We start from the raw sequence: 66,906 nt of genomic DNA, 5'->3' as shown, positions 1-66,906 counted from the left end.
TATGTAGCAAAATGAAATCAAACCCCTATCTCTCACCCTGCACAAGATTCAACTCAAAATGGATCAAGGACTCAGGCATTAGACTAGAGACCCTGTGCCTAATAGAAGAAAAAGTAGGCCCAAATCTCCAACATGTCAGCTTAGGAACTGACTTCCTTAACAAGACTCCTGAAGTGCAAGAAGTAAAATCAAGAATCAATAAGTGGGATGGTATCAATTAAAAAACTTCTTCAAGGCAAAAGAAACAATTGAAAACAGAAAGAGAGAGCCTAAAGAATGGGAGAAAGTCTTTACCACACACACCTCAGATAGAGCATTAATGTCCAGGATATACAAAGAACTCAAAAAACTTAACACCAAAAACCCAAATTACCCAGTCAATAAATGGGTTAAGGAACTGAAAAGATACTTCACAGAAGAAAAAATACAATCGATCAACAGATATATGAAAAAATGTTCAACATCTCAAGCAATTAGAGAAATGCAAGTCAAAACTACACTGAGATTCCATCTCCAGTCAGAATGGCAATTATCAAGAATACAAGTATCAATAAATATTGGTGACGATGTGGGGAAAAGGTTCACTCATACATTGCTAGTGGGACTGCAAATTGGTGCAACCACTCTAGAAACAGTATGGAGTTTCCTCAGAAAACTTGCAATGGAACCACCATTTGGGGGATAAAGGAGGACTACAGATTGAACACAGGGGCACTCGGCCACTGAACCACATCCCCAGCCCTATTTTGTATTTTATTTAGAGACAGGGTCTCAATGAGTTGCTTAGCACCTAGCCTTTGCTGAGGCTGGCTTTGAACTTGTGATTCTCCTGCCTCAGCCTCCCAAACCACTCAGATTATAGGCATGCACCACTGCGTCTAGCTGAAACCACCATTTGACCCAGTTATCCCATTCCTCTATTTATACCCAAAGGACTTAAAATCAGCATACTATAATGACCCAGCCACATCAATGTTTATAGCAGCTGAACTCACAATATCTAAACTATGGAACCAACTTAGGTGTCTTTTGGCAGATGCATGGATAAAGAAATTGTGGTATATACACATGGAATATTACTCAGCCTTAAAGAAGAATGAAACTATGGCATTTGGTGATAGGTGGATGGAACTAGAGAATATCATGATAAGAGAAATAAGCCAATCCCAAAGAACCAAAGATATGCAGATGCTAATTCACAATACGGGAAGCCTACGGAAGAATAAAAAAAAAAAGTTACTTTAGATTAGGCAGAGGGAAGTGAAGGGAGTGAAGAGGGAGAGGGGAAGGAATGATAACAGAATGAATCAGACATTAGTACCCTATGTGCATATATGATTACATGATCTGTATAACTCTACATCATGTAAACCAGAAGAATGAGAAGGTATACTGCATTTATTCATGATGTGTCAAGATGCATATTCTTGTGTCAGGTATAACTAATTAGAACAAATTTTTAAAAACTTATAACTCATAAAAAGAATCTATGGGCAGGAAAAAAAGACAATATTTATTTATTGTTTAACTGAATATTGTGTTAACTCTACTACCTTCTATCATAATACAGTTTGAGAGATCAGGACTTCTTAAACATCCAAAATACACTGATCCTTTACACTGAGATAACATCAAGCTGATTGGACAGAACAAGCCAGAGGGCTAGTCTGCCAGATAGGATGCACTTCAGAGGCTGGGAGATGAACCCTGTGGAAAGCCTGGAACAGGCTATTTCAGTGACATTTATAGAGGTCCAATGGTTGAGGTATTCTGGGATATCTCCTTAAAGTAAAAGAGAAATTGTCACATCTTTTAACCATGTCACAGGAAGGTGATCCTTTGTAGGCCTCTTTGTATTCTGGAGGTGACACCTTCCACCCCTGAGATATTTTTTTGGCCCATTTACTGGGTGATACAGGAGTTAAGAGTGGGGCAAGAATAGGAAAGGGTATTGTATCAGGTCCAAGTCAAGGTGCAGTCAGCCCACCTAGTGTTGGAGATGTCAGTAGTAGAAAAAGATGTGGATCTGCAGGCCCAGTGGCCTATTGTGAACTGAGACTTTATCTAGGAACCAATTTTTTACTTGGTCTACATGTGCCTCCCCTCTAAGAGAAGGACCAGGATGCTACTTTGAATCTCTCAGTATTAAAGCTAACTCAGATCCTTTGTCCAGTGGGCCTAGAAATTGATTATTCCCCCTTTCCCTGGGTACAGACACCCAAAGAAATGGCCACATGTCTTTTTGAGGAAAGACTACATGAATCATCACAGTGTGTGCTTGCCATATATTTGAGAGTTCTTCTTACAGCCACCTCTTCAGTCAGCGAGTTCTAGATCTGAAAATTGATTCAAAACTGGGAATTGAGTCAAATCCAGTCAACCACCCATTATATTTGTAATAACCACCATTGTTATAAATAAATTTTACTATAAAAAAGAGCAGAGACTGTCACATTTTCTCTATTAAAAAAAAATAAAGTTTTACTGAAACATCTCTACTCATTTGTTTTCATATTATCTATGGCTACTTTTATGCTAAAACAGTTGAGAAGCATTTAAACGTGATTATATGACTTGCAAAGCCTAAACTATGTAGGCTAGAGCCGTTACCTAAAAATTTGCTAACCCCTTTTATTGCTAAACAGCACTCTTGCTAACTGCCTAGTACACCACAAGATACAAAATAGACACGAGGCTCCACTAACCACTTCCCTAGACCCCTTCAAGTAAAGCCCACTGACTGCCCTTCAAACCCTACCTTTTGGTGGGGAAGGTAACTAAAGGCTGCTGGTCTCTATCAGGCCCATGGATGCTGACAAGCTCTATCCCTATCATCATCCCTAGCCCACAGAACTTATTAGTGATATTGGTACCCCCCTTACATGCACATTTCAATGGCTTGGTGAATGATGACATGTGTGCCCTCTCATGGGACATATCTTTTGGTGAGTCTTTTGTCTGTATATAATTTAGCCCTTCCAACATGCTCACTTCCTTCAATATCTTTATTCTTTCCTCTACTGTCTTCTTGAGTGAAAAAGAGGAGACGGAAGGTTGAAGACAGTCATCCTGAAATGCCAACCTGAGTTTCAGCAAAGTCAGTCGGGAATCCAAAGTCCACCATCACAGACTCTCCATGTCTCCCAGCAGCAGATCTGCCTTAGCACCCATGCCACACTCAACCTTTTGCTGGGAGCAGCTGCAGAAAATGTTGCTTGCGAATAGTTCTCAGCACACAGCACTGCCTTGGGAAGTTATGTTCCCTCTGGCTGCAGGGAACTAAGATTAGGATGGGTGTAACAAGCCTGCCTTAAATGTCTATGTCTATTAATAATAGCTACAAGCTGTTGCTCAGGATGACACCTCTTTTTGCAGAAGGAAGGGCACATCAGTAGGACAAGAGCTCCTAGGGAGGACTACCGAGGCAAAGTGACTCACGCGTGCCTCACCTCTCACATCCTTGCTATTATACTTTGAATCCAAACAGGAAAGAAATGCTTGCCTTCACTCCAAAGCAATCTCTTTGCTGCTTCTCCTTTTTTAGAAGATGAAATTGTAGATCTTGGGATTCATCACTGCAGGCCCCAAGCTACACGGTGGTTTAAGAGCCAGAACTCCATCCGATATGAGTACGTTTGCATGGATACTGCCACAGCACCCAGAGGATGGGTCAATGCTCCTATTGAGTGAAGATAGCTTACCAGCTAGATCTCCTTGAGAGCACGGCATCTAAGGGATCTGAGAACATGAATTCCTGGAAGAATCTTAGAGATCAATTCCTCTCTGCACATTTATCTTTGAGAGAAACTAACTTGTTCCAATTATAAAACCTGGCATCTAGTCCAAGCTATGCTCTGCCCCAATGCATACAATAGTGCAAAAAGAGATGGAGTTGGGTGATGGGAAGCAGATCTAGAAATGCAAGCCCAGGAAGGCAACATCAAAGATGTCTCTCTTCAGGTTATGAAATGTCTCCCAATGTCCTCGCCTTGATGAAAATGTCCTGACCATTCTGGAATTGCTTATTTCCCTAGCAATATCATCTTCTTTCTATCTGTTCCACCACCAGTGTTGAAACCAAGAGAAAATCTAAATAAACCACCTGCTCTTAGCTCCTGAGTAACCTCTCCAGACTTCACCATTCTTAGTATCTTGCTTTAGTTTTACTATAGATTAACACCTCTGATTGTGTGGATTAATCATATTGTCTTCTCTTAGTTCCTAAATAAATCTTCTAGAACTTAACCCACTTCATCTGCTCTTAGTTTACCTCTAATCACCTTTCCCCTCATCTCGGCCCATAAATATCCTTGAACTGTATCCTCAGGGAGAAGTATTTAAGACTGCTCTTCCATCTTCACACAGGGCCCCCTTGTGAATCAACTCTCTCTCTCTCTCTCCCTCCTTCCCCATTATCCACCCCCATCTCTTTCAAAACTTATTGTAATTGACTTAACACACCATGGGCACAATGGAGGGCAAAACAGGCCTGGTCCAGTCACTTTATCATCTCAGGGAAGGCTCTTGAGCCACATCTCACCCACAGGGCCAGTCTCACTGTTGTTTGCTTCTACCCTAGGAAGCATGAAGCTTTGGATTCTGTGGAGAATTAAAGCCACCTTGCAGGAAAATCAGAGGGAAGGCTGTGCCTCTTTCTAATAGGCTCTTCCTCAAAGGGAAGCTCATGTGTCTTCCTCTTCTTATCTTAAATATTATCACATTAGATTCAGAGAATTATCAGATGAAATGGTATATCCCTCTAATTCCCCATCATGGGTATAGTACCATCAAGAGATTTAAAGTAAAACTCCTGAGGTTGACTTAGGTCTCTGCTCCTAGTGTCAGCTCCCAGGGTCTCCAGCTTAAGAATATTCCCCTGCTGTGTGGTAGCTTGAGGGTTTTTTGAGAATCAAATCCCAGCCCTACCACTTACATCTGTGTGATCCGGAACAGTTACTCAAACTCGTGTATCTCAGCTTCCTCATCTGTAAAATGTTAACTGTTACCTAATGTCACTGTTACAAGCACCTGGCATATAACAGATGCTCAACAGAGCCAGGCCTCAGTTTGGAAATGAACTGGAAGTAGTGCTTGGATTAGAAATCCAACCAGAGATGAAAATAAGAATTGGACAAAAATAAGAGAAACACCCATCAAAAACAATGAAGCCCATTGTGTGCCTAACAGCAGGATGGAACCTGGATACAGGTTGTTGATCTCTTCTTCTCTGAGAAGTAGGAAATACATAAACCCCTCAGTATTACCCTTATTATTAGTTAAATAATGCATAGTAAGACACTTTGAAAAATATAATATGCTGGCTCAAGCTAAAATTACAATGAAAATGTTAGATTATCATAGTATAACAAATAGGGATCTGTTAAGATCATCTCTTAAATAGGAGAAGCAGGGGACAATGATGATATTGTAAAACTATTTGTGGAAATGTTTCAAAGAGGAAACAGCCCAGTAATCAAATCCCACAGAATTCTAAGAATGGTCTAGCACCCAGGTTTCACAAAGCCTCACCCAGAAAAATTTATCAGGATCCAAGTCACTTTGAGCGGTCTAATTACTTTGTCCGCTTTCAGAAGTACAAGTTCATAGATCCTGATTCCTTGCCATGTAACACTCAGCTGTTCTCTGTTTCTTTGTGTCCACTCATTTTTCCTTCCATTACTAAAGACTGATTCTTTGGGTGAGTTTTAATTCATATTCCCAAGATGGTGATTGACTAAATGAGTGATATTTGTTAGAATCCCCAGTTAGGCAGTTTCTCCTTAAGCCAATTCATTACTGACTAGCCAGGTGCCCACACCAGTATCAATCAGTTGAAAAAACAGGGAAATCCCAGAACCTTTATGTGGGAGGCCAACATAGCATGTGACCAGCATTTGCCTCCCCTTGTGATTGGAGTGGCTTTGTTGGTCACCCTGTGATCTGGTTGCCTAGGTAACCAAAGACAGTAGCCCTGATCTGTAGGGTTGAGAAAAGCAAATGTGTCCTCCTGCATGGGTGTGCCTTCCCACATCCCCAGGGATCAAGTTGCCTCACCTGTCCTTGTAACCCTGCCCCCTTGACCTTCATTGAATGGAAATTTCTAAAGAATCTAGAGTCCCCCCAATAAAAGCCCACTCTGAAACGTGCTTGCTTATTCTCGCCAGCCTCTTGTGAGGTTCCTTGCTCTCCCATTGGGGAGCTTGAGGCCAAGGGTAGAGGAGCCGTCCAGGCTTCATTTAAAGGTAAATTGTGTGTCTGTGTTTTATTCTGATGCCTTAGGAATTTCACTCGAGCAACACTTAGTTTAGCTGTCTGTACGGGTTGTAGAGGTACCTTTACCCACAGCAAGAGTTTTGGACATTTTGCTTAGGAGAGGATTCTGAGCATGGTTGATAATAAATTACTTGACCATGATTGGAAGAAAAGAGGGGGACAAAACCCCTCAAGACCAATATCAAACTGGAAGACTCAAAAAGTTAGAAAAATGTAGTTTTAAATCTTTTAAGTGTTTCACATAGATGGCTTTCAAATATCTCACTGCTTAAATAAAGGTCATTTGGGGGCTGGGGTTGTGGCTCAGCGGTAGAACACTCATCTAGCCCATGCAAGGCCCTGGGTTCGATCCTCAGCACCACATAAAAATAAATAAAATAAAGGTATTGTGCCCAACCAACAACTAAAAAATATATATATATATATATATTTTTTTTTTTTTAAATGTCATTAAAGTTTAAAGGGCTTGGGCCAAAATTCATCAAACCAATTCAGACAATACAGCACTAGAATTTATACAAGTTGGGAAGCAAAGAGTACCACAAGATGGCAGCATTATCCCATCTGAGCTTTAACTGGTTGAAAGTCTGGCTCATCTGCAGAGCTTGCACAGACTGCCCACTCATCCCTGTGGTTATTTTTAAGAGAACTGAGCAGCCCCTACTCCATGGGGGAAGTTATAAATTTAAACAGTTAATGTCACATCTATTTTTCTTCCCTCCAGTCTACTTATTATCTCTGAGTTCAAATCATTCCCAAGATTTGGGAAACTTATTATTTTTAATATAATATGTAATTAGGCATGGAAGCAGTGGCTTGAATTACCCAAGCATTATAAGCTCCCTGGCCATATCTGAATTGCAGGGATTGACTATTTTGTTATATTGTTCTTCATTTGCATTTACATAATCCAGTTTTTATTATAGCCATTTTTAATGTGTATATATCTCTCTCTCCTACTAGATTCAATTCAGCCCCAAAATATACACTGAACCAACTGTGGTAGCTAATTTTACATGGCAACGACTAGCTGTGGTACCTAGATATTTGGTCAAACAGCAGTATAGATGGGGCTATGAAGATATTTTTTAAATGAGATTAAATTTAAAGCAGTACACTTTTTTAAAGTATGAATGTTAATTTTTAAAAAGCCTACAGATATATTTCTTCCTGGATACATCCATAGTGCAGACTCAGTGGCTAGTGGTTCTGGTGTGCTGGCCTCAGACACAAAGGCCCCAGAAGTGGCACAGCCTTCTTGGACACTTAATCTTCTTCAGCTGCTCCAAGTCTTCATGGAGCTTGTTATCCAGACCACTGGCCAGAACCTGGATGTATGTTCCATCTTTTAAATCCCTCTGTCTGTTCAAGAACCAACCTGATGGGTTGGGGCTGTAACAGTGGTAGAGCTCATGCTTAATATAAGTGAGACCCTGGGTTTGATCACCAGAACGAAAGGGGAAAAAAAAAAAAACCTCTGAAATCTTGTACTGGTAGGGATTCTGCATAATGGTGATCACACATTCCACTTCATCACTAAGTTTTCCAGCCCTCATGCTGAGGTCACTGTCTGCTTTCCTCAACATCACATGAACATATCTTCTACCCACATCCTTAATGGTGGTAAATGGGAGAGGCTATTTTTTTGCCACCCCTCAATGCTGAGTATGCACAAAATGTGCTGGAATTTCTCAGGGATCACTAGAGACTTTCCTGCCCGAGTTTAGATGCCACCAGATCCCCTGAATCAGCAAATCAGTTCATCAGGCATGGGTGGTAGAGGGCTTATCCACTCAGCTGTAAGTCTTATTCTCTTGAAAAAGGCTGAGAACCTCAAGGAAGAGGGAATTCTGGTGACCTTTGGACTCAGATTGCAACACCAACTCCTCCATGGTCTCTAGCCTGCCAGCCAGCCCTGTCAACACCCCACAATCAAATAATCTAATTCCTGGAATTTTCTCTCTCTCCCTCATATGTGTATGTATTATGCATGTGTATCTCTACATGTATAAATATGTAAACATATCTTGATTGTGTTTTTCTGGACAAAACAAACATATCAACTATAGGATAGAATAAAGATGATTAATAAATATCTTTGATCTTGAACAGATAACTAATACTGTAAGTGCTGAGACAAATGTATTATGAAAGTATTAATTCTTTGGGAGGTGGGGAGAAAAACCAGTAAGAGGTAACATTTGAATTACAAAGAATGAATAGGGATCCAACAGGCAGATATTACAGTGAAGGACTCTAGGCAGTGGGGACTCATGTGTAAACTGAGCACACTCATGTGAAAGCTGAGGCAGGAGGATTACAAGTTTGAAGTCAGCCTCCCCAACTTAGCAAGGTCCTAAGCAATTTAGCGAGAACCTGTCATAAAATAAAAAAGGTCTAGGGATGTAGCTCAGTGGTAACAATACCCCTGAGTTCAATGCTCTATACCCCCCAAAAAACTAGATGCAAAAGGAGCAAAATAAGTTTCCTCCAAGTGTACATATGACATCCAACATTTGGATTCTTATTATTTTGTTAAGGGATTTTATATAACTATCATAAAACTCTGGACTCTTATGAAGCTTGAAACTCTGATTATCCCACCTTGACAGTTACGAGACCCTGAGGTACAGTTAAAGCAATCTGTCCAACACCCAAAGTCAAGTAGGAATATGAGCCAAGACTGACTCTAGAGTCCACAGCTTTAACCACTAAACTACTAAGTTCCTATATGCTTTAATATTCTAAATATTATACTCAAAGCAGAGGTCAGGAATCTTGAGATTTGTACACATTTTGCTTAGTATTCCCTGCACTTAACTGTCTTTTCTAATGCAATAATAAAAGCCAAGACTAAAAATAAGACTGTCCAGCATCCATACATCCTCAGAGTGATTTTTTTAGTCCCATCCTTATTCAGATTTAAGTATCACAGATTTCCTGGAATATATTAGAAATATGTTTATGGTCAAAACCAGAACGAACAGTTACAACCTCTTCCTCATTTTGCAATGAAGTGACAGTAGGGGGCAAGCTTTTACTGCTTTTCTCCGAAAATAGGTGAATTTTATTAATTCTTCTCTACATGCCTGTAAGCCTCCCTTATTCAGGAAACATAGATTAGAGATAGAATACTTTAACCTTTCACTTTGGCCTTAATCTTTCCCTTTCTCCAGATTACCATCCCCACTATGCTCCAAATTACACCCATCTTTCTTTATTACTCTTCCTTTACACTGTGTTTAAGGAATTTTTGCTTATTGAGTGCTTTTTAAATTACAGGCATTGGAAATGTCTATCCTGACTACTCGCTTCACTCTCTTAATAAATTTGAAAATAAACCTAGTTTCATCCTAATCCTACCTGAAAACTTGATGGCATCTGGTCCCACATATGAATACTCATCTAAAACAACATGAATAAATGAGCAACAGAAATCTTAAATATATAGTTATATAGGAACTATCTTTATCCAAAAGAAACATCTAGAAACTAACTTTTTAAGTATGAGCACAGTGAAATTAGGTGATTTAATGATTAAGAATAATTGATGACAATAACAGCATAAACAGAACTATCTTTAAGTAAATACAGAAAACATAAGTATTACAGATGAACACTGGATAATTTAGAGATTTTTTTTATTAAATGCATAAAAAGTAGTCCTCAGTTTACAAGTTCAAAATCAGACAAATGTATGTGGGCATATACTTATAAACTGTATCCACCTAAACACTCACTGTAGACACATCTATATTACATGTAGCATTCTGCATATTTACATGATACTTACTGCAGAGTAAACACAAAGTGAACTTGCATCTTTCAGCTCAATACATATTTGATAGTTTCAAAACAAAGGCAACCTTTTTCAACCAATCCCATATTTGTGAAAAATACAGCAAGAATAATTACAAGAGTTCCATGTTTTGTTAGCAAGATATTTGTTATTGAAATACAGATATTTTAGATTTTAATTACCAAGATAACAGTACTTTTGATTTACCATTCACCTTTAAATAGTGGATGCTAATTTATATTTGTTTTGCTCTGTTTAAAAATGTTCAAAACTTAAATAATACAATTCTGAAAGAAGGTTATGGGCCTTGACATTCATTCAATAAACATGATTTAAAACAGAAATTTAATTAATTAACTAGAATTCTATATTTATTTCCTGTCTGCTAGGGTTCAGTTTTAAATCTGATTGTATATTAAAACCAACAATTCAGAATTTATTTCATAAGATTAACCCAAAAGTTACTAGAGAGTTTTTAAACTATTTCACTGCTTATAAATAAATTACTAGATAATCTATACCAGTGGTTCCTTGCATCAGAACTATCTGGGGAGTGCCCTAAAAATACACTGGCTCCTATTGAAACTAATCAGTAAGAACTCAGAATGTATTTTTTTTTCAAGTTCCCAGGCAAAAATGATATGCACCTTAGTACAGGAAACAATGACCTTGGCCACTACACCCATGGTTCTCATCTTTCAAGGTCCATTAGAATCACTGGGGGAAACTAAAAACTAAAAACAAAGCAAAACAAACCAAACAAATAGATTTGCATCAGTAGATTGAGAGTAGTGACCAGGAACTAGCATTTTAAACAACCATTATTACAACAGGTCAAAACCACTCTGACAAACAATGCATAGCCTTTGTCAGAAATCAATAAAGAGTACATTCAGCAATTTAGGTGACATTGTCCTGCAAGCCCTAGTGATGCCCTAGGCAGTTATAGCAAGTGATAGATGGCAACAATTAGCCTTTTCAAATATATTTATTTTTTTTCTTATAAAACTGTATTTCTTTTCATTTATTTCTTGTACGACATTTTTTCTTTTCCATGTATTTGATAGCGATGGCAATAAGGCTTGAGCCCAATTTTGTTTAGTTTTTCAAATATAGAAAAGTTTTGAAAAAATCTTTTCAGTCATCTCTGGCTATTTGTGACCATACAGATTTTGAAGGTAGGTGGCTATTTTTTCTGACCAGCTAGACTTAGGAGCCACAAAATTTCAGAAATTAGGATATTTATATTCTTAGGTTAAAGTCAAGTGAATTGTGAGACTATAATTCATTCATCAAAGAAGGCTCTTTCAAACAAATTACTTAAACCTCCAAACAGACCAGTTCTTAACACCCAACTTAAATCTACTGCTTTCTATATCATTAGCCTGATATGTGATCAGAGGTAGTGGTTCCAGCTTACCAAAAATGTAATGTGGATTATAAAAGATACGCATTCTCTGACTGGAGACCAGTTACATGTTAAATAATACTAAAACAAAAGTATAATACACTATCAATTTCAAGCAATGAAACTTCATAATATTTCCCTCACATAATAAGTTCCCACATATAACATCAGAAAACAATTCTAGAAAACACTAAATGTTTCATGTTGCCTCTTTTGTGAAGGTATTTACTAATTTTCCACCAATCCTAACATTATCTATAAAGTAGGTAGTTGTACTTTTCATTCTATTTGAGATTTAAAAGCACAGAAACTATATCTCACTATCTAATGACTAAGTATAAATCCATAGGGGCATTTGAGTGTATGATATCTCTATCATCCCTGCCAAACTTTAGGAATGATGTAATCTATTGTGAACCCCAAAGATACATAAAGCAACAACAAAAATAAGCGAGACTATATGGTTATAGAAGAATCTATCTGGCATCTTGCTCACCTAGCCTATGCCTAAGGTGCTATTATTCCCTGTGCATATACTTTTCCACTATGTTCTTCACAAAGGCTTATATTATCTTTTCCAGGGGCATGTGTGATTAAAGAACTGGTCATTTTTCTTAACTAAACAATGAAAAGGCAATAATCAAAATCAGTGTTTCATTGCCAGAAAGGCATATCATCTCATAAAATAAGAAACTAAACTTGTAAATCTACAATCAAGAAGCTTAAAAATTCATATAATTTTGAACTACTTAAGAGTCTAGACTCCCATAATAATCAAAGCATTTTTCAGTTTACAAATGACAGAAGGCCAAACTGATGAATTATAAAATTAGCAAAACAAAAGTTGAAAGTTACATATAAATATCAAAACCAAGTGACATTATGTCTACTACTAAGAAAGAAAGGCTTCTTAAATGGCTTAAACAAGATATGGAGACACAGCGAACCTGGGATGAAGATTTCAAAACATAACACAAAGGTATAAGGCACTATATGAACCTCACTCCATACTTAGGTCATCTTAAATCCAAAGAGTATAGAATACATGAAGAAAACACACAAAAACACAATTTTTCATGCCCTTTTAGCTGGTTTGGCTGTTAACTGCTTTTCTCTTTCAAATTCTTTTTCTCGTTGCTGCTCCCTTTCCAACTCTTCTTTCTGCCTCTTCTGCTGCAGTTTAAGTGCCCTTTTCTGTGTCAAAGAAAAGGGTTATAGATTATGATCTAATTCAAAAGTAATGATACTTTGAGGTAATCAATACATACTAATACATTTCAAATTTAATTTTAAGATTTATTCTAGGTAACTCAAGGTCTCCTTAATTAAAAAAAAAATTTTTACTACAAATTCTTATTAAATGATAATTGCAGCTGCATATCCAGAGAATATGAGCCTGTCTGCCAAGTTATTAGAAAAGAAGCTCAGAGAGAGATTTTTAAAATGACAAGTTTTAAAAGAAAACAATGTACTATGACTTATCTATATTACTATACATGCAAGAATAAAAAGTCAACACACGAATACTGAAGAAAAATAAACTTTAAACTTGTATTTTTCAACTTACCTTTAATTTTGATGTCTTTTCATGGAGCATCAGCATCTCCTTCCTTATGTTCACCAACTTGGCATGATAGTGTTTAGCTTCAGTGAACTTAACATGGAAAAGTAAATGAAAAGTTAAAATATGAGTGAAATATCAAAATGGATCAATAGATCAATGCCTAAATTATAGTTCATTCTTCTTAAAGAGGTCGATTTTTTTAGAGCCTTAATTATGTCCATATTTCAAGTTCCAAAAAATAAATTTTATTTAAAACATTAGCAGGATTTGAAAAATACTTGATTAAGTTCAGATTGACAAAAACAAATCATAAAACAGACCTTTATATTTAAGTGGGTAGAGCTAGCATTTTGCTTTAAAAACATGAAATGATTCTTTTAGAAATGTAAAACACTATAAAAGAGAGAGCAAGCTATGGTACATAGGACAGCTTAATTGATGCACTGCTCATCAGGAAAACCCAAGCTATTACCAGAGATCACTGGGAGAACTATGGACAAGTTTGATCATGTTCCTTGGGCTTTTGAGGTCAGACCAAGCAAAAGAGCCTCTGCAAGGATACCGTGCTTCCCCAGGAATTATAAGCACATGCTTTCCATCTCAGCCAGTCTGCAAAGCCTAAACCAAGTCTTATGACAGGAGAATGTGGGAGGATGATGCAGGACTACATAGGTGGGAGAGAAGAACACTTTATTCTCAGATAATGCAACAGAATCAGAAAAAAGGAGAGAAGTATCCATAGATACATCTGCAACTTTACTGTAGCTGCAAATAAAAATCACAATCTGACAAGATCTAGAGCTTCCAGACCACCCCCCCTCTCAATTCCTTCCACTTTTCAATTCCTAGATGACAATTAAAACTAATCTTGGATGAGAGAGGAAAAAAGAAGAAAACTCAGTTTCTATCCCTTCAGACTGAGGCAATGGTACTGCATCCTCTTAGTTCACTGGTGCAATAAATACCCATTCAAATGCAACTTGAACTCAGCCAGGAACACAAAAGTTGGTCAGTGTAACCTGGCTTACCCCCTTCACAAGATGTCACAAACTACTGAACAGAAGACTATTTAATACAACAAGCCTCTCTCGGTCCCATCGTAGAGAATATGGACTTTGGTTTGGATTGTTCTGCAAGGAAAACATCAGTGAACTCCATCTTCCCAATAAAAAGTCTGCTTTTTGAGGTACGTATGGATCTCTACCAGATATATAAAACATGCAAACCAAGCTATTTCTGATGTTCAAGGGGAAAAAAAGGGAACAACAAGTTTCTTGTTTTTGCTACTTACCTTTACTTAAAATAAAGAATATCAGTTCTCTTCAAAAAACAACAGAGTTAATGGGCTTGGTGGCACACACCTGTTATCCCAGTGGCTGGGGAGGCTGAAGCAGGAGTATCACAAGTTCAAAGCCAGCCTCAGCAAAAGCAAGAAACTAAGCAACTCAGTGAGACCCTGTCTCTAAATAAAATACAAAATAGGGCTGGGGATGTAGCTCAGTGGTTGAGTGCCCCTGAGTTCAATTCCTGGTACCCTCCTCCCAACAGAAAAAAACTACAGAGTTGCTGATGAAATTCAATTATTCAATTATTTGAAAGATCTAATAAATCATTCTTGAAGTATTCATTTTAGCCATGGTATTAATTTACTATAGTATTACACATATGCCATATAATTAAACAAAATGCTAATTTAAGAAACCAGGTAATTGATAGAGACTGTATTTTCCTTAATGGGAAAAACCCTAAAAGTTCTTTACTTTGGACTGGGGCTATAGCTCAATGGCAGATCACTTGTCTCACATGTGGGAGGTACTGGGTTTGATCCTCAGCACCATATAAAAATAAAAATAAAATAAAATAAAGGCATACTGTCCATCTACAACAACAACAAAAAAATTTTAAGTAATTGCATTTCATTTTTTAAAAAGCTCCTTACTCTTTAGTTTCTAAGTCTTCAATTATGGTCTGTCACTAAGTCATAGGTTTTGAACTATCCTATGACAGAGGCGATCCCTCCCTGGAGAACTCTCGGCTCCAGGGTATTGATTTGAGATTGCCCAGTTGCTATAGTGATGCCCTATTCAAAGGAAGATTTTGTACCAGTCACAGAATTTATTGTTCTTAACCCTGGGTTCAAATGCCAGCTTCCCAGGGGGTAGAGAATTATGGGTGCAGGCTGGCAAGTTTTAATTGGGCTGTTTATACCTTCAACTTCAGTTCTGTTTATCTTGAAGAAACTTTCTCACAATAAATCCTTTTAATGTTTAAACCTACATAATAAACATGCCAAGCAAGGTCAGTCTTCCTCCATCCGAGGTTGGCTGAACCACCAGGCCCTGGTTTTTTTTCTGTTTGTGTATTTGACTGTCTTTTCTTCATCCCCTCATCAACTGCTCAGTAAGCCTTGAATAAACTGTCATGCAGATTGAGACAATGAGAAAATATAATTAAGACTTAGAAATAAGTTCAATTTCACAAGTTCAATATTACAAAAGATATTAAGAATGGAAATTCCAGCAAAGCAAAGTTTCCTGTTAAAAAGACAAATTCTTGGGTTGGGGTTGTAACTCAGTGGGAAAGACCTTGCCTCGCACATATGAGGCACTGAGTTCAATCCTCAGCACCATATAAAAAATACATAAAGATACTGTGTACATTACGACCTAAAAATATTTTTAAAAAGGACAAATTCTAAAAATACATCAAGAAAAAGAAACTTCACATCAATATTCCTGATGAACACATATGCAAAAATTCTTAATAAAATCCTGGCAAATTGCATACAAAAACATATTAAAAAGATGGTGCACCATGATCAAATGGGGTTCATCCCAGGGAATGCAAGATTGGTTCAACATATGGAAATCAATAAGCGTAATTCATCACATCAATAAATACAAGAATCACATGATTATCTTAACAGATGCAGAAAAAGCATTTGACAAAATACAGCATTCATTCACATTCAAAACACTAGAAAAACTAGAGAGAGTAGGAACATACCTCAACATTGTAAAAGCTATATACATGCTAAACACAAGGCCAACATCATTATAAATGGAGAAAAAATCGAAAGCATTCCCTTTAAAAACTGGAACAAGAGGAATGCCCTCTTTTACCATTCCTATTCAACACAGTCCTGGAAACACTAGCCAGAGCAATCAGACAGAAGAAAGAAATTAAAGGGATACAAACAGGAAAGGAAAATCTCAAACTATTCCTATTTGCCAATGTGATTCTATATCTAAAAGACCCAAAAGAACTCCACTAGAAAACTTCTAGAACCCATAAATGAATTCAGCAAACTATCAGGATATAAAATTAACACCCATAAACAAATTCATTCTTACACATCACTGATGAATCAACTGAAAATGAAATTAGGAAAAATAACCCAATCACAATAGCCTCAAAAACATTATTTGGAAATCAATCTAACAAAAGAGGTGAAAGGCTTCTATAATGAAAACTACAGAATCTAAAGAAAGAAATTGAAGAAGACATTAAAAGATGAAAAGATCTCTCATGTTCTTGGATAGGCATAATTAATATTGTCAAAATGGCCATACTACCAAATGGCTATACAGATTTAATGCAATTCCTATTAAGGTTCTGATGACATTCTTCATAGAAATAGAAAATGCGATCATGAAATTAATTTGGAAAAATAAGACCCAGAATAGCCAAAACAATCCTCGGAAAGAAAAGTGAAGCAGAAAGCATCACAATTACCAGAACTTAAGTTATACTACAGAACCATAGTAACAAAAATGGCATGGTATTGGCACCAAAACAGATACATAGACCAATGGTACAGAATAGAAGACACAAAAACAAACCCACATAAATATGGTTATCTCATACTAGACAAAGGCACCAAAAACATACATTGGAGAAGATAACCTCTTCAACAAATGGTGCTGGGAAAACTGAAATCCATATGTAACAAAATGAATTTAGAACCCTATCCCTCAACCTACACAAAATTCAACTCAAAGTGGATCCAAGACCCAGGCATTAGGCTAGAGACCCCGTGCCTGATAGAAGAAAAAGTAGGTCCAACTCTCCAACATGCTGGCTTAGGAACCAAATTCCTCATTAAAACTCCTAAAGTCCAAGAAGTAAAATTAAGAATCAATAAATGGGATGGTATCAAATTAAAAAGTTTCTTCATAGCAAAGGAAACAATCAAGAACATGAACAGAGAGCCTACAGAATGGGAGAAAATCTTTGCCACGTGCACCTCAGAGCATTAACCTCCAGGATATATAATGAACTAAAAAACTTAACACTAAGGGCTGGGGTTGTATCTCAGTGATACAGCACTTGCCTCACATGCGTTAGGCACTGGGTTTGATCCTCAGCACCACATAAAATAAATAAATAAAGATATTGTGTCCATCTACAACTAAAAAATATATATATTAAAAAAAGAAAAAAAAAAAAAAAAACTTAACCCCAGAAAACTAAATAACCCAATCAAAAAATGGGCTAAGGAACTGAACAGATACTTCACAGAAGAAGAAATACAATCAGTCAACAAATATATGAAAAAATGTTCAACATCACTAGCAATTACAGAAATGCAAATTAAAACTACACTGATATTTCATCTCACTCCAGTTAGAATGGCAATTATCAAGAATTCAAGCAACAATAAATGTTGGCAAGGATGTGGGGGGGAAGTACACTAATTTGGTGGAAGTCCAAATTGATACACTCACTCTGGAAAGCAGTATGGAAATTCCTCAAAAAACTTGGAATGAAACCACCATTTGACCCAGTTATCCCACTCCTTGGTATATACCCAAAGGACTTAAAATCAGCATACTACAGTGACCCAGCCACATCAATGTTTATAGCAACTCAATTCACAATAGCTAAGCTATGGAACCAAACTAGGTGCCCTTCAACAGATGAATGATAAAGAAAATGTGGTATATATACACAATGGAATATTACTCAGCCATAAAGAAAAATGAAATTATGGCATTTGTAGGCAAATGGATGGAACTGGAGACTATAATGCTGAGTAAAAGAAGCCAATCCCAAAAAAACAAAGGCTGAAGGTTCTCTCTGGTGTGTGGATGCTGACTCATAATAAGCTGGGGGGAGGATGGTGTTCACCAGATTGGACAGGGCAGAACAGGGGCAAGGAAAGGGGATGGGAATGGGAAAGACAGTAGAGTCAATCAGACATAACTTTCCTATGTTCATATATGAATATATGACCAATATAACTCCACATCATGTACAATCATAAAAATGGGAAGTTATATTCCATGTATAATATGGTATATCAAAATACATTCTACTATCATGTAAACTAAAAAGAATAAATAAATTTTTTTTTTAAAAAAAGACAAATGCTAAACTCTAGACAGGTGCTTTAACCAAAAGCCACGAAGCCCAAATTATAAACTTTAAAAATGCATAAGTTAAAATCCTAAACATATATAAGTACATTCTAAGTACATACCTGAGTGAATAAACTTAAGCTTGTTTTTGGAGACAGGGTCTCACTAAGTGGTTTAAAGCCTCACTAAGTTGATGAGGCTGCCTTTGAACTTGTAATCCTCTGCCTCAGCCTCCCAAGCCACTGGAATTTCAGTTGTGCACAGATGTGCACCACCACACAGACCTAGCTATTTCTAAAACAATGTATAGTTGAGTTATATCAACAAAAATCACACTCACCAAAGCATTAATATCCAGCATAGAATGACATTCTTTAAATTTTGAAATCTCTTGTTCCAATGTATCTAATAACACAACTTGGTTCTGTCTGAAACAAAAGCACATAGCCAAAATAAACTTTACATATTTTAAGTGGTAGTTCTTCAGAGGAAATAATATTCATTTTGGTTAATGCTAAAGTTTAGAATTAAGTAGAAATGCATTCCCCCCAAGGCTTATTTGGTTTAGCATCATCTGTTTCAACATAATATTATAAAGGCACACTGATAACTAATGTGTCTATATTCTTGCTTCAACTGCAGACTCTAATAACTAAAATAATCAAATCATTTAAAAGTATTTTCAATTCTTTTTATTGTCCTGAAAAAAAAAAATAAGCTTTTTATAATATTTTCCCCAAGAAACTCAATATCTTACATACTTTAAAACAGCAACATTCCCATGAAGGAAATGAGGAGCACTAACTTTTCTGATTAGAGGTGGGAAGGATGCAGTACCAAGGAATAAGTTCAAAAAGATGAATAAGTAGCAAGTTGAAAAAAAAAAGCACAGAACTAGGATTGCAACCTTATCCCTACCAATAGCTACTTGTGTGGCTTTGGGGATTCAGCTTATTTTTCTGGATATATATCATCTCATTTCTAAAGAGAGGTCAGAACAGATGACTTCTAAGGTTCCTCATTAAAATTTTGATTCAAATCCTATTGAGGAAGAGAAGCAAACTTCTCTAATATTTCTCTCCAAGTGGATCAATGGAAGAGTCACAGGAATAAGTGACATTAAGTGATATTTTAAAAAGAAATATGATATGATTTGTCTGAAAAACTGGGCTAAATAGAGTAATGATGAAAAAGAGAATAGGCCAGAGGTCACAGATGGTGAAATACAGAACATGGAACAGGAAAACTCAGTAAGTCAACCATATTAGATAAGTAGAACAGCAAAAACAGGACGTTACAACTGAAAACATTAAAGAAATATCAATATAACCCAAAACTTCCGTATGATAAATTGATGAACCTCTAGCCAGATCAAACAGGAAAAAAAGACATAAATTAATGGTATCATTAATACTAATACTTTTAATGTCACTAATACTCCCATGACATTAAAAGGATAATGAAGGAATACTTCCAAGAATTCTATACCCACAAATTTAATAACTTGGATGGAGTAGACTAAGTCCTTGACACAAACTACCAAAACTCACATCAAAAGAAACAGAAAATCTAAGTAGGCCTATATTTGTTAGAAAAGGTGAATTAATATTGATTCCAATAAGATAAAATGAAATAAAAGTACCAGGGCCAGTTAAATTCATTGGTGATTTCTACCAAACAATTAAAGTAAGATTTCAGGACATGAGGCTACTATACACTCAGCTGCTTACCAGCAATGAAACTGAAATTTAAAAAACAATACCACTTGTAAAATATTCCCTCTCTCCAATGAAATACTTAGGTATGAATCTTAAAATATATATATATATATATATATATATACACACACACACACATACACACACACACACACACACATATATATATACACACACAGAATGAAAAAAGTATAAAACTCTTTTGAAAAAAATCAAAGATTCAAATAATGGAGAAATATTCCAAGTACATGGACTAAATGACAATATTTTTTATTCTAATTTATTACATATGACAGCAGAATGCATTATAATTCATATTACATATAGAGAGCACAATGTTTCATTCTCTGGTTGAATACAAAGTATATTCACACCATTCATGTCTTCATACATGTACTTAGGGTAATGATGTCCATCTCATTTTTAAGATGTCAATTCTTCCCAACTTAATCTAGAAAGTTAATACAATCCCAATCAAAGTTATTTAGTAGCTGTCAATAAACTAATTCTACATTTCACATGGAAAGGCAAAGACCTAAAATAGTCAACACAATACTGGGGGGAAAAAAAAGTCAGGAGACTTACACTATTCAATCTCAAGATTCACTATAAAGCTACAGAAATCAAAACAGCATAGTGTTAGCAAAGTAAAAGACACACTGACCAATGGATCAAACTAAGAAGCCCTTATATTGACCCAAATAAATATAATCAACTGCTCTTTGACAAAGAAACAGTTTCAGTACAATGGGGAAAGAATAGTCTTTTCAACAAATGGTGCTAAATCAATTGACTGTCCACATGTAAAGAAATAAATCTGGTCACAGATTTAAAACCACTCACAAAAATTAACTCAAAATGGATCATAGATCGAAATATAAAATGCAAACTTAAAACTTCTAGAAGAAAATGTAGGTTTAGGTGACTTTGTTTTGTTGATAAGTTTTTAAATACGATACCAAAGCATGATCCATGAAAGAAAAACTGATATCAGACTTTATTCAAATTAAAAACCTCTACTCTGCCAAAGAAACTATTAAGAGAATGAAAAGACAAACCATGGACTTGAAGAAAACATCTGAAATATAAAGGACTAGTATCAAAAATAAACAAAAACTCCTAAAACTCAACAATAAGAAAGAAAAAATTTTCACTAACAAAGATCTGAATAGACACCTGTTGTATTAAAAGAATTTGTCTGACCTTTGTACCAAGTTCCAAGCATAGTTCTGAAAATCTTTGAAATTCCCAAGTGATAAAAATGTCTTTGTTATCCATGAGCTTCTTGACTCATACCTCTTATGCCAATGAGGTAGCTCTATAGCAGACCTCTTAGAGCTTCAAGAGGAGGGCTGGACGTGCTAGAAATACCGACCATGTGATTTAGAGGGTTGGAGCTTTGAGCCATGTGATATCAGCCCAGAGAAGGAAGGAAGGAAATTAGAGATTGAATTTGATTAGGTTGTCAATGATTCAATCCAGTATGCCTACATAATAAAACCACAATAGAACCTTGTAACACTTAAGGCTCAGTAGAGATTCCTGGTTAGTGAACATAGATGTGCCTTGGGTGGTGGTGGGGAGGAAGTTCTGACATGCCCTAATTTCACTAGGAAAAAGCACAGAAAGAAGCTCTGTGTTTGGATCCTACCCAGACCTGGCCATTGCATCTTCCTTTGGTTAATCCTGATCTGCATTCTTTATGATAATACCTTAAGTAGAGTGCCTTCTGGATCCATAATCTAGGCACTCAAGGAGGAGGCCCCACTGTAAAGGAGAGGGAAGGAGAGGGAAGGAGAGAGAAGGAGACGAGAAAGGAAAGGTGGAAGGCACCAGAGACTCAAATGGAATAAATTAAACTCCATGTATGTTTAATTATGTCAAAATTAACCCAATTATTATATATAATTATAATGCACCAGTAATAGAATTTAAAAAAAAAAAAAGAGGAAGAAGTAGTTTACCTAAAATACAATAGAGCAGAAAAGATGACTGAACCTCAATTCCTTTGAAGCTTTGTACAATCCGTGGTAAATATGTTGGAAATGACTGTGATGCCTGATGCAGTGTCTAAGGAAGGATTCTTTGAAAGAAAAGCTATTTCTATTGAAGGTCCAAGCATGGATTATCTCAAATGAAGCTCCCCAAAGGCCATTCAAAATTGCACTATGATGCAATTACCCATTGTTAGCTACAAAATAAACTTAATTTTTATCAACCACTACTTTTTCCCTCACCTTTCTAGGCCTTGGTTTCTATGGTGACGAGGCTTAGCAAAGGTTTGATGGCAGAGCCAGGACTAGTACTACATTTGTACCTAGAACAAATTTCACTACTTATGAAGATGTAGGAAAAAGCAGCAGCTACTAGAAAACATTTCTCTTAAATTTGCTTACCATTCTGTAACACTCAACAAGTTTAACAAATACTAACTCATCATATTCAATAGTTAACTCTACCACTATTTGTGTAAACTCTTCCAAGCTATTTAACTTTTCTGAGCCTCAGATTCCTGAATCCTAAATGGGAATAATATTAAATATTTCATAAAGTTAATGTGAGAATTAATTAAGACATGGTAAACAAAGAGCTGGGCATATAGAACATATACAGTAGTAACAGAGTAGCTGATTTTATCATCATCGTCATCTTCTTCTTCTGGGTGTCTATGAAGATAAGTGGGGTTATTCAAAACATTTCACTTTAGTCAATGTTAAACTCTGCAATTAAACCTTGATTCCCAACTTCCTTTAAGTAAAATGTTACCTAGATATATTTTGTTTGCAGATATATTTTGTCTTAACCTTCCCTTCAGTCCATCATAATTTATACAATTTATGACTTTTTGTAATGAGGCCTGATTGGCATCAAAATACAAGGCATTCCATGCATAAGGGATAAAAATTCTCCCTTGAGACTAGCAGAAAACTGAGAATGTTGCCAACTTCCTAACTACAGCAGTGTGCTACATGTCACAGAACACCACTTTTATATCCATTTAGCATCATAAAGCCAAGAATCAACATTATTTATTAAAAATGAGAAAACAGGCAGGTTGATTATTCCTCTTCGTTTGCCATAATAAAGTATTCTGAAATAATTTTTAAAAGGGTAGGCCTTACAGCATAAGCAGTTCATAGCAAAATTAAAGTTCACCACCACAGAAAGAAATGACAGACAAGCCAACCAGGGCAATCCAGAAAGATTCTGACGCAGAATGAGGCAAAAGCTAATTAAGTTTGTCATTTCTGGGTGAGAGTAACTACAGAGTGTATATTTTTGTATATTGATTGCACTCTGTGGGTTCTATTCTACATTATTCTGATCTTTTTTTAGCACATAATACAATCCTTTATTTACAATTTACTAGGAACGAAACAGGTCATCTCAAAAAAAGATGTTTAAGGATCTCTGGAAAATATTCAAACCAGCCAATGAAAATATCAAAATGACAAAAAAAAAAAGTATAACTTTTGTGGATGCAAATTTTCACCTCTACTCAGTAATAGGTGGATACCCACCCTGCGACACTCTCCAGTAGGCAATACGTTCATAAAATAATGATAAAACACCTAAACTAATCACAGAAATTAGATAAGATTTTGGGGTACTTCTTAGAGGAAATTAAACATTTTAGAGTATTCATTTTACTTTTCATATTCAGATTACTATGTACTCATGAAAGATATAGAAATACTAAATTATTATTAAATATTACAAAATATTATACCTTAATACTATATGCCTACACCAGAAAGGAAATGGGTGCATATCTGGTTGCTTGTTTGCTTACGTGAGTTCCTGGAGGGCTTGTTTTGATCTCTGCAGATCTGGCAAGTAGTGAGAAAGCAATCCTTCTGCCAGTTGCTCCACTGCTTTGTCTTCTACAGTCAAGTCCTCTATTAACCCTTCATCTGGAGAAGTGGCACTTAAACCTGTGCCCAAACAAAATTCAAATTTAGGAAACTTTTAAATTGTCACAGTACTAAAAAAGGTTGAGGAGTCACAGGTAAGGAGGGAAGGAGGCCTGCTGTGGAGCTGAGAGCACATACCCACTCTCCTTAACACAGGTGTTCTTCTTTCCTTTTAGAATCATTGGTTTAAAATGAGAAGAAAAAGTGAAAGGATCACTTTATTCAAATTATACCCTAAAAGCATTGATAAATTAATATTAAACACTGAAACATCTTTCTTCAATCATAGTCTACAATCATAATATCTCTAGAATACATATATTGTAACACATTACTTATCACATATCTCTAAGTACAGTTTTTATCAGATTTGAATTTTGGCAAGATAAAGGAAAACAATATGCTGTCATAGTCAAAATAAGCTTTTAGAAAATCAAAATAATTTGGTGTCAACATACCTTATATATAATCAGAGATATGATAAATTATTGTATAATGGTGTATTAAGAATTGTAATGAAAAATAAATAAATAGAAAAAAAGAAAATCAAAATAAATTTGTACGGTTTTTACTTTAATTCTGAGAAACACATGAACAAACTTTAGAATTCTCAATACAAGACAACAACAGAAAGAACTAAATAGAAGCTGAAACACAACACATTTATCTATATCCATATATCTAGTGAGAAAAGAGGAGCACTAGGCATATAGTGCCACTTATGTACCTTTAGATGCAAAAATTAATCAATTGTATCTGGCAAATAGTTACATTGCTTAAAGTTTGATTATAATAACAGAACAAACAGTAACTTTAATACAGAAAACATCAATATTACAAATGAACAGATAAAAACATTCAAATAAGGATATTTCAAATTTAAGGCATAGGAACTAATTCACTTCCCTTACAATTTATACATGTTAACTCATAGGACTACTTCTTCTACCCCAATCTTCTGGTTATTTATGGACAAATCTGTTATTCATGTTTTTATACATATTGAGCCACTAAGTTCCAGATATTTTATTGTGAGAAATTAAAGAAAGTGTCCTTACCTATCTATGCAAGAAATATTTACTGAATATCTATGCCTTCTACTACTTTCTGAAATTTCAACAATAAATAAGATAAATCCACTTTCCTGAAAGGGCATAATACAGAGAAGTCATAGAGTATGACAAGTGCCATGACAAAAGGAAATATGGGCAATTGATCTGAGGCTTAAGGAATGGATGTCACTCCAAAGTTTCTTACAGAGCATGCATATTAGTCTTTCTATCATGAATAAAATACAACTCAAACTGTTCTACTTTTCTCTTAAAATATATGTCTTATATATGTCTTTCTATAGCAACACATACTGATCTACTCATTCTTTTTTTATTCTTTTTTTTTATTAGCTACACATGACATTACAATGATCTTGGCAATTCATACATTTTACTCATTCTTTTTAACAGAATAGAATTCTACCAAAATTTGTTTAACCAGTTCCTCATGGATGGATTATTTAGGTTAGTTTTACCTTTTGTCATTTAAAACAATGCTATAGTAAGTGTCCTAGCTAAATCTCTGCATATCTGTGTAATACTTTTTGTAGGATAAATTCTTAGAAGCAGACAATTAAAAGGTTTATGCACTTTTGAAACAATGCAAACCCCCTCCTAGGAGATGGCATCAATTTACACTCCCACCAACAATCAATCTTCTGGTGAACTATTTCCAAATGGGTAGAATTCTATGAAAGGTAGAAGGAATGCAATATGGGTAAAGGAAAGGTGGGAATATAGGATTGCTCTGGAAAGGGAAGAGGGTGTGAGGTGTCAAGAGCATGAGGCATACACAGCATAGTAAGCTGTAATACAATGTGACCAGCCTGTGAGGGTCCTTTAGTGCCAAGTTAATAAGTAGTGAATAGCCATTTAAAGATTCTAGGCAAGGGAATGACATGATTGGAGCTTTATCTTGGAACAGTGATGGAACAGTACTGGGAAAGACAGGTTGAAATAGTATTGAGAGTGCTTACAACTCTGAGTAAACTTACAACTGCTGAGTAAAGGATGAAAATACAGAAGAGATGGAAATTTTATAGTAGAACCCCCAACATCAAAGAGGGGGGAAACAAGACTGCAAAGAGTTGAGAGCAATTTCAAGTGATAGTAACCTGGCAACATTAACAGGATCAGACATGCAACATGCACAATATCTATGCATGTTGTATGTGAGATTAGTGCAAAACAACCATGTCAAAGTATCCATCAGAGAAGCAAGTGAGTTAGGAGATGGGCCCAAGTTGTAAACATATACCACAAAAATAAAGTCATATTTATAGAAGTGACTTATGAAGGTGTGAAGACTAGTAGATCACTGAGTAAAAGTATGAGCAGTAAAGTGCCAAGAGCACTACTTTGGGGCAATCTCCTCATTTCTGGAAAAGGAGTTATTTTTTAAAGGTAGATCCAAATCCCTACAACCTTTCTCTTCTAGGGTCCCTTACATGAATTAAAGAACACAAACGCTTTGAGTGCCTATTTCTCAATTCCCCCAAGGATGATGACACATAAACAGCAGCAGTCTGGATGCACAGCAAGTTCATTCAACTTTTGGGTATTTATGCTTAAATCTCCCCTAGAATTCGGGTTTAAAAGGCTGCTGGAGGAATGGAGATGAATAACGTCACCAAGCAAGGTGGAATATTCGTAAGTGGCCAATAGTTAATAACTCTCTGAATTATAAATCGATCGAACACCTTTTGTGACAAGTTCATTCCTAACCCCTAGCCTTCTGACAAATAACCAACAACGTGCCAGAGTCAACACAAACTTAAAATGATTTCGCCATCAAACGCCAGTAGCTGCACCCCAACACACAGCTTCCCCTCCGGACTTTGGTTCCCGCCCATTCCGCTAGGCAGCAGGACCAGAGTCCTCGCGGCCGCAACTGCAGATAGCTGTTGATTCCCTCCGAGCGGCTCCGGCGTCCCACCCACTCGGGTCCCGGCTCCTCGGACTCGCAGGGGCAGCTGGTCCAGCCGACACCACGTACCCGGCGTCGGCTCACTGGCCTCCAAGACGTCAGGGGGCCCGGCCAGGACCCCGTCCGGGGGCGGTGGCCCAGGGACGCTCATGTCCCTCCCGCTGGGCAAAGGGAAGGGGCAGTGGGGTGGACGATCAGATACAAGTACGAATCCAGCCCCTCTAGCTTCCTGTCGGACAGAAGCGGCAGTCGCACACGGAAATGACGGAGGCGGAAGACAGTGGCGTCGGACACGTGACCGCGGGTCAGAAGCCCCGGCTCCTACGTCGGTGGTGACGTAGTACTCTGGCCCATAACGCAGGGCTGGAGGCGCTGCTTAGGGCTATGACGTGCTGTAGGTGGGGGACTTAGGGGAGGCCGTGGCCGGTTTGGGTTGTTTCTAGGTGGATTACGAAGACCGGAAGAGCGTAACCCTTGTTAGAAGCGGAGGAATAGTTGGGTTTTGTTCACTGAGGTTTGGTAGAAAGAAGAACGTACTTCTCCCTGAGGGCAGACCCTCTCTGCACGGTGTGTGCACTAAGGAAGAACCTTAAGAATAGGGACTGCGTGCATTCCCTGCGATTTGAGGGGTTAAAAAAAAATCGGTTCCTGGTTTTCAGCTATAATAACAAGTTATTGTGTAATTCACTCCAAATATCTGAATACCTAAGAATGAACTAGGCACTATGGAGGGCTTAAAAAAAAAAAAAAGTAAAAGTCCTTGTTCCTGTTCACCAGGAATTTATACTTTACCACTTATTCATAGTAAGCGAACAAAACATTAAAGTGCTGAATTATGTGGAACAGAGCTAGAGCACTGTGAAGGCAGTAGCGATTGTGTGTTCATTTTCTATGGCTGCTGTAATAAATGACCACAGACTAAATTAAAAACAACACAAATTTACTATCTTACTATTATGCAACAACCCAATCCCAGTGTATAAGAACTGGCCCCACACTACCATGAGACCCACAAGGCTCCACTTTAATGAAAGTTTTTGCCACCTCCCAGGGCACCAACCTGAAGACCAAAACCTTTTAACATAAGAGCTTTTGGGGGACATTTCAAAGCCAAACTATAGCAAAAGTGGAAATCTTGGGGTGAGGGCATTTATTCAACCTATCAAAGATACATGGTTGTGTAGTACACAATTGAGGAGGGGAAAACTAGAGAAAATGTAAATAAGGGAAGTGGGATTTAAGGCACACCTTGAAAAACAGGTAAAAAGTCTGCAGAAAAAAAAAACTAATGAAGTGTTGGAAATTGGGGACACTAAGTGTAGTTAAATTTTTCTTCAAATTCAAGGATCTTGGGACACTATCTTTGGGGGAAAGTAAAATCAACACAGATAAAATGGTTAGAAGATCCTAATGCATAGTCTGTTAAGCCAAAAGAATTTAAAAAGACAAAAAAGCACTAAACATAATCATATAGCTCTGAATAAGTTCAAAGAAACAATATCCAGGGACAGTTAAACACTATATACTCACAGCAAAATAAGGGCATTTTATTTTAAGGACGTTGAAATTCAACTAAGAGCAAATGTAATGCAATAAATACATCAAAATTGTTAACCCACCTTTTAGCTTTTTGCTGTTTTCTTTAAATTTTCCTGTGTTCTTTATGTCTAATAACCTAAAGGGAAAAGGTAGGTAAGAGATTCAAATAAAGAAACCTTAATCTGTTAATATTTTCTATTCCTTTTATGGATCAGATGCCCTATATTTATAATGTTTTAGGATTTGATAAAATCTCCCATTTTGACCTACTTCTCCACCCTCTTCTTCATTTCCCCCAAACTGAAGAAAGAATGTGGGTGTAAGCAAAAGATTTGAGTGAGACAGAAGGACTAGGACTGCAGAGAAGAGATAGGAAGGGGGGTGGAGTTACACAGATAAAAGTTGTTACAGCCCATGCCCTTGTGCTTCCAAGGGATTAAAGTGTTGAAAATACATGCAGTGTGATGCCCTTTCAAAATAATAAAAAGAAAACAAGGGATAGGTAGAAAATCAAAGGGATGGGGCACCAAATAAAAGAGTTTACCATTTTGTCTCTTGTTAACAGATCTGAAAAGATGATATTTTCTCAAGTAATTTTAACTACTTTTATATCTACATGAGAAATATTCTTTCACATTAGCAAAGTGCTAAAATACTTCCACCCACTGCAACTCTGCTACACTTCTCATCATCTCTTCCTTGCATTATGTAACAAACATATTTCCCATGGATTGTTACACCAATACTTTCTCCTAACTCTGCCACCAAAAAATTTTGTAAAATATATGAAAAGCCAAAAGCAATGGCTTTTTAAATTTTCAGAAAATGAACACAATTACTAGAAACATTTTACATATGAAAATATGTCACATTTCTTGCAAACTTGTATTTTTCAAATAATGTAGTTTATTGAAATTCAACCTTTTTTATGTTATGTAAATGTCACTATAGATATTGTATCAGGTGCTGATTCAGCCAGGGCAGGCTAGAGCATGCTCAGTAATAACAGAACATTAACACACATGTCCATTTTATGAAGTGTTCTGTTCCGCAAAGACTTTACTCAGAAGCACATCTCACAGCCTCCACCTTAAAGAACACCCTTAGTCATTGCTATGGCAAGAAACATGGTAAATCTCATGCTAACTCTTGAAGATTTCAACCTAGGATGAGATGTCATATTTCATTGCTCACACCAGTCACATGGCCACACCCAACATGGCATTCAGGAAGTATAATTCTACCATGTTCTCAGAAAGGGGGAAAACCAAAATGGGGAGAGAACTGATGACTACCACAGGTGCCAGTGATTAGAGACTTTCTTCTGAAGGTATTCTGTAGAGGAAAGGAGGGCACTGTGGTATAATTTTTAGCACTCTTTATTTTTTTATTTTTGCTGTTTTTTTTTAAATTTATTTAATCTAATTTGTTATCTGTGACAGCATAATGCATTTCAATTCATAGTACACATATACAGCACAATTTTTCATGTCTCTGGGTGTACACAAAGTAGAGACATAGCATTTGTGTCTTCATACATGTACTTAGGGTAATGATGTCCATCTCCTTCCACCGTCTTTTCTACCCCTCTGCCCCTACCTTTCCCTCTCTCCTCTTTGCCCTATCTAAAGTTCTTCCATTCTTCCCATGCTCCCCCCATCACCTCATATCAGAGAAAACATTCAGCATTTGGTTTTTTGGGATTGGCTTACTTCACTTGGCATTATATTCTCCAACTCCATCCATTTACCTACAAATGCCATGATTATATTCTCTTTTAATGCTGAGTAATATTCCATTGTGATTATATGCCACAGTTTCTCTATCCATTCATCTATTGAAGGGCATCTAGGTTGGTTCCACAATTTAGCTATTGGGAATTCTGCTGCTATAAACATTGATGTGGCTGTGTCACTATACTATGCTGTTTTTAAGTCCTCTGAGTATAAATCGAGGAGTGGGATAGCTGGTCAAATGGTGGTTCCATTGCAAGTTTTCCATTGATATTGAACATTTTTTCATACATTTGTTGACTGATTGTATATCATCTTCTAAGAAGTGTCTGTCCATTTCCTTGGCATATTTATTAATTGGGTTATTTGTTTTTTTGGTACTAAGATTTTTGAGTTCTTTATATATCCTAGAGATTAGTGCTCTATCTGATGTGGGTGTGGTAAAAGTTTGCTTTCATTCTGTATGCTCTCTATTCACCTCACTGATTATTTCTTTTGGTGAGAAGCAGCTTTTTAGTTTGAATCCATCCCATTTATTGCTTCTTGATTTTATTGCTTGTGCTATAGGAGTCTTATTAAGGAAGTCGGAGCCTAATCCAACATAATGAAGATTTGGGCCTACTTTTTCTTCTACTAGAGTCTCTAATTTAATTCCTAGGTCTTTGATCCACTTTGAGTTGAGTTTTGTGCATGGTGAGAGATAGGGGCTTAATTTCATTTTGTTACATATGGTTTTCCAGTTTTCCCAGCACCATTTGTTGAAGACACTAGCCTTTCTCCAATACATGTTTGTAGTACCTTTGTCTAATGTGAGATAAGATAACTGTATTTATGAGGGTTTGTCTCTGTGTCTGCTATTCTGTACCATTGGTCTACAAGTCTATTTTGGTAGATACTCTTTATTTTTAAGGGACATTTTAAATTTACAATAAATTAAACAGGAAGTACAAAGTTCTATATATCCCCTAACACCCCCACACACACCTACACACAACTCCCTCACTATCAACTTTTCTCCCCAGATGGATATATTTGTTACAAGCAATGAACTGACATTGATTCACCATTATCAACCAAAGTCCATAGTTAACATTAGGGTTCCTTCTTGTATTTTCTATGGGTTTTGACAAATGTATAATTGCATGTGTCCATCATTGTCCTATCATTCAGAATAGCTTTGCTACTCTAAAATCCACTCTTTATATCCCTATTTCTCCCTGCTAATCTCTGGCAACTAGGCATCTTTTCTCATTGGTTTTTTATTTATTTATTTATTTGTTTGTTTGTCTATTTTGTTAACAGGGATTGAACCCAGAGCACTTAATTACTGAACCATATCCCCACCCTTTTTTATTTTTTGTTTTGAGACAGAGTCCCACTAAATTGCTTAGGGCCTAGCTAATTTGCTGAGGCTGACTTTGAACTTGCAATTCTCCTGCCTCAGCCTCCAGAGTTACTGAGATTACAGGCCTTTGCCTCCCCACTCATCTTGACCAGGATCTTTTCATTGTCTCCATAGTTTTGCCTTTTCCAGAATGTTATATAGTCATACAGAACATAGTTTTTTCAGACTGGCTACTTCCATGTAGTATATGCATTTAATTTTCCCTCATATTTTATCATGACTTGATAGCTCATACATTTTTTGTGCTGATTAATATTCCATTGTAGTGTTATGGGGAGCCACTTCAGAAAACACTGAATTCAAATCAATGAGAACTTTATTTACCTGGCCAGGGACTATCAACCATCCATAGAGACTGAAGCTCTGTGGGAGAGCAGCAACTTCCTGACCTGTATCCTGGGAACTTAAAGATGAAAACCACAACTCAGAGGCTTTCCTTAGTGTCATGCAAGCAAGCCAATCACAGAAGCTAGAAAAAAAAGCGGTCAACTTTGCAACTCAGTTAACCACATCTTGGGTCTGAGCAGATGTTAGACAACTATCCTGAGTTCAACAGGTAGTTAGCAGGGATGACAATCTATTTCAAAATCTTGGGTCACCAAGACCACCATATCCTGGGTTGAGTACATTTTGTGGGGTACAAAGTACAGAAAACAATATAGTATAAGATCTATTTCAAAATCTTGGGTCACCAAGACCACCATATCCTGGGTTGAGTACATTTTGTGTGGTACAAAGTGCAGAAAACAATATAGTATAAGAAAACAGCTTGTATTTCAGTTTCTCAGAAACAGCTCTTGTAACTGTTTTTTTATAGAAGGCAGCCAAATGAAGTCTTAGGCTTGTTTATGACAGTTCTTGCTTTATGATTGTCATATCTCACTTATCAGAATCTTATATCTATAATCTATGTTTTTTTACTAATCTATAACCTGTAACTTACACTCTGTTTTTAAAATATTTTTTAGTTGTAGTTGGACACAATACATTTATTTTATTTATTTATTTTTATGTAGTGCCAAGGATGGAAACCAGGGCCTTGCACATGCTAGGCAAGTGCTCTACCACTGAGCCACAACCCCAGCCCTATAACTTACACTCTTATTGATTGTATTTATCAGTTCACACTATAGTAGGAATGTCCCAGTTTACACATTTACTTACTGACAGACAACTTGATTGCTTCCAGGTTTTGGCAGTTATGAATAAAGATGCTATAAACACTCGTGTGCAGGCTTTAGTGTGAATGTAAGTTTTCAAATCAGTCATACAAAGACGTGAGGTTTCTGCGTTGTAGGATAAGAGCGTGTATAGTTTTCTAAGAAATTGCCAAACGGTCTTCCAAAATGATGATGCCATTTTGCATTCCCACCCATGGTGAATAAGAGTTCCTGTTGCCCTACATCCTCCCTAGCATGTGGTGTCATCAGAATTTTGGGTCTTGCCCATTGTGTGATGTGTAATGTTATTTCATTGTTGTTTAAATTTGTGGTACCCTAATGACATATGATGTTAAACATCTTTTCATATGCTTATTTGCCATCTACCTACCTTCTTCAATGAGGTGTCAGTTTAAATCTTTTGTCTGTTTTTTAAATCAAATCAGTTTTGTTTTGTTGTTGAGTTTTTAGATTGCCTTGTATATTCTGAATAATAGCCCTTTATCAGACATGTCTTTTGCAAACATTTTCTCCTTGTTTGTGGCCTGTCTTCTCATTCTCTTGACTGCTTTTTTTAAATAAACTTGTAAAGGGAACTTAGGACTTTATCTCCATGAAAAGAAGGCAGATTCTCAAATCTCCCAAAAGAGCATCTGATCAGTTTGGACATTTATAGTTAGCACATGTTTGCAGTATGTAACAGTGGAAATAGCAAAGGATGTTATGTTAAAAAATCTGTTTCAAGCCCAGTTAAAGTCATCATTAGCTATATTAATTAGGATGTTTTGGTTGCAGGTAAAGAAGTTCTAACACGCCTAAGCAAAACAAGGAATTTATTGATTCACTGAAATTGAGAGTTAAGGAAGAGTTGATTTGGCTTCAGGGATTGCTCTATGCATTCCCTTAAACAAAACCAGCAATCTCTTGCTATCTCTTTATTCCATTCTCCACCCTGATTTCCTATCTAAAGGCTTTATTCCATCAGCTCTCTCAGTGTGATGGGAAAATAGCCCCAGGATTTGATGGTGCTTTCACCCATACACCAATCTCTACATCTAGAAGAGGAATATAAAGGACCCTGATGGGCAAGTGTGGGTCTTGCATATCAGAGAGAAGCAGAACCCCTTGATTGAAAATCCTGCTAGGAATTATGGAAAGGTATGGGTGGGATGGGGAACATTGTTCATAACTTAAAGGAAAATCTGAGTCCTATTACTAAAAGGAGGAAGAAATTGACCCAACCAAACCCACAGATACTACTATATTGATTATACAATTTTATTCAAGTTACTTAACTTTGAGTCTCTATTTTTTGATCAGTAAAAGAGGCATGGTAATGCTAACATTAGACCAGTTACTTGCCATAGTTCTTGTGAGACCATAAAGCACTATTGCAAATAATAGCAGCCCCTAATTGAGCATTTATTATGCACCAGAAGAAATACTCTCTCTGTTCTTAGTATTGTGGTGATGTATATTTACCAACCTTAATGTGATTTCCTATATAGACTCTAGATTTCTTAAGTAGCCTCTCAATTTAATTTGTTTTTTTAAGTAGATTTTCCTATTGAGGTTTAAAAAAAATCTAAATGACTTAAAATGAATATCAGAGGACCTGGAAATTCTGTTTTTCTACATATTCACTTCTTTTGTTCAGATCAATCTCATACAATAAACTAGTTTAGGAGTGTAAATCTCCACTGGCTAAGTCAGGAATTAAGGTTCCAGACCTACAGAGTTAGAAGAACAACAGTGTCTCCATAGTCCTCCTCACCATCAATTCTACCCTCTCTATAAGGCGTTACAGGAGGAGGGGGAAGCAGAGTGTCTCATTTGCTCTTTTTCTTATTTTTAATATTATCATGTCAACAGTAAATTTATATACATAAAACTGTGGGAGACCAACCTAGCAGGTGACTGAGTTAACTCTCCTGTGGGAGGCCATCCTCGCACGTAATTTGAGTTACCTCCCTGGCTGGGTGAGAGGTGCTTAGACATAGCTGTGTCAGAGCTTTCCCCAACCTTCTCCAGGTCCCAGGGCTTGTCCGTGCAGAGGCGTGTCTGGCCACTGCCCTAAAGACCCAATCGTCGCCCCTGACCTTGGGATGCTGCCCCCCCCTTAACCTTCATTGGATGGGATTTTCCCTTGAATTTTTTGTTCCCCAATAAAAGTCCACTCCCTGGCGTGTTCTCTCTCTCTCTCTCTAGTCTCTTCTGTAAACCTTGCTATCACATTAGGTGGCTGGAGGTGGGAGATAGGAGAAGCCGTCCTGGAGCTGGTTTTAAAGGTAATTAGAGTCTTGTCTCTTTAATTTAAAACTCTGTTTACTCATGAATCGAACCTTCTTTAATGAAGCCAGCGCTGGTCGTGTGGCAGACTCCCCTGCTGGGCTATGTGGCATCAGGCACCCATGTTGCTAGCCTGCCCCGCTCTTCCAGGGTTCAAGTGACTGTGTCTTGCTACAGCCCCATGGATGGAGCTATGCTCACCTGTTCCTTTGTAATATAACCCCTTGTCCTGTTTAGGATAGAATGTTCCATGGAAGTGCCTTATGTGTGTCCCCTTCTCTTACTGTGCCCTTGAGTGTGGCCTACCTAGGTGTCAGTCAACCTGCTGACAGTGGACATCATGAAGATAGACTCAGCCCCCTGAAACCTGACCCCTTGCCTCATTTGAATAGCTTCTCCTCAATAAAAGGGGTCAGCGTGTGCTCTCGCTCTCTCTCTTCCTGCGGACCCTTAAGGTCAGAGGAGCTGTCACAGCGACCCCAAAGAAAAAGGTATTTGTGTCTCTTGTGTGGTTATTTTGCACAGCCCAGTTAGCCCAGTTTACCTGGAGTGACCCCTGAGCCTTTTAGTCTCGAACAGAAACCCGGCATAAAACTGAGTGATAATCATTTGAAATATCATCTACATTTTAGGATTATTAGTAAAAAAAAAAAAAAAGTGGCAAATGTTTATTCATTCAAATAACTTAGTCTTAAAATTCTCTTTTCATATGTTTATCTTGTTCAAAAAATGGTGATTCTTTCACTTCGGGGTTTTTCACAAAGCTTATTTGTTAATCTTAAGTATAGATATCAAAGTAGCCACCATTATTATTGCTTTATTCTCTATGTCATTAAAAAAGCATGATTTTTAATAAAGTAGGTATCAAACATTATTTCAGCACTCAGCTTTCCTTTTAAGATAAATTTATTTAAATTAGCTAGAATACATTAATCATGCTTTATTTAAAATAGCTAAAACTGGTATTTGCAATAGCTTTGCCAAATAATCCTTATTTCTTTCTTGAAATGTCCACTTTGAAGGGTTTCAGTTGCTACCTAGAAATAATTTCCAAAGATCCTTCAGACCAAAGGATGAAATTGCAACTGTGAAAAGTCTGGTTCTACTGCTGCCCAATGAAAACAATGACTTGAAAGAGAGTGCTGGAAGAAGAGTGAGCTTTCTTCATCACAAGGGAGGAGGGAGAAGATAGACTCCATCTTGCCATGAGCCACAGATCCAAAAGCTTATATGGAGTTTTGGGAGGTCTAATTTTAGCCATAGCCAGGTGGCACTGTATAGTCAGTTGTTGTTGCAGTAATCAACTCTCCTGACACGGTTTTGATGTTGTCCACGGGTCACACGGCTTTTCAGGCATTCCTGGTCCCTGTAAACCTAAAGAAAGATTACTGATGAAAAGGTCATATGACTGGTATTGTTCTTTGATGTTTTCCTTATTCTTCCTTCCAGGCATGGTTGACTTCATTGGTTAATTGTTTGGGGAGTGAGGCATAAAGGAGTGAGAGGAAACAGAATCAGTGAAAAACAAGAGTTCCCTGTTCCAGGAGCAAGTTAACCCGTTCAACAGCTTCAATTCCCCACTGTTGGTTTGTTCCATCACATAATCCTATGTGACTTGAGGGAAGGGGGTACCAACTCGATCTGGCTACTTCCTGCTGGACAGGGACATACTAGATGTTGACAGTGTATGGAACAAAGAGACCTGCCAATCAAAAAAAAATTTAATTCCCTATTTTGGCCTCTGGTTAGGGATGAAGCTTCCTATTCTAGTATCTCCTGACATTGGCCGCTGGTATAGCCCTTTGTATAATTTTGTCCTGTAGGTGGGACATCATCCCACAGTACATCAGTCCTATGCAGTTGTTTCTTTCCAAACCCATTAAGAGTTTTTGTTACCAAGAACTTCCCCAGAATCATGGTGCAAACCATCCACTTAGATTAAAAGCTGAATCATCAGTGATGGCCTTAAAGTCATCAGTGATGGCCTTAAGTTGGGTATATATGGCCTACAGGGCCAAAGAGAAAGTATCCACCTGTTGGCAACAGGTCCACCTTGGCCCCTGGAGCCCTACCTCCACTAGTTTGTTCTGCATGCCAGTGTGGCCAGCTCACAAGGCCATGGCGAACTTGCGGTTTTTCTGTTCCTGCTTATCCGTCTGAGACATATGTATCCCACGGGAATGCCTTGACCTTTTCTGGTCTGATGGACTTATTGTTAAGGGAGGTTTCGGTACCTGACAATAATAGATGTTGAAACTAAATTTCTCCCCCCTCCCTCCTGCTTTTGGGTAGTTTTCCACTTCTGCTGCTTGGGGTATAAAAAAAGGTGTGTTAGCAATAAAGGTTATTGACTCCTGGATGAAGAACCTTGGTGTCCTGTGTGTCTTTTAACCTCGCCGTCCCTCGCCGGACTCGGCTCCTTTGGCTGGACGCGGCAATTGGAGGTTCCCACTGAGATCCGGAAAGCAGGGGTAAGCGGACGGGGCTCACCTTCTAAGAAAGAAGGGGGAGGATTGGTTTAAAGATAATTTAAAGAGACAGGGTACGTACCATGGGTAACTCAACAGCGAAGGTTCGTCTGGCCAACGAACTGAAAGAGCTGTTAAATACACAAGGAACAGGAATAAAAACTAAGACTGCAACCGAATTCGTTGAAATTATTGCCCAGGCTTGTCCTTGGTTTCTGACAGGAGGATTTCTTAATAATAGTGACTGGGACCTGGTGAGGCATGACCTTCAGAAATTATTGAGGGACCGGGGCTCGGACAGTGTCCCAGTTGCCACCTTTTCCTTATGGAGGTTGGTAAAGGATGCTTTATTAACAGATAAAGTAAAGATCAAGGATCAGCTTGCTGAATGTGAACAGGCCCTTAATCAGGTGCAGGAAGAGCAAATGGCAGAATCCTTAAAGGATGAGGGTCCCCTTGAGGACTCAGGCTCGGAGGGTAGGAAACGCCTCCAGATTTCTAAGCCCAAAAAGGATCCTGAGGACCTCAGTTCTCTCTCTGAGGAAGAGGAGGGATTAGAAAGGGAGATAGAGGAACTAGAACATCGCCTTAAAAGGGCAAATGTGAGGGTGCCTAGGGCCCCCTCAATTGCCGCACCTCCTCCCTATAATCCTGATTGGAATGAGGACGCCCCTACTAGACGGGCGGGGGTCCACTGGGGTTCTAGAGCGGCTCAGGTTTTTCCAGTGATTGAAAACGCCGATGCTGATGGACAGCCGGCCAGAGCCCATGTCCCCCTAGCCTTCAAGGACATAAAACAGCTTAAGGAGGCGGTCATTAATTATGGACCTCATGCCCCTTTCACATTGACCCTCTTCGAGTCCTTCTCAGCCAGTCAACTGATACCCAATGATTGGCAGCAACTTTGCAGGGCTGTGTTATCTGGAGGGGATTTCTTATTGTGGAAAAGTGAATATCATGAAAGGTGCCGCGAGCTGGCTCAGATTAACCTGAATGCGGGCCATCAACGGCGAAATGCTGAAATGTTGACAGGAACTGGGCAGTATGCCACCATAGGCCAACAAATTAATTACGACCCAGGTGTTTATGCTCAAATAGCCTCAGCTGCAGTCCATGCCTGGAAAGCCCTGCCCATTTCTAAGACTGAAGCAAAAATTTCCAAGATCTCTCAAGGACCCTCTGAACCTTATTCGGACTTTATAGCCCGCCTAATGCAGGCTGCTGGAAAAATATTCCCTAATCTAGAACAGGCTATGCCACTTATTAGACAACTGGCATATGAAAACGCTAACACTTACTGCCAAAATGCTATTAAGTCCTCCCGGGCCAAAAGTATAGATGACATGATTCGAGCATGCAAAGATATAGATGGGCCTCATATTACTGGTCAGGTTTTGGCTGCTGCCCTTAAGACTGGAATGCAAAAAGCTGATAACAGGGGAACCCGCTCTAAGGGGTGTTTTAAATGTGGGAAAGAGGGACATATAAGGAGAAACTGCCCGGAAAGGAGCGAGGGTGCTGGCAGAGGGATGCCTGAAATTTGTCCTAGATGTCATAAAGGAAATCATTGGAGCAGTGAGTGCAGGTCAAAGTTTGACATCCAGGGTAACCCAATACCGTCGGGAAACGGGAGCAGGGGCCCGCCCCGGGCCCCGGAAGCCAAAGTGTACGGGGCAGTGCAGGGACAAAACAGTGCCCCAGGGAGTGGGCGTCTCCGCCGCCTCCCACTGACCAACCCCTTTCTATCTGGGAACTCCCCAGGGGAACACCAGGAAGCGCAGGACATGCAGATTACGCAGATAGATTATTCTCTGCCCTTGTCATTTATAGTTCTACCTTCTAAAATTACTCCCACAGGAGTGTTCTGGCAAACGGGTCCCATTTATTGGGTCCACTTGCCGGCTTCTAACCCCCGGGTATTGACTCCCTTTTATGAGCTAGTTATTAACTTAATTTGGAAGGCTAAATATTTGGGTGATGCATTGTTTGGAAAAACCTTTGACATACTTATTCAACCTTACACTCAAGATATGATACACAAGTTACAACAAGAACATGACCTTTGGTGTCTTTTCCTGTGCAGCTTCAAGGGTCAGATTGATAATCACTTCCCTAAACATAGACTTTTGGAGGGCTTTAAAAGGTGTCCCATTATCTTCCCAAAGATTATGAAAAGGGAACCTATTCCAAAGGCCCAAACTGTATATACAGATGGGGCCAAAAATGGATTTGCCGTCGTTTTTGATGGATCTCAAATTCTCCGACAACCTGTGTCAGGTCAGTCGGCCCAAAAGGCAGAAGTTGAAGCTTTAATCATAGCTCTCAAAGTCTATAGCTCTATTCCTCTTAATGTATATACTGACAGCTTGTATGTAGCCAATCTGGCTCTAGTCATAGAAACAGCATCATATATTGGAAAGCAATCCACCATCACAGAACAACTACAGGTAGTTCAGCTTCTCATTTGGGCTAGACGAGATCCTTTATACATTGGCCACATCCGAAGCCATTCAGGGCTCCCTGGACCTTTGTCAGAGGGCAACGCAAAAGCAGACGCTGCTACTCATGCTGTTGGCCTTTCCTGTGTGACGACCAAATATGATAAGGCCTTACAATTCCATAACAAATTTCATTTAAATGCACAGTCTTTACGCTTCCACACAGGATGTTCACGAGACCAAGCTTTACAGATTGTCTCATTATGTCCAACCTGTGCACCATTTATTCATTCTCCTTCCCTTGGGGTTAATCCAAGAGGACTACAACCTAATGATGTCTGGCAAACTGATGTTACACACTTCCCTAGCTTTGGTAAGCTCTCCTTTATACATGTTTCCACTGACACATATTCTGGCTTCATTTTTGCCACCTTACATACTGGAGAGAAGGCTAAGGATGTAATCAGTCATCTTCTAAAAGCCTTTTCCTCCATGGGCACCCCACGATGCCTCAAAACCGATAATGGTCCCGCATATGTAAGCCAGGCGGTTCAACGGTTTTGCACCCAATGGGAAATTAATCATAAGACTGGAATCCCTTATAATCCACAGGGACAAGCTATCGTGGAACGAGCCCATCAACATTTAAAAACTTATTTACAAAAAACAAAAGAGGGGGAGATATACCGGAATTGTCAGGGACCACAAGCACTTCTAAGCATAACCTTATTTACTTTAAATTTTTTACTCACTGACACTGGAGGGCGCACGGCTGCACAACGCCACTTTTCCCCTCCCACTGTACAAGATGCTCAAATAAGGTGGAAAGATTTATCCACCGGAAAGTGGCAACCCCCGGCTCCACTCTTAGCTAGAGTGAGGGGAGCTGTATGTGTTTTTCCCCCAGGAACTGAGAAGCCCATTTGGATCCCGGAGCGCTGCACCAGACCGGTGAATGAAAATTCAAGACAAAATGAAGTTCCCAAGATGGCTGATCCTGCCGCTGTTGTTCTCACCCCTTCAAGTGAGTGCCGAGACACACCTCATGAGCTGGACCCCTCTTGTGGCATTCCTTCTGGACAGGTTTGCTGAAGGAGGGCTTGACCCCCCACCTGGGAATATTCATGAATATCTTTTTGGAGCCCCTTGTGAGTGTAAGGGAGGGCCCCGGCACTCGGCCCCCTCTGGTTATATCCAGAGCATTGATTGTGGGACTAAAGTAGCCTACATGGCGGCTGAACTCAATGAAAACATCGGAGGATTTAAGCAACCAAAATGGGTATGTGTTAATAAGCCCGGACTTGTTGTCCCTAATCCGACCGAGACTCTTGGAAGCTGTCCCGCCACTTGTCATTACACCCCGGCAATGCACATCTCCTGTTATACATCGGCCTCAATTTGTGTTAATAATCAAGGAAAACAGTATTTTGAGGCCATCCTAACTAACACCCGTGGAGAATGGGGGACCACTTATAATTATATTCCTTTTCTTGGTGACCGGGGAGGGGAAGGCATCACGACTCGGTTAACGGAGGCGGGATGTGAGGGCGTCGTGGGTAAACCTTCCTGCTGGCCCATGCAGGCCCCTATCGGAGTCTCTGATGGAGGGGGACCCACTGATGCTATCAAACACCTTCAGGTGATTAAGCTTTTAAAGCCGGAGATCCCTAAGCCTACATACCACCCCTTGATATTGCCCAAATCCCAGTTTCCTGATTTAGATGCCAATACATTAGATATCCTAGAAACTACCTTTTCTTTACTTAACAGTTCCAACCCTACCCTTGCTGGTGATTGCTGGCTCTGCATGACGGCAGGTGCAGTCATGCCATTGGCGGTTCCCATCAATTATACCATTGATGATGACAACACATGTCAATCTGGGCTACCCTTTAAGGTGCAGCCTCTAGGTGGTTTTATGTCATGCCTTCTGGGCATGATGCAAAATAATACCTATGATGTTGATGTTGGAATCTCTTCCTTTGGAAACTGCTCATTAGTAAAGAATTACTCCTCACCTACTCCGCCCATTTGTCCCCCTAATGGTACAGTTTTTATGTGTGGTGGAAATTTAGCTTTTCCCAGGCTCCCAGCAAATTGGACTGGTGGTTGCGTTCTGGCATTACTGCTTCCTGATATCACGATTATCTCAGGAGATGAACCCCTACCCATTCCTAGCCTAGACATCTTAGTTAGAAGACACAAGAGAGCTGTGCAGGCCTTACCACTCCTTGTTGGCCTTGGAATAACCGCTGCTGTGGGTACAGGCACGGCAGGATTGGGTACGGCTATACATTCTTACCGCCGCCTATCTCAACAGCTTATAGATGATGTGCAAACCCTGTCGGGAACCATTAAAGACTTACAAGACCAGATAGACTCTCTAGCAGAAGTAGTTCTTCAGAACAGGCGGGGTTTAGACTTGCTTACTGCCAATCAAGGGGGAATTTGTTTAGCCCTTGGGGAGAGGTGCTGTTTTTATGCTAACAAATCTGGCATAGTTCGCACAAAAATTAAACAACTCCAAGAAGACCTAGAAAAAAGGAGGAGGGAATTATTTGAGAACCCTCTCTGGACTGGACTTAATGGATTTTTGCCTTATCTTCTTCCCTTATTGGAACCATTGTTAGGCCTCCTTCTAGTAGTGGCAATAGGACCCTGCATTGTAAATAAGATAGTACAATTCATTAAGGATCAAATTAATATCTTAGCCTCTAAGCCAATACAGGTTCACTATCAACGCTTGAAGATGGATGATCGCCTCTCTGAGATATACTTCAGACCTATCCGAAGATGAGTGTCCTCCTTAAAAGAAGAACTCCTGCCATATCTTTTCTCTATGCATACCTCTCCCTCTTGCTTTCCTGTACTAGGATCTTTGCTGTCTAATCTCTCGGTCCAATCACATCTGCCATTCGGCGGTGACGGTCATGGGTCCTGTAGGTGGAGACGGTTAAGCGTTTACCGCAATAGTGTCTTGATAGGTCATAACACCTTGAGCTGATCTTGTAGTACCCAGTGACGGGCAACTTTCACGCTTGCTGTGCGACCTAAGCCAGGGAATCGGGGCCTTCCCAGAGACGGGTAAGCATCGCAAGGGCTGTGAACGACCTAAGACAGGGGCTACTTGATTCCCACTGGCATGCAAAAACAAAAGAGGGGGACTTGTTGGCAACAGGTCCACCTTGGCCCCTGGAGCCCTACCTCCACTAGTTTGTTCTGCATGCCAGTGTGGCCAGCTCACAAGGCCATGGCGAACTTGCGGTTTTTCTGTTCCTGCTTATCCGTCTGAGACATATGTATCCCACGGGAATGCCTTGACCTTTTCTGGTCTGATGGACTTATTGTTAAGGGAGGTTTCGGTACCTGACAATAATAGATGTTGAAACTAAATTTCTCCCCCCTCCCTCCTGCTTTTGGGTAGTTTTCCACTTCTGCTGCTTGGGGTATAAAAAAAGGTGTGTTAGCAATAAAGGTTATTGACTCCTGGATGAAGAACCTTGGTGTCCTGTGTGTCTTTTAACCTCGCCGTCCCTCGCCGGACTCGGCTCCTTTGGCTGGACGCGGCATCCACCAAAACTTTTATAAGTAAAAAGTTACCTGAGGCTCGGGGCATTTGTGTAAAGTCTATCTGCTAGTCCTCACTAAGGAATTCTCCTTGGTATTGAGTTCCTATCATTGGCAGTCTTTAAATTGTTTTAAGCACAGATTAGGCAGCCTGGTGTTATGAGTCCACACAAAAGTCAGGAAGCCAGTTCCCCATTGTCAGTTGTTCCCAATGGAAATCCTGTGAGAAAATGTAGATTGGGTATATAAGATCCATGGGAGCCCCAAGGTCCCTTCACTTCTCATGAGAATATCCATTCCTCCCCACCATCTGGAGAGCTGATTTCCTCATATCGTTGTCTCATTCTTATTTTTTGGTTTGTTTGTTTGTTTGGTTGGTTGGTTTGGGTTTTTTGTTTTGTTTTGGACATTTATTTTTCCAATAACCTTCCTCCTTATAATAGGTACACTGATTTTTGCTTAAGGGGTTCTTACCTCTTACAATCTCACAGATTGTCCCCTTCTCCCAGTGATCCCTGCTTTACCTCCCAAATCTGCTATCAGAAAAGCAAAGTTTGTCTGGCATCTTCTTGATTCATGTGTTGTTCCTGCCATTGTAAACCTTAAATGTAATATCTGCAAGCTGAGAGGGATTCATACTCAGAGCCCCTTCCAGGTTTTGTAATTTTTTTCAAATGCCCAAATCACTTTGTCCTATGAAAATTAAATTGACCATCATAAATTTTCAGTCTTCAGGGTCTGCATTTGTATAGCACCTGTAGTCATGGTATATTCTCTCTAGAAATGCTGATGGGTCCTCATCATTGGGATTCTATGCAGGCTTGGTGGTAGGGATCCCCTCTTTTGCTGCTAAAGTCTTAGCAGTGTCCTCCAGATATATTTTTTGAGGCTCCTCTCTGAATATCTATTACCAACATCTATTCATTCCCCATAAGAATAACATTCATTTAGGTATGGACATTGCCCCAGGATGGGTAATACATAGTCAAAATGGACAAAAAGAGCTCAGTCATTCATGTGGGATCCTTTTGATTATAGAGGATTGTTTTTTCCAAATAAAAATGATAGAAATACAAAATGGATTCCACTTCCAAATATACCTAACTGGTTTCCCCTGAGCATTTGCTTTTATATGATACTGACATAATGGAAATTGCCTGGTTTCAGGTGTTATTCCCTATCCAAATTGTATTTCTTGTCTTGTTCAATGGGGAGAAACCCCATATGGTGCTCCAACAACCTCAGAGTACATTTCATATTCTGATCCATATGAGGGTTGTATGTTTAGTTCTGTGGGAAACAGAGCTAATGACTCCATAACCTGTGGAGGTGCTACAGAGTACTTAGGACAAAGGGCTCCCTCTGGACAGAGATTAAGGACTGAACCAGTGTTGAGTCTTCTTCCTCATTCTCTGTTTTACTATCAGGTAGTATCCATTTTTCCTGCTCTGTTCTTTGAACCATAACAAAATCCTGCTTACCTCCTCTCTTATCCTGAAATAAAAGCATAAAAACCTGCACATAAGGGATCTCATCATTCTTTCCTTCCTTTTTGCAGAATAGGTCTAACAGCAAAATGGTATAGTAGTTAAGGGAGCCATTTATCAGTCATTCCTCCTCTGACCCAATGCATATTGAAGCCCAAGGCAGTATTGCAGTAAAAATCTTTTTCTTTGTCATAGTACTGTAGCTATAGTCAACCCACTTATTCAGAATTAAGCCCAGAGGGCCCTTGTTGGGAACTAAGGGAACATTTCCCATAGTGCAGCAACATAGAAGCAATGACAGAGCAGAAACAAATACACTGAGAAAACAGAAATGAAACCAGAAATTCAGACCACAAACAGGATGCAGATAAAGTCCTGTAATTATTCCCCCTCTTGAGGAGAACTCATCAATTACCCTCACTCCTTTCCTGCCGGGAGAGGAGAAATAGCACCCAGATGGAGGGGATCAGAGCTCTCCAGCATGCACCTTGAGATAACTAACTCTACTCCAGAGACAATCTGTCGACTTACCCAGGAGCTGTTTCCTCACACTATCCCAAGGGACATAAGATGTAACCAGCAATGGGGTGGGGAAATACGATGTAACCAACAGTGGGATGGGAAAATATGTCCCAGTGGCCACAGGAACTAATCCCAATATTCCCCAATCATAGGCACATCAGCCACATTTGTAACTGAAGGCCAGTTCTTCTACTGCCCCATGAAGCCAATGACTTGAAAGACAGTGACAGAAGAGCAAGCTTTATTGGCAACAAGCCAGCAAGTGGAAGATGGAGGGCTTTTACCCAAATTCCATCTTGCCATGGGTCACAGCACGAAAGTTTTATGGCATTTCTGGGGGCCTAATTTTAGCCATAGCCAGGTCGCACTGGATGGTCATTTGTCGTTACAGTATTCAACTCCCCTGACATGATTTTGATGTTGTCTTCAGGTCACCAGGTGTTTCAGGCATTCCTGATCCCTGTAAACCTAAAGAAAGATTACTTATGAAGAGGTCACATGACTGGAATTGTTCTTTGATGTTTTTCTTATTCTTCCTTTCAGGCAAGTCTGACTTTCCTGGTTAATTATTTGAAAGTGAGGTGTAAGGTAGTGAGGGGAAACAGTGAAAAACAGACTCACTGGTTCCAGGAGCGAGTTAACCCATTCAGTAGCTTCGAGATGATATTTTTTTTAAAGAGAGAGAGAGAGAGAGAATTTTTTAATATTTATTTTTTAGTTTTAGGTGAACACAACATCTTTATTTTATTTTTATGTGGTACTGAGGATCGAACCCAGTGCCCCGTGCATGCCAGGTGAGCGTGCTACTGCTTGAGCCACATCCCCAGCCCTCAAGATGATATATAAAATTCAATTTCTTTATAATGAGGTTGATAATGCTAAGAGTTCAGAGTCTCTAATTTCTTTTTTAATTTAAAAGTGCCAGTGGATCAAGTAATTTCTAAATTATTGCCCTAGTCTTTGGCCTTCCTATAAATTTCTTGTCAACATGCGAAATTTCTATCTTTAAAACTAATTATTCACTTACCTTCATCTTAAAGCATGTTTTCTAAACTTCTTATTTAATTTACTAGATGAAAGAGTATGTTTATAATCATTAATTTCTGTAAACAGTTAATAATTTCAGAATGTCATTTTTTTCTTCTGAGAAAAGTTTTAGTCAAGAAGTCTCTATTATGTGTGACCAGAGAAAAGAGTAGACTTTTAATTTACTAAATAAAGAGATAAACACAGTCTACGTGGTTTTCATCATAAGCTTAGTAAAATTAATTCCTTAATGTCAATAACTGCTGTAGGATTTTGTCAGTCCTGGTTGCCCTCAGTTTCATCCTCAAATCCTCCCCTGCACCACTGTCTATCACAAGGGCCATTGTTCCCCATTCCTTGTGCAAACTTGCCTCCAACTGGTTTAGGCTAGTAGACACACTGGTAGAGACTGGAGGCTGGGAGGTTTCAAGGGGAGCATAAAAGAGAAATCAAGGTATTTCTTCATTTTTGCCTCATGAGGCAATTGAAGCCATGACTGTCTGCCACCAGGTTCCAGCTCCTGAGAGTCTCATTAAGATTCCAGCTTTGTCAGATATAAGCCAGGGTTCAGTAAGGAAAGAGAACCTCACAGTGATTTGAACAGGCAGAGTTTAATATAAATAATTATTTACTATAACAGACATTGGAGTAATGCAGAATTGGCCAGTAAGAAACAGAGAAATCCTTATTCCCACAGTGTTTTTTCAGCGCCCTCTAGTGACAAAGCTTAACATCTTGTCAACTGACAAATATTAACAGGGTCTATATTTGTTTTCTATTGCTGTGTAACATATTACTACTAACTTAGTGATTTAAACAACACAAATTTATTATCTCACAGATTCTTTGGCTTAGGAATTTGGCATATTTTGTCTGGGTCTTCTGTGGAAGTCTCATAAGGCTGAAATCAAGGTGTCAGCCGGGTACATCCTCATGCGGAGGCTCAACTAAGAAATGATTCTCTTCCAAGCTCATTCAGGTCAATGGCAGAATTCTATACCTTCAGGTGTAGGAATTAAGTCCCTGTTTTCTTGATAACTGCTGACTGGGAACCATGCTCAGCTAGAAGCCACTCTGCCATATGGCCCCCTCCACACACCCTCTTAAGTTCTGAGTCTCCTCTTTTAAGCAAGCACCTGCTTCAGGCAGACCCACCAAGGGAAATCACCCTTCTGATAATCTCAGAGTCAGCTGATTTGGGATATCTTCCCCTTTGTCATCACCGGAGCAAAATCTGTCAGATTCACAGTCCCACCTACTCTCAAGGGAAAGGGACTACCCAGGACATATATTACAGAGGAGAGAATCTGAGGGCATTTCAGAATCATGCCTACTGTCAATGAAGAATGGATATGGCATAGAGAAGCAATAAATTGACAACTGGCACACCAGGTAAACTTAGCCCCTGGGATCCAGCTAAGGGGAAGACTGCCTGTAGTCACTAACCCCTGGGTTGCCTCACCAGCCCCTGTTGATTTTTTGGTTCTTCTGTCATCTATGAACAATTCCCAAAAATAAACTCTTCATTTAAAATACTGAGAATTATTTCAGTATTTCTAGTTAAACCATTACTAACACAAAGTTTCTTTGGTGTCTTTTCACCCAGGCAACATGGGCTAAAACCATAAGAACAGCAATGTTTGTAAATGTAATGGTGATCTGAACTACTTGCTTGGGCCATCTGCCCCTGTTTATACCCAAGCCAGATGTGCCACTTGTGGGTTGCTGTTAGACTTGCCTGACTTTATGATTTAGTGGGCCTTACAGAATCCAGAAAAGTGCCCATAATAGGCAACATTAGCCACAAGGATATATGATGTTACATAATAGCTGCTCTTTTTCTAGCAAGGCCTGGTAGCACACAAGGAACTGATTTTCAGAAGGTCTATAAGTTTGGAGCAGATTGTTCCAAATTTTAGGGTCTATGTGGTGATTCTCCTATTGGGGCTTGACATAAATTGCATAAGACCTCTATTCCCACCACCAATACATCCAACATCATAGGATCTTCCAGGTATGAAGGCCCAAGAAACAGTGCTTCTTGCACCATGGACTGGACCTGCCACAGAGCCATGTCCAGCTCTGGAAAACTTTCTGTAATTACTCAGTCAATAGGTTGAGTGTAACATATGCTGCTTCCATGACCCAAAGAGATTTTCCAGGTATTGTGCTTCCTTCTCAGTGGAAGGTACAGACACAGTTATTTGTCCTTTCTTTTAAAAAGAATGTCCTTACATGCCCGGACTTCTAGACCTCTACAAACTTCACAGATGTTGTAGGACACTGAATCTTCATGGGGTTTATTTCCCACCCTCTGAAGCACAGGTGTTCTTCCAAGGCACTAGCATACTGGAGACTTTTCACTTATTCAGTCTAATGAAGTCATACTTACAATAAACCAATATGATATTCCATATCTCCAGGTGATCCAAACCTCTATTATATTATATGAAAGGATGGAAAAGTTAACATAGCCTTTGAGCAGAAACATACATTTATATTTACTGTGTCCATTACCACATGAATGCAAACTGATTCTTGTTATCTTCTTTACTAGTATGGAAAAATGCATTCATCATTCTGTACCTAAAACCATGCTAATCTTCTCTGACAAGGATGCATCTGGTGTAGCAGACATCATCCATTGGACTGTGTATCTGAAAACTGACTCAGATACAGAAGCTGAACAATAACCCATGACTTTCTCTTTATGCAGCTGCCCTCAACCTCCTATTCATTCATTCTTGATTTCTTTTTATTTTTCAGAATAAGCAATCATCAAAACACTCACTATCCATCCATCTTACTCCTAGACCCATGATCTCTTGACCAGCTCTTTATGTGTCACACTCCTCTGAAGGATACTCTATCCTCATGCCTTTTATGATAATTGCACCCACTTTTCTTTTGATAGTTTACATACTATTGTTTGACCTTTGTTACTTTAGGATCATCCACATGACCATGAGGGAATCCAGTTTTATAACTATGTATCTTACTTCTGTAACCCTGGCCTACATAAGACAGTCACTACTGAGTTTCTCAATGATTTGTCTGTCCCTTTTATCAGCACATTACTTATCAATTTAATAAATATAATATCACCTGTATCTTTCTCCACATTATAATCATAGCATATCCACTCTAGAAAGCACATCTTTGAGTCTTTTAACTCTTTACTATCTTCCAGAACAATCTGATTTTCTATTGCACTCTTAAATCTTCCTCAAACCTATTGCTGCAGGAAGTTAACCCAAATTCTCATTGTGTTAAATCCTGTGTTATAGAATGCTCCCTCATTCATAAATTCTTTTTTATCCAACCTTATATCTCACCCACATTGATCCAGCATCCTTAGAATTCAGTCCTATATATATTCTCCCAGCTCCTGCCTGCCAATATATACTGGCTAGATCCTGCAGCCCCTTTAGCCTGTGACTCACTCCCTTAACACCTGAGGGAAGTGCTGGGTTACACTGTTTCCTGGTCTTAGTAATTAATCTTGTGGCCAGGTGAGGAGATGAGGTTTGATGAGGGGAATGGTACATGTATCTTCTAAGACAAAGGCTCTACATCAACTTCAAGTAAAGTGGGATCCTTTGACAGGAAGGACTTGTATGTTTTTTCAGCCCCAGGGGATCCAAGGAAATCAGAAGATTCAAGAATTTCAAGTTTACCAAACCAATTTTCCCCACTTAAAGTTTCAGGGTACTACTCTGCCCCAATGAAGAACATAATATTGGTGTAACAAACCATCCTGGAATGGCTGAGAATTCACTGTTCTGTGGAGCTTTGTAACTATTATAGTCCTGGGTCAGATCATCAACTTTTTTTTTTTTTTTTTTTTTTGCCATCTGGCTGCAGGATTTGAGAGTCTACTTACATGCTGCCAAGGAGGCTGTCTGACTTTCACATTTCATCTTGAATTGGACATTAATCACTGTCTGCCTTTCATTATTTTTTCTCAGGCCCCTCAATAGCATACAGCAAGAGCCATTTGATTCTATGGTCCTTGTAATTACTACCTTCTCCAAACATCTCAAACACCTGAGTTATTATACCATTCCCTTCCACTGGTGCCCTATCCCAGTTTACTGCCAGTGAATGTTTTAATAATTGTGCAACTGCAGAATGCCAGGCACTATTAGTATTCTACGTACTACCAGTGATGGAATCCCTATTGCTAGCCAGCCAGAGGGCTGTCATTGCTAGCACAGCGTGAGACCAACTGTCCTAGATAGGATTTCCCAGGAAACAGATTCTGAGGCAGGGATTTGCATGCAGAAGGTTTATTGAAGGGTACTTCAGGAACAATACCTGTAAGGGAGTGAAGGAAGTAGGACTGGGTATCAGAAGAAGAGTTAACCATTAGGACTTGCAGCACAAAGCCTGGATATCCTTTGGAAAGTTTTGGAGCTGCAAAGACCCTTCAAGTTGTCTCAAATAGAGACAACTGATTTCCTTTAGACTCCTTTTCTGTCATCTTCCCCTTCCCATCCACTTGAACAATAGCCTGTTTCCTCCCCAGCACTCTTCTCAGTCCACACTTTCTTCTTTGTCTATTTCACTTTGTCCCTTAGGTGTGAATGATGTACAGGTCTACGTTTCTAGCTCTCACCTCACTTCTAAGCTCCTCACTTCTGAGCTCCAGAATCTAATTCCCTGCCATCTGCTAATGATCCCTTCCCTAAACACCTCAGATTTAACTTGCCCCAAAACAAATTCCTTGATACAATACTCAGGGTCTATTGCATTTGGGTACCTACCTTAGTAGGCTATTCCTTTAAATTCACTGACATTCTCTCTTCTGGTTATTTTCTGAATAAACTGTGTCCTTCTATGCCTTTGTGCCTTTACACATTCTGTTCCTTCTGCCTGGAATGCCCCATTTACCCTCCTCTTCCTATAAGAATTCAATTCATTGTTCAAACCCCAAGTTATGTGTCGCGTTATTTCAGAAGTTTTTCTAGTGTCTTAATCAAATTTAATCTCTTTCAAAAGAATCTCTTTCTCCAGGATTTAAATCTCAAATAAAACTGTTACCATAGTATACTCTGTATTATGCTTACTGAGTTTGTATTAATCTCTCCCAGTATGTTGTGAATTCTCTCAGGACTTGCTCTAAGCTGTTCCATTCATCTTTTAGCTCAGTCTCTTGCTCTTGGTGAGATTCACATTAGTTAGGGTTATATATTTAGTTGCTGCAACAAAGATCAAGATAATTGATCTTTGTTGATAAGATAATTATTATGGCTCAAAAAAAAAGATGTCTGTCTTTCTACACAAACCCAAGCTCTTTACAGTTTTTAGCTCAGTCATTCCTTGGGTGTTGGCCTCATCTGTATAGAGACAAGATGCCCCAGCATGTCAATAGATCATGTCTCCATGCCATGACTTGGAATTGTGCATATCACTTCTACTGAGATTCCACCGGGCAGAACTTAGTCATATGCCACACAGGACCCCCTTAGCTATAGGAGAGGCTGGGAGATACAGTCTTTCACTGACATCCCTGTGCACAGGTAAAACACTATGAGGAAGGGAAGAATGGATATTGGGAAAGCAACAATCAATCTGACCACAGGATGCATGGCAACTTGCTTTTTAAAATTTACACTTAAAAACATAAACATTCACTTCACTCACACATGAACATTCATTTCACTCACACAAATGTACCAGAAGATTCAGAAAGGGAAAAGGTAATAAAGGAAAATGTATGCACAGTTGGAACAAAATATCTTCTGAGTGGGAACAAGAAGAGAGAAGGTAAAAAGGGAATCGGTTTGCCCTCCTCAGTCAGAACTGCCATTAGATGTCCCTGGCTGAATAAGGTCCAGTTCTCTCCCAACAGGATAGCCTTTCCTACCTCAGCAAGCACTCCTTCATAGTCACCTGGGCATCACAATGGGACTCACATTCTGGCTTGTGTCAGAAACAAGAAACAACTCAGAATTGTCACAGCCGATAATTACTCCAAGTAAACCGGTCTCTCACCTGTTTAGAGTTATCTGTCCTTCCCAAAATCCTCTAGAGTGGCCATTTTCCCTTCTATTTATGGGAGGAAAAGGCCATAAACGGGAAGATGTACCCACACAAGAACATAAGGAAAAACAGGTAGTCCTCCTTGCTTATACCATATTCTCTGTATTAACCAAATTTTAGGGCTAGATTTATTAGTGGGACTAGGAGATCTTCAATGTCTCTTTAATAATTTATTCTCTCTCTATCCCTCCCTCTACCTCTGCTCTGCTATAAATAAACTGGTAGCCCTCACTGTTACAAAAGTTAAACATTTCCTAAAAGGAAGCATACTTCAAAACTAGAAACAACTCAAATATCCACTAAAAGGAGAACAAATAAACAAACTGGAGTCTAATGCTATAAAACATAAAGAGAATCAATTACTAGTATACAGAACATGGAAAATTTTTCAAATTCATTATGCTGAAACAAGAGAAGATAGGCAAAAGAGTACATTCTGTATGATTCTACTTACAAGAGCTCTAGACCTAGAAAAACTGATCTGTAGTGATAGAAAGCAAATCATTGCTCTCCTGGGCTTGGAGGGAGAGGATTGACTAGTCAGAGGTGCTAGGAAACTTAATTTATCATTACCCATGTTTTTTGACTATCTGCAGTCCTGTGAGACACCTTATGAATTTTAGGGTGAATTTTTCTAATTCTGAGAAAAATATTGTGGGATTTTGATAGAGATAATATGGGATCTGTAAATCACTTTGGTTAGTGTTAACATCTCTTTACATTTTTTTTTAAACAGTGTTGACATCTAGGGCTGGGGATGTGCCTCAGTGGTAGAGCACTTGCCTAGCACATGTGAGGCACTGGATTCCATCCTATGCACCACATAAAAAATCAATAAATAAAATAAAGTTATTATGTTCATCTACAACAAAAAGTATATTATTTAAAAGCATTAATATCTTGCTGGGCACAGTGGCACATGCCTGTGATCCCAGTGGTCCGGGAGGCTGAGGCAGGAGGATCGTGAGTTCAAAGCCAGTCTCAGCATCTTAATGAGGCCTTAGGCAACTCAGTGAGACCTTGTCTCTAAATAAAATACAAAAAGGGGTGGGGATGTGACTCAGTGGTTGAGTGCCCCCTGATTTCAATCCCTGGTACAAAGAAAAAAGAACATTAATATCCTTCGTAAAATTTTTATGACAGAAAAGTTCTATATCTTGTGCTTATAGTTACATGATTGCATGCAGCTCTCAGAATTCATAGGATAGTATACTTGAAATAAGTATATTATATTGCATGCTAATTATACCTCAATAAATTGATTAAAATTTTTAAAAGATATCCTAGATTTTGTGCTGGAGAAGGCTGTGCCAATTAGGCTCAAATCAAATAATAGTAACAAAAGAATATATATAAGAAAAACCTCTTTTCTCTAGCCAAAGGGCTTAAAAATATATAACCTAAAAAGACAGAATGCTGAACACTAAGTCATAAGCTATTAGGCCTCTCTTTGTGGAACCAACATAATTTATAATATCCTCCTACAATTTTTGGATATTGTGTCCTCTGATCTTCTTCTACCTTTTTGATTGCTTTTTCTAAGTTCTGTCCAAAGTCTTATTCTCTTCTAAGGATAAGTAGTCTTCAGCCTCATTTAAATGCATCTGATAACCTGGTGCCTCAAATGTAACTGTATGACCATCTACATCTTACATCCAAACCTACAAGCAGGCTCTTAATTATTCCTTCATCTTCAAGACTCCTTGAATTTGCTCCTCTAGCTCAATTCACCCATTCTTTTCCATCCATCAAAATCCTTCTTAGCCTTCAAGTCCAACTAAAGGGCTCTGTTAGCTTTCCCATATCCCCCAAGCAGAACACACTATCTCTCTGTGTATGTTTCATTCTGTCCCCTGCATTAGGAGCCAAGATTTTTTTTTTTTTTTGGACTGGAGATTGAACCCAGGAGCATTTTACCACTGAGCTATATCTCCATCCCTTTTCTATTGTTTATTTTGAGACAGGGTCTCACTAAGTTGCTGAGGGTCTAATTTAGTTTCTGAGACTAGCCCCAAATTTGTGACCCTCCAGCCACAGCATCCTAAGTGGCTGGGATTATAGGTACACACCACCATACCTGGTAGGAGCCAAGATCTTTAGGAACTGAATCTGTTTATTTTTTATGTACCACCTGCCAATACCCAAGATGAATATTTGATAGATGAATAAATTAAAAACTTGACCTTTATTAAAAAACCTTATATGAGACAGATTAAACATGTGTTCATAAATATATGCAGTAGGCTGAAGAAGATGAGGAAAGCCCAAAGGCAAATACATTAGGCATAGATCTCAAGGTGTGTTCATGGAAGGAAACCTGGGGTGCTGTGGGAAGGAGTTGGAGAGATATGTTGGTGGGGTAGTAGAGGACTATGTGGAGCTAAAATAAAAAACTAGGAATAATTGATATCCCAGGAGATCAAAAGGTCAGTGAGAAGGAACATCTATGACAGTGAGCGGTGCTAGCCTTTTGAATAGGCAGTAGGTTTCAATCTCACACCTAAGCTACCTCAACTTACACATACCTTAGTTTATGTCATTATTACTTCACAGTTTAGTCTTAAATTTTTTTTTTTTTATGGTGCCGGGAATTGAACCATGGGCCTTGTGCATGTGAGGCAAGCACTCTACCAACTGAGCTATATCCCCAGCCCTTAAAATTTTCTTCAGAAAATGAAAATACCCCTGGGAAGCATTCAGATCCCATCAGTTTTATGTCTTAGTTACCAATTAAACCAGTATGTCAAAGCAAAATCCTCTAGGAAATAGAGGGTGGTGGTCAGTTTTACTATGTTAATTTGGCTAGACTACAGCTCCCATTTATTCAATCAAACACTAATTTAGGTGTTAGAGTAAAGGATTTTTGTAAATGTGAATTAAATCCATTGATTTTTAAGTAAGAAAGATTGTCCTGGATAATCTGGGGGGACCTGACCCAACCTGTTGAAATGAGTTAGAGCAGAACTGAGGCATCCCTGCAGAGGAAGTTCCTCTGAAGATGATAGCTAATGTCTAAGAATTCCAGCTTCCTCCTCCAGTGAGCCTTGCCAGTCACCAAAACAACATAAGCCGATTCCATGCAACATACCTCCTAAACAGTATTGCCTACTCCTTCTGTTTCTCTGATTGAACTCTGAGAGTGGGTGGTTGGGTGGTTGAACCTGTTAAGTCTGTCACAGAGAAGAAATAAAGAGACTCAGTCAGCAAAGGAAGTGCTGGGAGGGGTATTGATTTGACAGTTTTGCCTAAGGCAGGCCTTATCTGAACGGAAAAAAAAAAAAAAAAAAGACAGAAAAGACAGATGCAAAAAAAAAAACCCTGAGAGCACAGAATAACTGCAGAAAAGGTAGAGAGATGGGCATACCACAAACCTAACTTGACTCTTCTTCAGCAGCTTTAGTTATTGGCAGTAGGAATGAGGAGAAGGTTGATTTTTCAAATGGTATTTGCAGATTGCATGAAAATTATTCTTTAGAATAGCACAAGTTCAGTTTGACTTCTTAGCGCATTTCTATTCTTTGTCGTAGCCAGAGAAACAAATGCATATCTTGCAACCAATGCTTCCAGATTCATCTGCAAAATCAAATGCAGCAAATAAATAACAGAAGGAATGGGGTTCCTTTTGTATCTATAATGTTTCCCAAAATACTATGAATAATTTGAGCAGATTCTCCAGAAACTAATAGGTATTCTAACTGTGTATTTTAATTCTAAAACAGCAAGAATAAAATTTAGAAATGGAATAAATAGGGTGTTTGGATAAATATATACTCAAGCCAACTACTAAAAAGATGGCAATGTATATAAGCTTAGAAAGAAAGAAGACAGAGCTCCAGTGTTGCCATCAGTTAGCATGTATACTTACAAAAAAGGAAGAAAATGGTCTTTGATGCTGGTAAGTCTTCAAGGGACTACAAGAAGAAACTACAGAGGCATAACAAAAATCAGGAATAAGTAGTTTAAGATCCAAAACTGGACAGATCTAAAACCTTACAAAAATTAATCAGCCACTGGATGAGAAATGTAAACAATAGACTAGAATTTTCCACATAGTAATTACATGAAAAATAAGTAGTTGAAATAAGTTAAAAGCATTCTGGTAAAAATTTCTTCTGAACGGAGATAAATAAACTAGAATGATACACTATAGGTGATACACTATGCACAGGCAAATTGCAAAAACATTATGTCAAGTTAAAGAAAACTATATACCAAAAAGGTGAATCTATGTGATTTCTTTTATATGAAGTTCTAGAGCAGGTAAAAATAATCTATACTGGAAAACCAACGAAACCTGGGTAGTTTATGGGTAGGGAGGGAATGACTGGAATACCAAGAAGGAAACTTCCAAAACAATCATTAGTCACCAGGAAAAGAGAAATTAAAACCATGATGAATTGTTGCAGTAAAAATAAAAGAGAAATTAAAACCATGATGAATTGTTGCAGTAAAAACTATGCACAAGGATAGCTATGTAGATCAATAGGGTTTGAGAATCTAAAAATAAATGCATTCATTTGTGGTCAACTGATTTTCTACAAAAGGGCCACAACAATCCAATGAGGAAAGAATAATCTTTTCAACAAATAGTGCTCAGACCTCTGGATATCAACATGCAAAAGAATTGGCTTGGACCATTACCTCACTTCATACACAACAATTAATTAAAAGGTGATCATAGGCCTAAAGATAAGAGCTGTAAAAACTCTCAGAAGAATATATTGGTATAAATCTTTATGACTTGGACTAGGCAATGATTTTAAGACATAATACCAAAAAACATAAGCAATAGAAAAAAAAATAGATAAACTGGACTTCATCAAAATTAAATGAAAAAAAATCTGACCATACATGCTATGGTTTGGTTATGGCTTGAGGGTGTCCCCCAAAGATTCGTGTGTGGAAACTTGATCTCCAGTAAGGCAGTGTTGAGGTGGTAAACTTGTTAAGAGATGGAACCCAGTGGAAGGTAATTAGGACACCAAAGTAGCTGCCCTTGGAAGGAATTAATTTAGCTTTCATGGGATCCCAGAGAGAGGGGGTTGTTGTAAAAAAGAGCAAGCCTAGTCCTTGGATCTCTCTGGCTTCCTGTCTTGCCATGAGATCTCTTCTATATGTACTCCCACCATTATGATGCTGAAAGCCATGAGGCCCTCACCAGAAGCCAAATAGAAAAGAGTCTCCCCTTCTTATACTTTCAGTTTCCAGAACTGTGAGTAAATCTTTTCTCTTTTTAATGAGTATATTATACATAGTAGTTGGGTTAATTTAGACAAAAAATCATCTTTTCTGTTTAAAGTACCCAACCTCCAGTATTTTGTTAAAGCAACAGAAAACAGACTAAAATAATACTAAATGTTGATGAGATGAGGAGTGATCTCTCATACTTTCCTAATGGAAATGTAAAAATGGTAAAAGCACTTGGAAAACTGGCAATTTTTGACAAGTTAAACACATATCTGTTCTATAACCTGGCAATTTCACTCCTATGTATTTACTGAAGAGGAATGTTGAATACCTATGGATATTCTCATAAACTTCTTGTTTCAAAGAATATTGTTGACTGCTTTAGTCAGCTTTTTTTGCAACTGTGACCAAAAGTCCTGATAAGAATAATTTTAGAAAAAGAAATATTTATTTGGGGCTCACAGTTTTAGAGGTCTCTGTCCTTAGACAGCCAACTTCACTGCTCTGGGCCTGAGGTAAAGCAGAACATCATGGCACAAGAGTGTGGAGGAGGAAAGCAGCTCAGAACATGGAGATCAGGAAGCAGAAAGAGTGAGGTCTGCTCACCAGGGACCAAATAATATAAACCCTGAAGTCATATCTTCAGGGACCAACCTCCTCCAGCCACACTCCCTGCCTTTGGTTACTATCCAGTTAATTCCTATTAGGGAATTGATCCTTGGTTGGGTTACAACTCTCACTATCTAATCATTTCACCTCTGAACCTTCTTCCATTGTCTCATATATGCGCTTTTGGGGGACACCTCACATCTAAACCATAACATTAATTCAGTAGCCCTGATACAAGGAATTTCCTCAGGCAAGATGACTGCATAGAAACTTTGGTGCTTCCTATTTGGGGAAAGAATTAAAACTTACATTCTGCCTTTGAAAATTTTTATCTTTAACCCAGCTACCAAGAATGAGAAGTAAAATATTTTTAAAGGAAACATATTTATTGATCCTTAGTATAGGACAGGCAGTGTATTACATGGTTAATTTCATTTAGAACATACTAGAACCCTAGAAGTGAGTATAAAATAACATTATCCTCATTTTAAAGATGGAGACTAAAATTCACAGAGGGTAGTAGTTCTGTCATGGTCAGCCAATAATACATGACTGCAAATATCATGGATCAAAGAAGTAAATCAGCCTCATTTATCTTTTGGTTTTCAATGTCTAGCATATGTGGAATGCATATATGAGTGAATGAAGTAATGAATTGTAGAAATACTTGAACATCCAGTCTCAGAGGTCACACAAGTATCAATATCTATACTAACTTTAACTATTATTCCTATTTCTAAGATACAAATTTATAAGTCAAGGTTTGTTTTTTTGTTTTAGACCCCATAAAGCTTTAGCTTTAAAAGCTAGTGAATTCTTTAAAAATTTTTTAAATGCTTGCAGGATCCCTAAAGTTAATTTACTGAAAACAGAAACTAACATAAATGTAGTAATCACTAGGGGTGCCAGTAGTAATTACTGCCCGACTCTTTCATCTGGGTAAATGCACATGATGGTGGCAGAGGCATTCAAGATAATCTGTATTAGTTATGGTAAATAACAGATGCAGGCGGAACAGATGTACTCTACAGTTTACCAAATAAATGCTTATTTATCTTCCACCATACTTTCCCACGGAGATCAGCAAGTTCTGGGAACTTTGCTCCACATTAAGGAACCTAGAATCCTTCTATTTTATCAGTGTGCCTTCCTCCGTATATTCAGAGTGCTGGGCTGGAATGAAAGGGAAGATTATTTTATTTTTTAAATTTATTTATTTATTTATTTATTTGATGGTTCTGGGGATTGAACTCTGGGCCTTATGCATGCGAGTCAAGCACTCTACCAACTGAGCTATAACCTCAGCCCTATTTGTACTTTTTAATGGAGCAGGCCTCATTCTAAAAAAAAAAAAAAAACACATCATATTGCTTATGTTTTGTTGGCAGAACTCAGCTAAAAGACCTTATCTAACTGCAGAAAGAAGGCCCCAAAGAAGAAGAAAACATGGATATTGACAAGAATGAGCAGGGAGAGGAAATGTTAAAGCCTAAAGAAAGAAGTCTACTATAACATCTAGAATACAATATAGCTGTTTTTAAAAGTCTGGCTAATTATTGGTATAATGAAAATTAAATTACAGTGGAGAAGAAAATAATAGGTGTAAATGAACTAAAATTAGGTTAAAAATGTGAGTACGTAATTAAAAGAACCAGAATTGTTTTCATATTTAAAATTCAGTATATAAAAAAAAGAAGATAAATTGATCCATAATTGTGCTAAATCTGCCCAAAAGTTGAGCTGAAATGGTGGTAGCAGGAGTCCCTGTTCTGGTTACCAATTGCTGTGCAACTACCCCAAAACAAATCTGTGGGGCATGTATTTAAGCACGACTTGGCTTTATAATTCTGTTCCATGAGGCATTGGTAAAGGATACTTTGCATTCATCTGGCAGGTAAGGTGATACTGGGGGTACAAAACAGCTTCCCTCTTATTTCTGTTACCTTGGCTAGAAGAATAGGCTAAACAGGGATTGTTGGTCAGAGCATCTACATGAGGCCTCTCTCTAGCAGAAAAACTCAGGATATCTTGTCTTCTCTATGGCAATAGGACTCCATGATCAAATATCCTAGGGAACAGGCCGAGGCTACATGGTTTTCTGTGACTACCCTCAAAATTCACATAGCAACACTTTTGCCACACTGTGTTGGTCAAAGCAATCAAGAATGCACCCCATGAACTCTAGAGAGAGCAAAGGGGAGTACATGTATGAAGACATGAATGGTGTGACTCTGCTTTGTGTACAACCAGAGATATGAAAATTGTGCTCTATAAGTGTATTATGAATTGTAATGCATTCTGCTGTCATACATAACAAATTAGAATTAAAAAATTTTTAAAAAGGAGATAAATTTTCTTAAAAAGGACAACAGAATTCTGAAATGTTTAAAACATTTGTAAAATGTATATGTAATAAAGGACTGGTATTTAAAATTAAAAAACAGAAAAAAAGAATGTACCCCAGATTAAAAGGGAAGAAATATAGGCACCACTCTCATGAGAAGAATGTCAAGGAATTTTCAATAACCTTTTTAAATCTCTATAGTCCTATTGGAAGATCCTTTAATAAACACTATATGGTCAGTGGTTCCTAGCTCTAGTTGGAACCATACATAAAAGGAAGAAAGGGTACAAATGATCGGATGCTGCTGGGGATAAATCTGGGCTGGAAGTAGAAAAAGGAAATATTTTTGCTACAAGTTCCCAGATTTGCCTGTGAATTCTAGTACATCGCTCTGAAAACACAACAATCAAAATTGTCCTGCCAAGGAATTTTTTTTTTTTTTTTTGAAGAGGGGTGGTAATGGTTTGCAAGGGATAAAAAGAGGAAGTAAGATTTTTTAACCTTAACACTAACCCTTTGTAGTCAGGAATAAGGCAGAGAGTCTCCATTTTCTAATCCTAATCAACCCTTTGTAGTCAGTGGGAATTACGTATATTTTTGTTACTGGGGCTGATAAAATAGCAATCTATATTTATTTATATAGTGCTTATAATTTCAAAAAGCTTTCATGTAGATTATCTCATTTGATCTTGATAATAACCCCATGGGAAAATTATGAGCATCCCCATCATACAAGTGAAGCTATCCAGCCTCACAGTCAATAACTTAATTGCCAAGTTACAAAAGATATTCTAAAAAGTATCAGGGTTAATAAGATCCTAAATCTGCACACCTGTAATCCCAACAACTCAAGAGGCTGAGGCTGGAGGATCACAAGTTCAAAGCCAGCCTCAGCAACTTAGCAAGGTCCTAAGCAACTTGGTGAGACACTGTCTTAAAATTAAAAAATAAGAAAAGCTGGGGGTATAGCTCAGTGGTAAAGTGCCCCTGATTTCAATCCCCAGTACAAAAACAAAACAAAACAACAATAACAACAACAACAACAACAAAAAAAAAAAGACCTGAACTCCAAAGTTGGAACAGATATTATTACAGTCATCGAATACTGGATTTTTGTATTTAAATCCCCTCCCCTTTTGGTATGTGAGCACATATGCTCAAACCAAGCAGAGAAAGAATATATAACAGGATTCCACCTCTTGGGTCCCCTTCTTCCTCCGGGAGAAGTCTTTTCTGCTGTCCTTTAATAAACTTCTAATTTCTACTCTGACCTTGCCTCAGCGTGCTTCTTTGGTGTTATTCTTCAACATTGGGGAAGCAAGAACTCGTCACCGGTCAACAGCGGTAACATATTGGAGGTCCCAGACCGAGATTCTACACCGAGGTAAGTGCACGCACCCCATGTCTGTTTGAGGTGCATCTTTCTCTCTCTTTCTTTCTGGAGGGTAAGGTGGGCACCCGACGGCTACTTAAACGCAATTAGTGCAGCTGCCACTCTTCAAGACTCGGATGGGAGGTTTCCCGGCCTAGGCAGCTCTCAATCACCTGTTCAATACAGAGCAGACATGTTGGGTTCTGCCAAAGCCGCTTCCAACTTTTCTGTCTGGGCCTGGAGAGCAATTGGCGTAAGTACACAGTGTCCCGAATCCCGATCTGCCTCGGATGCGTGGAGGTGGAGGAAGGAGTTTGGAACAACTGCGGAATTCCGGTCTGGGCTACACTCAGACGTATTCTTAAGGTTCCTTTCTCTTGAGCCCCCTTCCGACAGCCCTCAGGGGTATCTAGAGTGATCGGTAGATGAATGGCACTGAGGGAAAGCCCCAATCACATTTGCCTCCGTATGGGCCATGCAACACTCCCAACCTCGCATCCATTCCTCCTGGATGCTCCCCTTCCTTCGCAGGTCAGAAATGTTAGCAATTCAGGTTGTAGGACTGAGAGAAAGACATGGGATAATTAGCAAAATCTGCCCAGGTTCCCTAAGATGCATAGGTAAATTTCACTAGTCTGTTTTATCGCCCCAATGTTTAAAATGCGTTGTGTTCCCTAAGCTGCTAGAGAGGCATTTTTAGAATCAACTCCTCCGGTAATCTGCTACCTTACAACCAGTAGATATTCCTTAACACTTAGGTGGCTCCTTTAGTCTACAGAGCAAAGGCAACAAAAGAGCACACGATTCTCTTTTGCAATGGGTTTTTAGTGGCCGGGAGGATAAGCAGTAATGCCCTTAAGTCTGAATCCTCCCAGGGTCTCTGGCACAGGGCAAACTGAGACCCTAGCACTTTGCTAAAGGGGACCAGAAAACCCTTGGCAAAGCAAGGTGAGAGACGGGTTTTCTGGACCGTTTAGGAAGGGAGACGTCCCTAATGAGAACAGTTTTCTCTGGCGCGGCGTGGGCGCCTGAGTCCTGTTCTTCTCACTCAGACGGGAGCTTCTCTCTCTCCAATACGCCAGGTGCACCACTAGCCTGCGTATTGAAAAATTGGGATAAATTTGAACCTCAGACGCTCAAGAAAAAGCGCCTCATTTTCTTGGCCTGGCCTCAATACAAACTCTGAAGAAACCTGGCCACCAGAGGGAAATATCAATTTTAATACAATTTTACAGTTTGATAAAATTTACAAAAAAGGAAATGGTGTGAGGTGCTGTATGTTCAGATTTTTCTTTGCTCTAAGGGAAAATCCTAAATTATGCCAACAGTGTAAAGTAGACTTAGCTATGATATCTGCCATGAAGAGAAAAAATCTTTGACTCACTGAGGAAAAAGAATCAAGAGAAAAATTTGGGCCGATCAAAGTACATACCCCCTTCCCCCTTTAAGACCTAAGGCAGATAAAAACTGACTCTACTGGAAAGTTAGGAGATATGCCAGATTGCCTGGGATTGGATCTATCCAAAGGAGCTAATCCTGTAAGTAAAAGGGAAACTGAGGGACTCCCAGCAGCTGCCGAAGCCATTTTTGCTTTGGGGAATTTCCTCATTCTTCCCTGCACTGTAAGGATTGCTCCATCTCTGCCCACTTAAAAAGAAGGGACACTGAATGCAGTAAAGTCAGTCACACTGAGAGCCTTGATTTTACACCTATAGTTGCCCCTCTGTGAAAACATCTGGTCCACTTATGGGGAAATCTATGGTGCCACTGATAGGAGTCATAATTAAATGGAAGTAAAAAACCTGGAGAGATTTTTCTCTTATCTGGTCTATTTTAAAGGTTATTATAGATTGTTTCTTGGGGATGATCTTGGCTAAATGTGTGTCTAAAAGATGATTTTTTATTGTAACAATCTGGTATCTAAATGAGTTTGAAGCATTGCATAATCTTGCAGTTAAAAGTTGGGGTTAGGTAATTGTTTAGTTTGTGATTTCAGATAATTCATGCTGGAGAACTTAAATACTTAGGATAGAAAATTAAAAGTTGGCAAGTAACTCCCAATCATTTAGTTTTATTTTGAACTGGGTAGCCTGAGAGGATTTCACTAGGTGTACCAGTGCATTAACTTGGGCAAGGATAGTAAATTATGATATGGTATCTGTTCCCCCCCCCCCCCCGTGTGTAAGATTTAGGAAAAATGTTGAATTGGAACATTGGTCTGGCTTATTGAAATAACATTGAATAGCAACAGTCTTAAATTTTTAAAGCTTAATTTTGGATATACATGGTAGTGTGTGGTTCTCTCTTAAGATTTTTTTTCAGGTGATTTAATGTAACTTAATACTACTTTAGGAACTTCAGAACAAAGGAAATGACTTAATGATCCTAAAAAAAATTTTCCTCTGATGGTAGAGATCCTATTTTCAGTTTTGTGTGAGCAAGTTTTTCTAGTGTAGGGAAGATATAAAGGTATGAAATTTTGTAAATTGTATCTTAAACTTGTATCATAATTTTCAACATCCAAACCTGAAAATTGTGACTTATGGTTAAAATGCCTTAGGCATGAGGTTTCTGCTCAGAATTCCAGTTTTCCCAGTTCCTTCCAGACCTCAGCCAGGACTTAAGCTGATATGCAAATAGAAGAAGCCTGGGGCTCAACAGAGGGCAGATTTCAGGCCCCCCCCCCAAAAAAAAAAGAGTAAAAGTGTCTTTATGGGAACTCAAACTAGATTAAACCAAAGAGTAAATTGTATGGCATTTACTAATTACTGGCCGGTCAATTTTTTCTAGGACTTTTGCTTTTTTCTTAGATTCTGTATTTTTTGAGCTCATGATTTTGATCCTACAGACAAGTTAATGTTTTTCTGATAAGTTCTATTTTTGATCAACTGGAGGTTTTTTTTAAACATTGCAATGAGATTTCACCTGAAAAAGCTACAAGGCCTTTACTATTGTGTTGTGTTACACTTGTGTTACGTGTTGTATGTCGGTATGTCTGTGTGTATGTCTATATCATGCAGGGATATGACAATTGACAGATGAGGAGCGCTCATGAAAAATTTTTAAAAAAATGGATCCAAATATCTTTTGATTCACGTGATTCAAATGGTTCAATTTAAATTGGGTAAACAGATGAAAGTAAAGATGTCTTTAAAATTAAGCTTATAAGTTTTTCTAGATGTTCAAAAAGGCCCTAATAAAATGTTAAATCTGCTTAAATTCAAAAAATTTACAAGTATTGTTTCAAAATGTGAACAGAAGGAGGTTAACAGATAAAAAGGAGAAACTAGAAGGTTCTAGATATGGATTTAATAGAGGGAAAATGTGTTTCTGGATAAGAGTCTATATGATTAAGTAATTAAGAGGGTTTAAGTAAATGATATAAAAAAGGTCTGTGTAAGTTGCTTATAAGTGTAGGTTTTTGAACAAGTAATCTTAAAGAAATTAAAGAGCTGGTCAAACAAGTGCTGTTGTTTTAGAGAATTGTGCTATGTTATTTATTTAAAAAGCTAAACTTGATTAATATAAAAACATCAATGTAATTGTGGTGTTAATGTGTCCATATCTTCCAGGTATACAAGTCTGTAAGGTAGAAGTTTTAAAAGAGCATTATATCAAGCTGGTGGTTCTAAAGTTGTATGGTAATTTTAGGCTTCAAAAGAAAAACATGTTGGAGATTTATATCATTTGTGTTCTATAACTGGACTTGTTATCCATAAGATATGTAAAGTTCTATGTTACTTTTTACACTGAGATACAATTTAAATGTATTTTTAAGTTAATGAGAGAAAAAAAAAGAATATATAACAATTAAAAAAAAGAAACATGAATCACTTTTAGTCAGCTCTGTGGTCACATTAAGTCACGAGAGCAGAGTGATTCCATTTACAAACTTCCTTTTTGCAACAATACCATGGAGCAGAGAATTAGGGAATTTCCTTACTACAAGTTGGAGTAAGATCCTGACTCATAATAAGACAATGCAGTCTCTTTCATGGCTAAAAACAAAAGGAAACACTCAGAATCATTTTAACTTTGAACACACAGAACATTCCATATTTATACATTCAATGCATGCCTCTTTAAAAAGTCAAGAAATATACAGATGTGTAGAAAGTAAATAAAGTCTTTCTCTTCTCCCCAGCCCTCATCTCTACAATTTAGTATATGTCCTTCCAGTCTGGTGTACAAGCATACCTATCTACACACACACACACACACACACACTTGAAATAAATATTATTATCCAACAATATCATTCCACAATTTTATGTTCTTAAAATTTGAACAATTGCATAGTATTATATATGAGTAGGCAATCATTCATTTATGGGATACTTATTTCATGAGATTTCTTTTTTCTATATTTAATTTTTAGAAGTAATACTAGCACGTTTTAAAAATTAAGACTGTATAGGGATATCTAAATGAAAAACAAAAATCTCTTATCACTCATCTCCACCACCTTTACCACTTCCACATTTTTTTACCCAGATGTTTGTTATGTTGTTTTATTTTAGATTGTACCCAGGGCCTTGCTGATGCTAGGAAAATAGTCTACCACTGAGATATATCCCTAGACCTATCCAGGTTTTATTTATTTACTTATTTGTACCAAGGATTGAACCCAGTGGCACTTAACCACTGAGCCACATCCTCAGCCCGGTTTTATTTTTTATTTTGAGACATGATCTTACGAA

The 66,906-nt window shown here is 38.4% G+C and overlaps 2 protein-coding genes across 3 annotated transcripts; one reads left to right on the top strand and one right to left on the bottom strand.

The window, feature by feature from the left end:
- Positions 1–9,897: 9,897 nt before the first annotated feature.
- Bloc1s6 (biogenesis of lysosomal organelles complex 1 subunit 6) lies at positions 9,898–27,261 on the bottom strand. 2 transcript variants are annotated; one of them, XM_046461449.2, is made up of 5 exons: positions 27,085–27,261; positions 23,916–24,057; positions 18,745–18,832; positions 13,048–13,134; positions 9,898–12,674 (listed from the first exon to the last, which is right to left on the bottom strand). In XM_046461449.2, exons 1-5 carry the CDS (start codon positions 27,164–27,166, stop codon positions 12,555–12,557), a joined length of 519 nt encoding a protein of 172 aa, XP_046317405.1. In that variant the 5' UTR covers positions 27,167–27,261; the 3' UTR covers positions 9,898–12,554. The 2 variants fall into 2 exon arrangements, with proteins under 2 accessions (XP_046317405.1, XP_046317406.1); XM_046461450.2 differs by lacking the exon at positions 27,085–27,261 and adding an exon at positions 26,858–27,068 and having other exon boundaries at positions 23,916–24,070.
- Positions 27,262–37,501: 10,240 nt separating this feature from the next.
- On the top strand, positions 37,502–43,356 carry LOC131424829 (syncytin-1-like). Its single transcript, XM_058584772.1, has 2 exons — positions 37,502–37,612; positions 40,955–43,356. The coding sequence occupies exon 2, from the start codon at positions 41,003–41,005 to the stop codon at positions 42,842–42,844; it is 1,842 nt and encodes a 613-aa protein (XP_058440755.1). The 5' UTR covers positions 37,502–37,612; positions 40,955–41,002; the 3' UTR covers positions 42,845–43,356.
- Positions 43,357–66,906: the final 23,550 nt, after the last annotated feature.

This window comes from Marmota monax, unplaced genomic scaffold, assembly GCF_021218885.2.
Source record: "Marmota monax isolate L192 unplaced genomic scaffold, Marmota_monax_Labrador192_F-V1.1 WCK01_AAM20220418_F8-fsc00001, whole genome shotgun sequence".
Taxonomy (NCBI): domain Eukaryota; kingdom Metazoa; phylum Chordata; class Mammalia; order Rodentia; family Sciuridae; genus Marmota; species Marmota monax.
Note: the sequence above shows the minus strand (reverse complement) of the source record. Positions and strands in the feature narration are given on the sequence as shown.

Bases quoted from the DNA above. Each gene is read 5' to 3' on its own strand.
- Bloc1s6 (XM_046461450.2), bottom strand. From the start codon at position 26,941: ATGGGCGGGAACCAAAGTCCGGAGGGGAAGCTGTGTGTTGGGGTGCAG. The intron at 13,135-18,744 runs GTGAGTGTGATT...TTCCATGTTAAG, and splicing joins TGCTGGATATTAATGCTTTG to TTCACTGAAGCTAAACACTA. The intron at 12,675-13,047 runs GTAAGTTGAAAA...TCTTTGACACAG, and splicing joins AAAAGACATCAAAATTAAAG to AAAAGGGCACTTAAACTGCA.
- LOC131424829 (XM_058584772.1), top strand. From the start codon at position 41,003: ATGAAAATTCAAGACAAAATGAAGTTCCCAAGATGGCTGATCCTGCCG.